The sequence below is a fragment of the Artemia sp. Qi Xiang Cuo genome, chromosome 17 (assembly GCF_049724085.1).
Source record: "Artemia sp. Qi Xiang Cuo chromosome 17, ASM4972408v1, whole genome shotgun sequence".
NCBI classification, from domain to species: Eukaryota; Metazoa; Arthropoda; class Branchiopoda; order Anostraca; family Artemiidae; genus Artemia; species Artemia sp. Qi Xiang Cuo.
The window spans coordinates 44439359-44511447 of NC_142810.1; the positions used below are offsets into that span (position 1 = coordinate 44439359).

At 36.2% G+C, this 72089-nt stretch overlaps 1 protein-coding gene across 1 annotated transcript; it reads left to right on the top strand.

Moving 5' to 3' along the window:
- The first annotated feature begins 14556 nt into the window (after positions 1-14556).
- Positions 14557-51991, top strand: LOC148942241 (HUWE1-associated protein modifying stress responses-like). Its single transcript, XM_089103119.1, has 5 exons — positions 14557-14848; positions 35239-35310; positions 41109-41280; positions 44119-44258; positions 47873-51991. Exons 1-5 carry the CDS (start codon positions 14620-14622, stop codon positions 48043-48045), a joined length of 786 nt encoding a protein of 261 aa, XP_088959245.1. The 5' UTR covers positions 14557-14619; the 3' UTR covers positions 48046-51991.
- The last annotated feature ends 20098 nt before the right edge of the window (positions 51992-72089 follow it).

Below are 72089 nucleotides of genomic sequence, written 5' to 3' on the forward strand. Positions count from 1 at the left end.
TGATTTTTCAAGCCAGAAAGTCTGCAGGTGTTAATTTAAAAAAAAGGAGAAATTTTAAAAAAAAAGGTATATAGTAGAAGAAAGATAAGGACAAAGGGTTGAACCAGGATAAAATTCGTATAAAAATTATTTCTGCACCACTTTGTTCAGAAAAGAGAACTTTACAATATATTAAAAATGTAAATCTCCATCGCTTTGTGAATATACCTTTTTTCTAGTTTTTCTCTGCTTTTTATTTTTTATTTTTCCAGAATCCAAGAATAAGGAACCCTAAAAAGAAAAGCAGCCTGTTGATAGTTTCTTTTTCAAGACATAATTGTATTTGACTGAATATAACATAAGCGTCACGTTTTATAATTTTATTGTTTTATTTTTAAATTTAAAAAATATAAAAAAACAAAAAAACACGCAAGTGACCTATGTTCATAGGTATTTTAAAAAACGAGCACCAATCTTTTATTCATTTTCACCATTCTAAAAAAATAACGATTTTCGAACAGGTATCTATTTTTACAGACCTTTATAAGGCCCTTTATTGACACTTTACACATCCATTGATTCTGCTCCTCTTATGCTGAAGTCCAGATATTTAGACGTTGTGCATCAGTCCATGATGAATCTAGCCTTGTGGAAATTACCTTCACACATGCTGTGCAGCATGTAACTGACAATGCAGATCACGATGTCCGCACGATGGACGGAAGGAACACTTTCCATGAGATGGCTCAACTAGCAACAGTCACACCTATTCTCAGTAACAGCCAATCGCCCATTCTGAGAGCTGAAGTTTCATTAAATGAAGTAGCTTAAATAGGAAAAATTTGCGTCTATCTTACCACATTAGTGAGGCGGTGCTTTCAAAGGTGCAATATGAGAAGATTCGTCACAGAACTTTCAACGACCCGTTTGCCTCACTCGATCAGCTGTGGTTAGCAACCGGGTTCCTGAATGTTCCAAGGCCGAGCTGGTATGGTTTTATGCAGTCAGTTTTCTCTAATTAAATTCACAATGAAACGGGAAACCTTCGCAGTAAGGCAAGCATCTTGTTTTTGATCATGATTAATTAAAAAAAAACTTTTTCCACAAAATAAGTTTTTCAAAGAAAAGTAAAGAACTCCATTAAACAAAAAATGAGAAAAAATAAAATCAAATAATATACCAAGCGTGAAAGTACCACAAATCAGCATCGATAAATAAATGAAACTCAAAACGAATAGAAATTGCAATAAATAACCGAGTCAAGCTCAAAACGAGCAGAAATTAACATAAGTTGGGATCTAAATCCCTATGCCTTCCCAAGGCCAGAACAATATTTGCACTTTACTGAAAAAAATATAAATGTTTTTACTTTTATAACTTTGATAAATCAAATAATATTTAGATTTTGATTACTAAATATAAGTATAAGTACATTAAACTGACAGTGCACATTCATTTGTATTTTTTTTCAGCAAAGTGCAAATTATGTTGTGGCCTTGGGAAGGCATAGGGATTTTGAGCCCAACTTATGTTAATTTTTGCTCGTTTTGAGTTGACTCGGTTATTTATTGTAATTTCTGTTCGTTTTGAGTTTCCTTTATTTATCGATGCTAATTTTTGGTAGTTTCACGCTTGGTAGATTATTTGATTTTATTTTTGCTCATTTTTGTTTAATGGAGTTCTTTACTTTTCTTTGAAAAACATATTTTGTGGAAAAAGTTTTTTTTAATTAATTTCTGTTCGTTTTACATTGACATAGTCTTATCAGAGAAAAAGAAAATAATGCTTTAAATCTTTTCGTTTTTTTAAAGATTTATAGTTTGGTGTGCTCTTTGTATACTAGAGAAAAATTTTCAGCAATTTTTAGCAACATACACCCTCTTAAAAATCTGGACACAAATAGAAGCGTTTAATTTAGTTTCATAACTCGTCTAGTTGACCTGAAATAGAAAATTTGATACCATTCGCAAAAAATTCTGTTTACTTTCTTTGATAGCTTGGATACACTTACGCTATTTTGATTTGGTTAAATTTTAAGAGCAGAAGCAGCCCCAAAAGTTTTAACATACAACTCTCAGTCGTTCTTGGGATACTGCTGAGGTGCCTTATTGGGAATTAGCATTAACATAGTTCATTTTGATTTAATCTTATGGCAACATTTAGTTTTTATACATAAAGTCAAATGGGAGGGTGGGCATGGGAGGAGGATTAGTTTTCCTCCAATTACTTTCGACTATTAAAAAGGGCATCAGCCTTTTCTATTTTCAATCGAATGAGCCCTTTTCGAAGTTCCTACGACAACTCCTTCGATACAAAGTGCCCTGGCCTAAACAACATTAACAACAAAAAAATAATACATTATACCCCCATCGATCTTAACTATAAAAATGTCAAGCCTTCCAATCACTTTCGACTATTAAAAAAGGCCTTAGGCCTTTCGATTTCCTATCGAATGAGCCCTTTTTGAGTTTCTACGACAACACTTCCTTATAAACATATTATATTCCCCCAGGGCATAAATTAAAACTTTTACCCTAAGGGCTCTGAGCGTGGTTGTCATCCTCTAAGACCTAATTTCCAGAACTTTCAACTACGTTAAACAAAATGGCTATATCAAAATTTTGATTGAATGTGTCTGGGAAAACGGTGGGCTTGAGAGGGGCGTTAGTGTTTCTCCAATCACTTTGAACTATTAAAAAAGGCACTAGCCTTTTCAATTTCCAATCAAATGAGCCCTTTTGAAGTTTCTACGACAACGCTTTCAATAAAAACCTTATATGCCCCCAGGGGATAGCTTACAACCCTCGCCCTGAGAGCTGGGGGGAGGGGGTTGTCATCCTCACAGACCTAATTTCCAGACCTTTCTACTACGTTGAACAAAATGGCTATCTGAAAATTTTGATTGGATGTGTCTGGGGGAATGATGGGCGTGAGAGAGGGGTTTGTTACCGTCCAATCATTCTCATCTATTAAAAAGGGCGCTAGCCCTCTCAGTTTCCAATTGAATGAGCCGCTTTTGATGTTCTTAAGACAGCTCTATCATTAAAAACCTTATATGCCCCCAGGGAATAACTTACAACCTTTGCCCTGGGGATTCTGGGGGGTTTGTCATCCTTAAAAACATAATTTCCATAACTTTCAACTACGTTGAACAAAATGGTTATCTCTAAACTTTGATTGAATGTGTTTGGGGAAATGGAGGGCGTAATTACTCTCCCCTCACTTTTGACTATTTAAAAGGCCAATTTCAATTTCCAATCAAATGAGCCCCTTTTGAAACTTCTACAACAGCTTTCTATATAAACCTTATATGCCCCCAGGGCATAACTTACAACCTTTGCACTGAAAGCTCTGATGGGGTTATCATCCTAAAAGACCTAATTTCCAGAACTTTCAAATACGTTGAACAAAATGGATATCTCAAGATTTTGATTGGAAGTGTTTGGGGAAAAGGTGGGCGTGAGAGGGGGGTTAGTTGCAATTCAATCACTTTCGAACATTAAAAGGGCAATAAACCTTTCTATTTTCAATTGAGTGAGCCCTTTTGGATGTTTTTACAACATCAATTTCAATAAAAACCTTACATGCTCCCAGGGCATAACTTAAAACACCTGCCCTGAGGGATGTGGGGGGGGGATGGGTTGTCATCCTTAAAGACCTAATTTCCAAAACTTTCAACTGCGTTGAATAAAATGGCTGTTTAAAAATTTTGTTTGGATGTGTTTGGGAAAAATGAGGGCGTGAGAGTGGGGTTAGTTGCCCTCAAATCACTTTCGACAATTAAAAAGGACACTAGCCCTTTGAATTTCCAATCGAATGAGCCCTTTTTGAAGTTTTTACGACGACGCGTTCAGTAAAAACCTTATATACCCCCAGGGCATAACTTGCAACCCTTGCCCTGAGGGTTTTGGGGGAATGTCCTCCTCAAAAACATAATTTATATCTGGGAATCCACAACACTGAACAAAATGACTATCTAAAGATTTTGATTGGACGTGTTTGAGGAAAAGGTGGGCAAGAGAGGGGGGTTAGTTGCCCTCAAATCACTTTCGACTATTAAAAAGGGCACTAGACCTTTGAATCTCAAATCGAATGACCACTTTTTCAAGGTTCTACGATAAAGATTTCAATAGAAACTTATATGCCTCCAGGGCATAACTTATAACCCTTGTTCTGAAGACTGTGGGGGGAGTGTCCTGCTCAAAGGTATAATTTCCTGAACTTTAACTGCGTGGAACAAAATGGCTATTTCAAAATTTTTATTGGATCTGTTTGGGGAAATGTTGGGCGTTGAAAGGGTGTTAGTTGCTTTCCAATCACTTTCGAATATTAAAAAGGGCACAAGCCATTTAAATTTCTAATCGAATGAGCCCGTTTTGAAGTTTCTACGAGAACACTTTCTATAAAAACTTTATATGTCCTCAGGGCATAGCTTACAAACCTTGTCCTGAGGGCTGTGAGGGGGTTGTCATCCTCAAAGACCTAATTGCCAGAACTTTCAACTATGTTGAAAAAAATGGCTATATCAAAATTTTTATTGGATGTGTTTGGGGAAAAGGTGGGCGTGAAAGGGGGGTCAGTTACACTCCAATCACTTTCGACTATTAAAAAGGGCACTAGGCATTTTAGTTTCCAATCAAATGAGCCTTTTTTTGCAGTTTCTATGACAACATCTTCTATAAAAACCTTATATGGCCCCAGGGAATAACTTAAAACCCTAGCCCCGAGGGTTGTGGGGGAGTGTCCTCCTCAAATACATATTTTCTATCTGGAAATCATCTACGCTGAACAAGATGGCTATCTCAAAATTTGATTGAATGTGTTTGGGGGAATGATGGGCGTTCGAGGGGGGGGGGGAGGGGGCCTAGTTGCCCTCCAATCACTTTCTACTATTAAAAAGGGTAATAGCCCTTTGAATTTCCAATAGAATGAGCCTTTCTTGAAGTTTCTACGACAACGCCTTCTATAAAAACCTTATATGCCAACAGGGCATAACCTAAAATCATTGCCCCGAGGGCTGTAGGGGAGAGTTCTCCTCAAAAGCATATTTTCTATCAGGAAATCAACTACGCTGAACAAAATGGCTATCTCAAAATTTTGATTGGATGTGTTTGGGGGAAAGATGAGCATGGGGGAGGGGGCTAGTTGCCCTCCAATCACTTTCGACTATTAAAAAGGGCACTAGTCCTTTGAATTTCCAATCGAATTAGCCTTTTTTGAAGTTTCTACGACAACACCTTCTATAAAAACCTTATATGCCCCCAGGGCATAACTTAAAACCCTTACCCCGAGGGTTAAGGGTGAGTGTCCTCCTCAAAAAGATATTTTCTATATGGAAATCAAATACGCTGAACAAAATGGCTATTTCAAAATTTTGATTGGATGTGGTTGGGGGAATAATGGGCGTAGGGGGGGGGGCTATTCGCCCTCCAAATACTTTCGACTATTAAAAAGGGCACTAGCCACTCCAATTTGCAATCGAATGAGCTCTTTTCGAACTTTCTATGACTTCTCCTTCGATACGAAGTGCCCGGGTTTGGAGAAAAAAAATACATTGTGCCAACATCAATCTTTGCTTAGGCAGCGCTAGCGCGCTGCCTATAAAATGGTGGGCGTGAGAGGGGCGTTAGTCGCTATTCAATCACTCTCAACTATTAAAAAAAGCACTAGCCCTTTCAATTTCCAATTGAATGAGCCCTTTTGAAGTTTTTACGACAACGCTTTCAATAAAAACCTTATATGCCCCCAGGGCATAACTTACAACCCTTGCCGTGTGGGCTGTGGGGGGAGGGGTCGTCATCCTTAAAGACCGGATTTCCAAAACTTTCAACTACGTTGAATAAACTGACTATCAAAAAATTTTGATTGGATGTGTTTGGGGATAAAGTGGACATGAGAGGGAGGTTAGTTGCCCTCAAATCACTTTCGACTATTAAAAAAGGTAATATTCCCTTTGGAATTTCAAATCTAATGAGCCCTTTTTCAAGTCTTTACGACAAAGATTTCAATAAAAACCTTATATGCCCCCAGGGCATAACTTATAATCCTTGCCCAGAGGGTTGTGGGGGAGTGTCCTCCTCAAAAAAATGTTTTCTATCTGTAAATCAACTACGCTGAACAAAATGGCTATCTCAAAATTTTGATTGAATGTGTTTGGGGGAATGATGAGCATGGGGGGGGGCTAGTTGCCCTCCAATCACTTTCGACTATTAAAAAGGGCACTAGCCTTTTAAATTTCCAATCGAACGAGCCTTTTTTTGAAGTTTCTACGACAACACCTTCTATAAAAACCTTATATGCCCCCAGGGCATAAGTTAATACCCTTGCCGCGAGGATTGTTGGAGAGTGACCTCAACAAAAACATATTTTGTATCTGGAAATAAACTACACTGAACAAAATGGCTTTCTCAAAATTTTGATTTGATGTGTTTGGGGGAATTATGGGCGTGGGGGGGGGGGCTTAGATGCCCTCCAATCACTTTTGACTATTAAAAAGGGCACTAGCCACTCCAATTTGCAATCGAATGAGTCCTTTTCAAACTTTTTACTACTTTCTACCCTTTTCTAACTTTTGAACTTTCTAGTCCTTTGAATTTCAAATCGAATGAGCCCTTTTTCAAGTTTCTAAGACAAAGATTTCAATAAAAACCTTATATGCCCCCAGGGTATAGCTTATTATCCTTGCCCTGAGGTTTGTGGGGGAGTGTCCTCCTCAAAAATGTGTTTTCTATCTGGAAATCAACTACCCTGAACAAAATGGCTATCTCAAAATTTTTATTGCATGTGTTTGGGGGAATGATGGGTGTAGGGGGGGGGGCAGGCTAAGTGCCCACCAATCACTTTCTACTATTAAAAAGGGCACTAGCCCTTTGAATTTCCAGTCTAATGAGCTTTTATTGAAGTTTCTACGACAACACCTTCTTTAAAAGCCTTATATACCCCCAGGGCATAACATAAAACCCGTGCCCTGATGGTTGTGGAGGAGTTTCCTCCTCAAAAATATATTTTCTATCTGGAAATCAACTACGATGAACAAAATGGCTATCTCAAAATTTTGATTGGATGTGTTTGGGGGAATGAAGGGTGTGAGGGGGAGCAGAGTGGCCCTCCAATCACTTTTGACTATTAAAAAGGGTACTAGCCCTTTGAATTTCCAATCGAATGAGCCTGTTTTGATGTTTCTACGACAACGCCTTCTATAAAAACCTTGTTTGCCCCCAGGCCATAACATAAAACCCTTGCCCTGAGGGTTGTGAGGGAGTGTCCTCCTCAAAACTTATTTTCTATCTGGAAAACAACTACGCTGAATAAAATGGCAATCTCAAAATTTCGATTGGATGTGTTTGGGTGGAATGATGGGTTGGGGGGGGGGGGCTAGTTGCCCTCCAATCACTTTCGACTATTAAAAATGGTACTAGCCCTTTGAATTTCCAATCGAATGAGCCTGTTTTGAAGTTTCTACGACAACTCCTTCTATAAAAACCTTATATGCCCCCAGGGTAATAACTTATAATCCTTGCCCTGAGGGTTGTGGGGGAGTGTCCTCCTCAAAAATATGTTTTCTATCTGGAAATCAACTACCCTGAACAAAACGCCTATCTCAAAATTTTTATTGGATGTGTTTGGGGGAATGATGGGTGTGAGGGGGGGGGGGGGCTAGATGCCCACCAATCGCTTTCGACAATGAAAAAGGGTAGCAGTCCTTTAAATTTCCAATCAAATGAGCTCTTATTGAAGGTTCTACGACCACGCTTTCTTTAAAAACCTTATATACCCCCAGGGCATAACTTAAAACCCTTGCTCTGAGGGATATAGGGGAGTGTCCTCCTCAAAATCATATATTCTATCTGGAAATCAACTACGTTGAACAAAATGGCTATCTCAAAATTTTGATTGGAATTTGTTTGGGGGAATGAAGGGCATGGGGGGGGGGGCTAGTTGCCCTCCAATCACTTTCGACTATTAAAAAGGGTACTAGCCTTTTGAATTTCCAATTGAACGAGCCTGTTTTGAAGTTTCTACAACAACGCCTTCTATAAAAACCTTATTTGCCCCCAGGCCATAACTTAAAACCCTTGCCCTGAAGGTTGTGAGGGAGTGTCCTCCTCAAAAACTTATTTTCTATCTGGAAAACAACTGCGCTGAATAAAATGGCTATCTCAAAATTTTGATTGGATGTGTTTGGGGGAATGATGGGCGTGAGGGGGGGCTAGTTGCCCTCCAGTCACTTTCTACTATTAAATAGGGCACTAGCCACTCCAATTTCCTTTTGAATCAGCCCTTTTCGAAGTTTCTACGACGACTCCTTCGTTACGAAGTGCCCGGGTATGGAGAAAAAAACAAAAAAAAACAACACATTGTGCCCACATCGTTCTTTACTTAAGCAGCGCTAGCGCGCTGCCTATGATTGATCTCACGTCTAGTAACGAATCCTGACTTTACTCAACCTTGCGCTTTGTTGCTTGACAAGGGAGAACATAAGGATTTGCACCGGTTCTCACTTTTGATCAGCCGCTCTGGTAAAAGTCAATGAGGATCCTGAAGTCTGACACTACGAATGAGCTGAGTAGTATTGTTCTCATACTGGGTGGTTTCCATTTGATGATGGGTTTCTTTGGATGCATGGGACACCTCATGCAACGCTCTGGTGTGAAAGAGATTCTGGAACTGGTAAACGTCCTGCTGCAGTACCGCACATTCTCTCTGGAAAAGCAATTTCCAGAGCTATTCGTCCTCACATTCTCGTGATCTCGGCTATATGTGCCTTTCTCCTCGAAGACAAGCAAGCTACCTTGGCTTCTCTAGACATGTCTACTGTTTTCAATGACGTCATAGACGGATACCTCCCACCCGAAGTTATCAGACAGAATTTCTAAGTCAAGCAACTGGATAACTTTTTCGAGCAGCGACGCCAAGATCTGCAGTCTCAGAGAACGGCAAAGCTCTTTCTGCAGTATCTTGACATGGTTGGGATATTGCTTTAGTTCGCATGTGCCGAGAGACTGGAGCTGTGGGATCTCCACTTACAAGCTGTAGTAGAAATGCTTCTGTTTCTAGCAGCATCTGGACATAACCTCTATGTCAAGTCTGTCTGGATATACCAGCAAGAGTTGGCTAAGCCCCAAAATAGTCACCCAAAAATCTTCGAAGCATTTGAACACGGAGGTCTCACCATTAGAAAATCAGAGCCACGCTGGGTTGCGCTCTCGACAGATCTTGTCATCAAACAAAAGCATATGCGAAGCCTAAGGACATCGGGTGGTCTTACGACTAGAGGTGGGATGACAGAACAACAGAGAGCCATTTGGGTACTTTCAAGACCAGCATGCCTTAAAATCAACCTCTTGATGCAGAATTTGACAAAAATTGGTTATTCGAGAAGTGAACAGCATCGCAACTTGAGTTCCAGCAGAAAGGAGAGTGACTTCGATGACACCCCGAAGCTCGTTGGATACTTTGGAGAATCTTCCCCGTTCAGTGGAGACGATCAACTTAGAAACATTGCCAACGGCATAAATTCATCCCCAAATGTTAATGTTGACGAGGCTGATGCAGCTTGAAAGGTGATCCTAAGTAAGATGATGGAAAAAACCTTGAAGGAGCAAGTCTTCAATAAAAAAGACCAAGTAACCCTTGGTCTTTTGAAGATGAAGATGGCTTTAAACAGTTGTTTAACTGTTATTTCGAGCAAATTAATGGTCCTAGGTCAATTCTAAATTCTTGGTCAACCATCCTAAGACCATAGGCGGGCGTGCCTTGTTTGCCTCTCATTCCAGGCAATCTAACGGTCCTATGTCTATTTTAAATGCTTGGTCAACCTGCCTGAGACTCTAGGCTAGTCAGGCGTGCCTTTCCAAAAACTAACAAACAAGTATTTGTCGAATAAGAGAGTCATATTTACTCCCGCCATTTACCCGTGCAGCTATTTAAACATTTGCCTCTCAATCACTTGGACCATCTGTCTTAGCTTTTCTGTTTCTATCTACAATTAGCCGTGTCTTGATGCAACCTACTGCGAAATACTTGATAACTTCAATTCAATTCAGCCATTTAAACATTTTCCTCTGAATTACCTGAACCATCTGTCTTGGCTTTTCTCTTTCTATCTACAATTAGCCATGTCTTGATACAACCTGCTACAAAGTACTTGATAACTTCAATTCAAAATCCATGGACTATCAATTTTAAGCAATTTTAACAAAATCAACTTTAAACAATTGTTTACCTGTTATTTTAAGCAAATTAATGGTCCTATATCAATTTTAAATTCTTGGTCAATCTTCTTAAGGACATAGGCGGGCGTGCCTTGTTTGCCTCGCATTCCAGGCAATCTAACGGTCCTATGTCAATTTTAAATTCTTGGTCAACCTGCCTGAGACTCTAGGCTAGGCAGGCGTGCCTTTCCAAAAACTTATAAACAAGTATTTCTCCAATAAGAGAGTCATACTTACTTCCACCATTTACCAGTGCAGCCATTTAAACATTTGCCTCTCAATTATTTGGACTATCTGTGAATTCTCTTCTTCAATTCTAGCCAAGAGACTCAGGCAAGTTGACCAAGAAAATAAAATTGACACCCTAATGAATTCCAAAAAGGCGGGGTCATCCGTGGTAGCGCACAATGATCCGGCGCTCCTTTTCCAGCGATTTATAATAGTGGCCCAGCGAACTGATCTTCGAGAAGAAACTTCAAGCACGAACTCAGCACGATTCCTCCTTCTTTTTCGAAAGCGATGGCTTAATGAGAAAAGCAAATAAGCAAGAACTTGCAAAAGTGATCTTTCAAGCTTGTGGGATTGAGTCTCAGTCACCCTCAAGATTTGCATCGTCGTGTAGCATAGTCTTGGACAGTGGTTCTCTTCTACATCGAGTTCCATGGAAGATAGGGTTAACCTTTAAGGCCATTTTTGCTTCATATGTGCACTACGTACAAGCAAGGTATACTAGTGCTATTGTTGTTTTTGATGGCTCGAAAGGTGTTCCAACACTCAAAGATACTACCCATTTACGTCGAGTAAGAATGGTTGGTCGCCAGGTCTTTTTCATCAAAGAGATGACCATATGCATGAAAAAGGAAGAGTTTCTTTCATGCAAAGCGAAAAAAGCAAGTTTTCTAAAGCTGCTCGGCCACCATTTGGAAGCCATTGGTTTGCAAGTTTTCCACTCAGAAGGAGATTCCGACATTCTGATTGCAAAAAAAAGCAATAGAAGCTGCTCGTATGATGGACACCGTCGTGGTTGCTGATGATACTGACATTTTGGTTCTTCTGATCAGTCAATCAGACTCGTGTTCCAAGCGTTTATATTTCTCATCCAAATCTTAGTCTTGTAGTACCGGTTCAGCTTGGGATATTAGTGAGATAAAACAAAAGCTTGGAACCGATGTCAGCCATCTGACGTGGTTCTGTCACGCCGTGCTAGTTTGTGACACAACCTCTCACGCTTATGGAATAGAAAAGGGCAGAGCCGTTCAACTGCTGCTTGCCGACAAGAGTTTTAGGGACAGCGCTACTATATATGGTGACAAGTTCGCATCGCTTGATGATATTGTGGCAGCAGGATAACGGGTCTTGTTGGTACTGTACGGTTGGCCTGGTATTTGAAACCTTGACACTGCCAAAAAGCTAATCTTTCACAGAAAAGTTATCGCTGCCACCACTTTTGTGCATCCACTAGAGCTGCCCCTGACTCAGGTAGCAGCAAAGTACCACTGGCTTTTTGTTATGCTGCATCTTTTCATTTTGTGTATCGTTTATGATAAATTATATTTTTGACTTATTTTCTCTTTTTTTCGATTGTTTTCTTTTTGCATTGATTGCGGCCCTCCCGGATACTGAAGATCACTTGTGGTTGTTGTCAGTAGAGCTAGTTTTTCTATGACTGTCCTCGTTTGCCTCCTTGGCTTGTGTCTTGAAAGGAGTTGGATTATAACAATAATAGATTGAAAACGCTTGAGAGAAAGTCGTTGAGTTGAGATATTCTGGGGAATGGGGTCCTAAATCGGGATTAGGATGAAAAAACGATGGAGGATTTTCCAGTGGTTATATTTAAATTTGCATTTGATATTGGAAATAAATCTACCATGGCTCCGCAAAGTTTGAGCATGTTCCATGTAAATTGTCAATGCCTTTCTAGTTCATTTCATTATTTAACGGAACTATGTAAGTCTACTGAGTTGGATGTGCTTGCATTAAATGAAACGTGGCTCCGTAATCATACAATGAGTCTACTTGAAATTGAGAATTATGACTGTGTGACGCAGATTATGGAACTACTCTTACATGGTGGATTGGCTTTATATTGCAAAAAGAATATTACTATGAAAATAAGGAATGCTCTACATGTGAATAAAGGGATGGTTTATGAATCAATGGTTGTTGAATTTTTAAGTCAGGAAAATTTTTCTTTCTGGTGGTTGTTTATCGACCTTCATCTGGAAATGTGCAGGAATTTACTGATTTGCTGGAGTGGTAAATGATTAAGTTGGCAGGTTCAAATCGCTCATGCTTAGTTTGTGGAGACTTTAATCTTGATCTATATTCAGTAAATGGAAACCCGAGAGTTCGAGATTTTTTCAATGTTATGTTAGGTTATGGCTTAAGACCGACAGTTAATAAAAGTAGTCGAGTGACTTTGCGCTCGGAATCACTTCTGGATAATACATTTGTTAACGTGAAATACGATTTTGCTGATGTTATTTTGAATGATGTTTCTGATAACTTTGGTGTTCTTGTTGTTATTAGAGTTTGGTGTTCCTAAAGCCATGAATATATCAGCACAAATTTCCGCATTGAAAATGGATGCTGAAGCCCTTAACAAATGCAGATGAAAATTAAAGAACACTCTGTATTATTTTTTAGAATGTATTGATCTGCTAGTGAATGAAAAGTTTTCATTGTGGTATTCAGAAATAAATAAATTACTAAAATAAAGTTGTACAGTTATTCAAAAGCCGGCTTTTCATGTTACCCCTAGAAAACCTTGGGTTAATAAAAGACTGATGAAGGCAATGTAAAATCAAAGACTGCTATATAAATAATCTGTAGTGTCTCCTAAGGCGAAGGTGAGATATAAGAAATATAATTATGAACTTAATAACCTTTTACGAATAGCAAGTATTAATAATTATAGAAATGAGTTTAAAAAAAGTGCAAGTAATCACAGGCAAACGTTGAGAGTAATTAAGTCTGTTTTGAGCCCTTCCAAGAGTTCAATTTTACCCGAAAATTTCAATACTGATACTGCAATTGTAGATAATATGTATGACTGTTTTCTTAATGCTGGTAAACGGATAGCGAACTCAAAAAAAAAAAAAATTCTGTGGATGGAGCATCCCACCAGTTTTCTACCCAGTGAAAGTGATGTATCTGCATATCTGAAACCAGTGACTACTAGTGAATTGTGTACCAAATTGTGGAACATGAGAAATAATGCTTCACGTGCTGACTTCTTTTCATTGCGTGCTCTTAAGTATGTATTCTTGGAAATATTCGGCTAGGTTTTGGTTTTATTTAATGTGTACCTAAAATTTGGTATGTTTCCCGATTTTATGAAGATTGCTATAGTAGTTCCGCTTTTTAAGGGCGGAAGAAAAAAAAATTACCGAATGATTATAGACCTATTTAGTTGCAGCCAGTTTTATATAGAGTATTTGAAAAATTGATTAGTGGTAGGATGGCTGATTTTCTTGAGAATAAAATCTATTTTAGTAAAGCTCAGTTTGGATTCCGAAAAGCAATGTTGACAGATCAAGCTCTTCTTTTTCTCACGACTTTTGTGAACGATGTTCTGGGCCAAGGGTGGAAAGTTACATTTGTTTTTCTTGGACATTATGAAAGCCTTTTATGCAGTAAACAATGAAATCCTTATGGCGAAGCTAAGGAATTTTGGTTTTTGCGGTGTTTTTTCCTTAGAAGCTTAAAAAATAATTTCCTACGTGTTTTAAATGGAGATAATCGTAATATGTCTGTTCGACATTAATATAATCAACTAAATATATTACCGATTGCTGATTTATTCCGCTTTTTATAATGCTGTTTTTATGTTTTAATATACACGCACGCTATTACTTGAGTGTTTTAGGGAAATGTTTACAAGTGGTGTTAATTTCTATAATTACTCAACTAGAGCATCGCCACTACTTTGGTGAACTCATGCTATTACAAAGCGATCCGTTTTTTCCATAAGGCATGTTGGCCCTCGGGCGTGGGAACCATAACCTCAGGCTATTTCAACAATTGATGATTTAAATAAATTTCTCAGTAATCTAAAAGGACAGTGTTTGTCTGCTTATGAATTTTAATTCCTGGTGAGCGAATTTTCTCGGGTTTTGTTGTTAATGTTTTTTATTTCTTTTTTTTTATAAAGCTCTTTTTTCTCTCTAAACCTTTTACAGTTAGTTATTTGCCTTTTTTTGCTTTAGAGACCTAAACCACAGTTTTTCCTTTTAAAGATTTGAATTCTTTTTTTTCTTTGAACTTTTTTTCTCAATATTTAATTTTGATGTCCAAATTCCGATGAATAAAGCTTACAGATGGCGTCAAAGAATTAGTGCTCATAGCAGGAAGAATTTCCCAAATTTATTCCTCTAACTCAGCGCATTTTCTGGAAAGATAATAAACACAAGAATTTGTGTTCGTGATGAGTGAAAACATGGATGACAATAATCAAAGTAACTTTCTTCCATGTTTTTCCTCACTTGGTATTGGAGGAGATGAAGGGTGGTTATCATCCTATGAAAGGCAGTGTGTAGAGGGTATTGAAGCTGAAGACTATGATGAAGAGTTCAAAATTGAAAGTGAAAGAAATTCTCAGGAGCTGTGGAATGTTTTCCAAGAATCTGCGATGGCTGTTGCTCAGTTATATAAAGGTTGACTAGTCTAAACTACTTGGTAGACCTAGCTTCTTATTTGGTTGCACATATAGCCTATGGCTAGTCTAGAAAAGATCCCTAGTACTTGGCCAGTGTCTAATTTTGATCAGATATTCTGATTTTAAAGGTCTATTTCTTATACATATACAGCAGGCTGCTAATTTTGGACATTATGTGTATAAGGTTAGATAGGCTAGTTGTGATTGGTTGATGGTTAGGAATAGCCTAGACCAGTTGGGATTACCTGACTACTGTCTTGGAAAACATTTGAATTTAGATGAAACTTACCTATTTAAATGCATATATATTTAAATAAAATTACTCTATTTCACAACACTTGTCTTAGATTAAATCTGTCCAAGGTTGTTGATATGTGTCTGTTTTGGATATGTTTTTCTAACTTTAAGATACTGTATCAAAGATTAAACAACAATTTTTGGTACTTGTATGATAAACCCCCTACTGCACAAGTTGTTTGTTCAATGATGCATTATAGAACTTTTTTTTGTTGATTTTTTTTTTTTCATCTTAGGTTGAGACAAGACAAAGAGAAGTGACAGAATAGATAGAAAATATATAATATGGGATATATATTTGAACATTAGGGGTGGAGTTAAAGTATTTGGACAGTTTGAAGTTATAACTTTTTTTTACTTCATAATATGCAGAAACGGCTAATTGTACTTAATTATTAGGCATGCATATCTGCTATACTTTACCCCCCCCCCCCAATTTGCAATAGTATAGCCCACATTTTTTCTTAAGTATTATATTTTTATCTTACTTTGGTATATTTTATTAGGATTGAGTGTCAGAGAAACATATTAAAAGAATATTAGGTAGAGGGTACATCATACAAGTACCCAATTTCTTAAGATTAGGTTAAAGCTTTAAATGTGTAGCCAAGATTCTAATGTATGACAAGTCTATCAGCATATTTTATATTGTGAGTATTATATATCATTAAAATATTCAAGCTAAACATACTGGTAAAAAAAAATTGATATATCCAGCAGCAATATAATCTGCTTTTTAGGTGGTATAATAGAGATCTTACAATGATTTTGCTGTCAAAAGAGCTGCTCAACTGCTGGGTACCGTATCCTAAACCAGTAAATTGGGTCCATTTTGATTGTAAAAAAAAAAAAAAAAATATTGGTGTTAAGCTTACTCCAAAAGAAGCACTGGCCTATAATGTTGTGACTAACTCCAAAAATCCCAAAACAGTTACTTAGGCTGTCATTCTAGTCTAAAAGTAGGCTACTTCACTTTAGTTTATCTCCCTTGCCTCATTATTTCCTAGTAGGCCTATATGAACCAAATTACATATTTCCCATGCATTTTTCCATTTCTTGGTTTCATTGATGTTGCTTCTTTGCTGTTAAATCAATTGAACAAAGTTCAATTAAAGTTCAATTAGGGTAGTTTCTAAAGGAGAGTGAAGGGTAAATATATAGCAGTTCACATTTCTGACCTTCAAATAAAGTAAACATATGACATAATGCCTTTTTTATGCTTTTTTTGAATATAACAATTGCTTTTGTTATAAATTCAATTATAAACTGCTTTTGAACCCTTGAAAATGATAATTTCTTCTTAAAGTTTTTGGGTAGGCCTATAAAAAGGGGCTAAAACATTGGTTTCAAACTTACTATTTGATTGTAAAGCCATTTTTTTTTAAATTGTATTATCCACAAAGTATTGATTGTCACAATTAAGCTGGATAAAAAAAAAATTCAAACAATTTTGCCATTTGTCATATTTATTCTGTTGGCTTTGATATTTTTCAACATTTGGTCAAAACAGTAGTTTTCAAGCAGTATAATAGAATAAGCAAACTACATGGCAGAATTGTTTTGAATTTTTTTATTCAACTTAATTATGACAAATCAATGTTAATTATACAACTTTTACAAAATGGATTTATAATAAAATAGTGAGTTTGAAACCAATGTTTTAACCCTTTTTTTATCCCCAAAACCTGGAGAAAAAAAAAATTATAATTGCCTATCAACACATTATCATTATCTAGGGTCCAAAAATGGTGGCTCTGATGTTAGAAATAAGTTACTGAAGATTATGAATATGATTTTGGAAAAAAGAGGAAGTACCTAGCAATTTTATGAGAACCCTAATTAAACCACTGTATAATAAAGGTTATAAGAGTGAGCATGGTAATTTTCAAGGCATTAGCCACTCTCCCAATTATTCAAAGTTTCCCTAGGTATCAAGGAAGTGCCAACAGACTAGAAAGTGCAACAGCATTTGTCACCAGAGAAAAAAGAAATACAGTCAGAGAAAGAGGGGAAAAAGGGAGAAGAAAAGAATATTTAAATAAATACAAATTATAAAGTAAAGTTTGATTCATGAAAAATTAAAAATTTATTTGGGCAAAAGTAAAGAAAATTAATCACATGAAAACAAATACTTTTTTTTACCTGCTTTTTATGGTGCCAAACATGTGGCATTCTCAAGCCAAATTGGGAAGGGTATTCCATGTCAAATGACGTGCAACAAGAGGATTAAAATTGGATCTTATTGTTGGTGTATGGGGAATTAGGATATTTAGAGAACAACAGAGTTGATAATTTGACCAATCAGATACAAAAGTAGACATAAATATAAGGGACCTAGGAATATCACCATGAAGTTGAAGAAAAGCAAAAGATGCACAGGAAAGAATATAAAGTTTTTTAATATCAAGTAACAGTTTAATTGCCAAACAATTTTACATCCTGGATAAGATTTATAGCTTTATCATAAGTATTCAAAAGTGATTTGAGAAAAGAAGGAAAAGTAGATATCCATATGACAGGTCAATAGAAAACATAAGAATGAATTAAGCTATGAAATAGGATTCTTAGAATTGGTCCTGGAAAAATATGTTTTGGTTTTCTTATAATACCAAGGTTTCTACATACCTTCATTTTAATTAATCAATATGGTGTTTAAAAGATAAATTTTCATCTAAGAGGATACCTAGGAAATGGACATGGCCATCCTTTGGTCTACTAATAAAGCCTTTGGATATATGAATTTCAGATAATTGAGGACAAGCCTGAGATATACAAGAAAAACTAAAAAACTAGTTTTAGAAACATTTAAGGCAAGAGAGTTAGTATCAAACCAAATTGAAACTCTCAAACAGGTCCACTAACTTTGTACAAACCTTTGTACAAAATACCTGAGGTAGTTTAGTATTCTACATTTTATCATCATAATAGTATGCTTCTTGTGTCCAAAGTTCCTTAAGTCAGGCTGTTTGAGTTGAATAAATGATTTTTTTACTGAAAGTTTATTGACAAGATGTGAAATGGTAATTAATTATTTACAGTAAAAACATATGATCTCATTTGGAATGTTATAGGGAGGGTATGAGTTCTTGTTAGAGTATGAAATAGAAACTGTGGTTATGAAACTGGTAGATCCTGAACCAAGAAGACAATTGCAAAAATACCCACATTTTTGGAATTGAGAGACTCAAATTAGTCAGAAAAGAGATCTTAAACTTGTTCATTGCTCATTCTCAAAATTCATGTTTTTTTTTTCTTTGCAAAAAAAAAATATGAAGTAGCACAGAACCGTGGAGACAAATTTGAATTTGCAAATTAGTTGATTCTTCACATTTTCCATAATATGTTCACTGGTTTCTATGCAATTATGATGAAAAATACAAAGTCAGAAAGCAGAAATTAGCCTACTCAGAAGTGCATGGAGCATAGTGGTGAAAATGATGATAACTCAGTAACCAGGAGTCAGACAAAAAAAGTAAGCACATTTTTGGGATCAGGAGAGACAAATTAGTCAGAAACAATCCTCTGGTTGGAAAATTTTCCCACTCTGAAAGTCAGCTACTTTTTCCCCACGGAAAAACACAAAACGGCGCCATAATCATGTTGGAAAATGTGGTTCTGCTCCCAGTCAGATTCTCCATATTTTTCTGCACATGTTTGCCAAATTTCATGCTTTTATCATAAAATGCACACACCTGACACTTATGTACCTAACTATGTTATTCATTTTGGCAAGTCCAACCCAGGTTTCAAGTATACTATCATCAATCCAGCTGTAAATAACATTCAGGAGCTGCAAAGTGTGGATGAAGACAAGAATCTTGGAATCGTTGTTGACACCCATTGTAAATTCTATTCAAACAGCAAGAAGACTGTGTCTCATGCAAACTCTGCTCTAGCACTCTTGAAAAAAACTATATCCAGTAGGTCTCTCCGTCTTTTTGTGAGGTTGTACAAGGCCCTTTTCAGACCAGTGGCTGATTTTGAAATGTGCATAGCATCACTAGGGTACAGGGGTGATGTAAAGCTTCTGGAAGGGGTGCAAAGGAGAGCCACAAAGGCAGTATCTAAGATGAGAGACAAGCTTTAGGATGAACATTTAAAGGAGCTAAAATTATCTACACTGGTTTATCAATGACAAAGAGCTGATATACTTATGACATATAAGCTTACTTCACTAGACCCCCCCCCCTCTCAATTCATTTGTCAATTTCCCAAAATATTGTCACTGACAGGAGGGGATATTCAAAGAAGCTGCTCATGCCTTCTCTCAAAACTCAACATCAACAACAGTTTTTCTCCTGCAGTGTAGTAAATCACTGGAATACTCTCTTAAATAAAACAGTCTAAGCACCCAATAATAAAGTTTTCAAGAAGTCTTTGGATGTTGAATGTAATTGTGTTCCCTGGAAATACCCGCTGGATTTCATTTGATGTTTAATTATTCACATCATCAAGTATGGAGCAGAGCAATTAATAGATCACAATGGATCTTAATTTGCTCCAAAGTACAAATTCAGGAAGTTAGCCTGATCTCTGTAGGTAGTAAATTACTTAGTAATATGATACTTTTGAGACTAATTCAAATTCATTTAATTCAAAAACAAGACATAGCTCTTGTGGGCAAAGCCCAAATATGATGTCTCTTTGTCATAAATAGCAAAATCAAGTTGTCTGATAATCCTTTGTCAGGATAAATAAACTAAAGGATAAAAACACTTGAGATTGAGAATAAAATTGTCTGATAAAACCTCGTCAGGATAAAATAAACTAAAGAATAAAAACACTAGAGAAAGTAAAAACTGAGAATAGAAAATAGACTGAAAGATGCTGTAGACAAATTTATAAGAGAAGAACAGTGCAGTTTTAGAAAGGGTAAAGGATGTGTTGACCCAATTTTCTCTCTTAGGTTAATAATTGAGAAGTGCCTGAGCTATCAAACACCTTTGTTCTTCATTTTTATTGATTATGAGCAAGCTTTCAATTCTGTTGATAGAAGAACCTTAGCAAAGGTCTTATCCTTGTATGGTATACCAGACCAATACATTAAAGTGATTAGTGCTATGAACAAGTATAACATTGCTGCAGTTAAGCTGGAAACAAGATTAGCAGCTATTTTTTTTTATTAAATCAGGAGTCAAGCAGGGTTGTGTTCTATCCCCCTTTATATGAATCATTTTGATGGACTTTGCCTGAAGGAGCATAGGAAAGGCAATGGGAGAACACAGAATCAAACGGAAAGGAAAACTTTCCTGGAATTGGATTATGCAGATGATTTAAGCATCATAGATGAAAGTGTGAGCAAAATGAATGAACTTTTAGGGGTTTTGCAAGTTAAGTGAAGATGAAAAAGTGACATTGGGTAACAAAAAGAATGATCAGGTGGACAGCTTCACCTACCTTGGTAGTATTATTAGTCAAGACAGTGGGAACAGTCAAGATGTTAAAAGTAGAATAGCCAAGGCTTGGGGTATTTTATCACACTTGAAAAAAGTTTGGAAGAATAGGAAGATACATCTGCAAACCAAGATTAAGATATTGGAAGATACAGTGATGACAGCGGTCAAATATAGTTCTAAAGCATGAGTGCTTCAAAAAACATCAAGATTTGCTAGATGTTTCACAGAGAAATTGCCTATGCATTGTTCTGGGTATCCAGCTAACTGACTGTATTTCAAACAGTAGGCTGTACAATAAGTGCAGTTCAATACTCGTTTCTAGGGCTATAAAGAGAGAAAGGTTGTTATAGTTTGGGGACATTCTGCAGATGAAGGACGACAGATTACTGAAGATTGTCCTTTTCAGCAAACTGTCTAGGGCTAAACAGAAAGCTGGTCATCCACAGTTGGGGTGGGAGGATATCATAAAGAAAGATTTAAGGGAAATGGGAACCTCCTGGAAGGGTGTAAAAAGGAAGGTTTTGAAAAGCTTGAGATAGAGGAGGAGCATCTGTAGCTGTGTTAGGCACAGGTAGCTTGATGCTTTGGTGAGTTGTTGGTAATAGTAGTAGTAGAAATGTAGACTGCTCTATATTTACCAAATGAACCACTTTTAGGAGTGATGTCAGTATTTTAGGATTTTAAAAGTTGTTTTCAAAATTTTATAAAGTTCCTCTTGATAAGCCTATTGACTAATAGGCTTAGCAAAATATTTAGTTCAATCCAGTGTTCATTTTAAAGATTAATTAAAAAAACTTTTTCCACAAAATAAGTTTTCAAAGAAAAGTGAAGAACTCCATTAAACAAAAAATGAGCAAAAATAAAATCAAATAATTTCCCAAGCGTGAAACTACCACAAATAAGCATTGATAAATAAATGAAACCCAAAACGAACAGAAATTACAATAAATAACCAAGTCAAACTCAAAACGAGCAGAAATTTACATGAGTAGGGCTCAAAACCCCTATGCCTTCCCAAGACCAGAACAGAATTTGCACTTTACTGAAAAAAATATAAATGTTTTTACTTTCATAACTTTAATAAATAAAAAAATATTAACATTTTGATTACTAAATATCAGTATATGTATATTAAACTGACAATGCACATTCATTTGTATTTTTTACAGTAAAGTGCAAATTATGTTCTGGCCTTGGGAAGGCATAGGGGTTTTGAGCCCAACTTATGTTAATTTCTGTTCGTTTTGGGTTTCATTTATTTACTGATGCTGAATTGTGGTAGTTTCACGCTTGGTAGATTTTTGCTTCTATTTTTGCTCATTTCTTTGTTTAATGGAGTTCTTTACTTTTCTTTGAAAAACTTATTTTGTGGAAAAATTTTTTTTAATTAATTTCTTTTCGTTTTATATAGACATAGTCTTTTCAGGGAAAAAGAAAATAGTACTTTAAATCTTTTCTTTTTTTTAATACTTTATAGTTTGGCCTGCTATTTGTATGCTGAAGAAAAATTTTCAGCAACTTTTAACCACATACACCCTTTTAAAAATCTGGATACAAATAGTAGTGTTTAATTTAGCTTCATACCTCCTCTAGTTGACCTGAAATGGAAAATTGGATACCATTTGCCAAAAAATCTGTTTACTTTCTTTGATAGCTTGGATCACAGTTCATATAATTATCCAGTATGATCATTCTCTATCTCACCCATTATAAAAACCCGGACCAGGGTGCGAGTGCTCCGGAGAACGTTTTTGCAGATATAAACATAAGCAAAGTTAGATCTTTTCATGGGTAGACAAGTTAGACTGTGATCTAATCGGAAACAAGTGGAAACCCGCTATTACAAATAATGCACTTTGTTGGAAACAATCAGAAACAGACTAACCCGCATTCCCGCTAATGCAGAAATAAGTGGGTGGAGCTTTTTGTTCGCACCAAGAACGAAGACCAGAAATGATCTGCGATAAGCTTACTGGATAATTATATGAATTGTGGCTTGGATACACTTACACTATTTTGATTTGGTTAAATTTTAGGAGCAGAAGTAGCCCCAAAAGTTTGAACATAATACCCTCAGTCATTCTTGGGATACTGCTGAGATGCCTTATTTTGGAATTAGCATTAACAAACTACATTTTGATTTAATCTTAAGGCAACATTTATTTTTTAAACATAATGAGCAAATGGGTGGGGGGGCGTGGGAGGGGGATTACTTACCTTCCAATCACTTTTGACTATTAAAAAGGGCATCAGCCCTTTCTATTTTCAATCGAATGAGCGCTTTTCGAAGTTCAATACAAATGGCCCTTGTCTAAACAACAACAACAACAAAAAATAATACATTATACTCACATGGATCTTTACCATAAAAATGTCAAACCTTCCAATCACTTTCGACTATTAAAAAGGGCACTAGGCCTTTCAATTTCCAATCAAATGACCACTTTTTGAAACGACAAAGCTTTTTATAAACACCTTATATGCCCCCAAGGTATAAATTATAACCCTTACCCTAAGGGCTGTTAGGATGGTTGTCATCCTCTAAGGCTTAATTTCCAGGACTTTCAACTACTGTACATTAAACAAAACGGCTATCTTAAAATTTGATTGGATGTGTTTGGTGAAATGGTGGACGTGAGAGGGGCTTTAGTTGCTCTCCAATCACTTTAAACTATTAAAAATGGCACTGGCCCTTTCAATTTCTAATCAAATGAGCCCTTTTAGAAGTTTCTACAACAACCCTTTCTATAAAAACCTTATATGCCCCAGGGCATAACTTACAACCCTTGCCCTGAGGGCTGGGGAGGAGTTGTCATTCTCAAAGACCTAGTTTTCGGAACTTTCTACTACGTTGAACAAAATGGCTATCTGAAAATTTTGATTGGATGTGTTTGGAGGAATGGTGGGTGTGAAAGTGGGGTTAGTTACCCTCCAATCACTTTTCGACTATTAAAAAGGGCACTAGCCCTCGCAATTTCCAATTGAATGAGCCCCTTTTGAAGTTTTACAACAACTCTATCTATATAAAACCTTATATGCCCCCAGGGCAGAACTTACAACCTTTGCCCTTGGGATTCTGGGGGGTTTGTCATCCTCAAATACACAATTTTCAGAACTTTCAATTACGTTGAACAAAATCGTTATCTCTAAACTTTGATTGAATGTGTTTGGGGAAATGCTGGGCGTGAGAGGGGGGGTAATTACTCCACTCACTTTCGACTATTAAAAAGGGCAGGGTTATATAAACCTTATATGCCCCCAGGGTTAGTCACCTTCCAATCACTTTCAACTATTAAAAAGGGCACAAGCAACTCCAATTTCCAATTTAATGAGCCGTTTTTGAAGTTACTACAACTTCTTTGATACAAAGTGCCCTGCTCTAAAGGAAAAAAATAATAAATAATACATAGTGCCAACATTGTTCTTATATGCCCCCAGGGCATAACTTACAAACCTTGCCCTGAGAGTTGTATGGGAGTGTCCTCCTCAAAAACATTTTCTATCAGGAAATCAACTACGCTGAACAAAATGGCTATCTCAAAATTTTGATTGGATGTGTTTGGCGGAATGATGGGCATGGGGGGGGGGGGGGGTTAGTTGCCCTCCAATCACTTTCGACTATTAAAAAGGGCACTAGCCTCTCCAATTTCCAATCGAATGAACCCTTTTCGAAGTTTCTATGACAACTTCAATACGAAGTGCCCTGGTATAAAAAAATAATACATTGTGCCAACATTGTTCATTATTTAGGCATTGGGATTGCGCTGCCTATGATAATGACTACTACAGTAAATTTGGTAAATATATACATTAAGAGCTATTGAGAAGAAAACATGTTAAGAAAACAATTCCCACTTCATAATATGCAAAATCATTGTAGCTAACAGATTTTGACCACAACCCCATTATACTTTACCCCCAGCTCCCTCCTAATGTGCAAATACGTATCCCAAATTATATATTTTTTATGCATTCAACCACCTGTCACTCTTGTTCTTCTGATTCGTGTTTTGTCACAGTTGATTCAATCTACAGGTACATGGGTTGAAACAAGGAAGATTGATTGGTAGAATGAATGGGAAATATATAATTTGGGCTATATATTTACACATTAGGGGAGAGGGTAAAATTTAGGAGATTGCAGTCAAAATGTGCTTACTACAATTATTCTTTATACTATGAAGTATGAACTGTTTTCTTAGCATATTTTTTTCTCAACATCCCCTAATCTAGACCTTTGCAATTTTTCTTTTTCTTGATTAATTTGCTAGCTAAATGATCAACATACCACTTTATGTGAGCCTACCTTTTAAAACTCTTTATGCATAACCTACACATGTTGCTACTTTTGGAAATTCCATTTTATGTGCTTAAGTTTCCTTGAAAGACACCTTGTTTAACTTTTTGGCTAGGCTAGTGTGTCATTTTAAAGTTAAAGATATCTATCTACACTTTTCATTATCTTATGAAATTATTGCTTTGGTATTGAGTTCTTTGAAAAGATCTCAATACATTTTATAGTAAAACTAGATGCCAGATGATTGTGGATATTGCTAATATGGAAGAAAAATATCAAGATTTAATATTTCTTATTAAAATTTTCAAATAGTAGCCTAATTAACAGAAACCTCAAACAATAGAAATTTACTTTAACCAATGTCCTATTACTCCTATGAAGAGGTGCTTCCCAAAGTTAAAAAGTGCACATCTGACATAAAATTACTTTTAGCTTTGACTCAAATAATGCTCCAATGGTAAAAGTCTATATTAAGCATGTAACGCAGTTTTACTTGGCCAAAAGTCCCATATTAATGTTGTACGTTGAACAAAATTATGAAGCATAATTCTGCAAAATAAGAAAATTTTCTTTATTTAAAATATTTACCACTACCAAAAAAGTAGAAGACACACAATAAATTCACTGTAATGTTATAGGCAGCAAAAAAAAAAAAATTGTACTTTCTGGTATTATTGGGTAGCCTTAACTGAGGCCAACATCCCTTTAAAAACCCAATTTCAATAGAGAAAATATCCCCTTTTGGCTATGCATGTTGGAAAGTAACAACATTTTCTATTATGTCCACAGTAAACAACATGACAGTTGAATTGTTGTTGCATTTCTTTTTATTTTGAGAGAATGTTTTAGAAACTTGTTCAGCAAGATCTCTGTGCTTTCTGTGCCTTACCTTAGACCTTAGTTCCTCCAGGGCCAGGTGTGACACATAAGGCATCAAGAAAGCCTTGTCAGACGTCCAGGAGTGGAGCAGCAGCCGTGACGTCCTGTTGCTGTGACAACAGTTCAGCACTCTGCAGGTCTTGGTTGTACTGTTGTTGGAGGGTGTGTTTTGGTTGCCCTCTTTTTTGCCCACCCTCAGGTTGCCACTCATAGAGAACATTCAGAGGACCGTCTCCTGACATTTAGAGGACAGGACCAAGAGAGGTCCATCTTCTCTGCTTCAGGAGATCAGTGACTGGCAGTTGACCTGTTCGTCTGTGGGCCACTACGTTCATGACCCTGTCCTGCCATGAAATATTAAGGATTCTTCTGAGGCAGACATTTTCAAATGCTAGGATACGTTTTTCCAGCTGGACATTCAGCTTCCTGCATTCGCTTGCATAAAGGAGAATGGACACGACGTTGCTATTCAACAGACGGAGCTTTAGATGCAAAGAATTTTTTTGTTTTGCCCTACTGGTTTCTGTTTGTTGAATGCTGATGTTGCTTGTCCAATTTCCCTGTTTATCTTGTTGATAAAAACAACCTTTTTATCTTGTTGATATCTTGTTTTTCTATGCCCTGGGTGCCTCTGGCGGCACAGGTGGATTTAAGGTCTAAGGTAATCTTGTTGACTGTTCCGCCATCATATTCAATCCAACTTCCAAGATATTCAATTCAATTCAATTTATTTATAACCTGTCAAAACAAAAAAGGACGCAAGTCCCCTAATGACAGAGTACATAAGAGAAACAAAAGAAAAAAGACAAGAAAACTTATACACTGAACAAAAATAAGTAGTTTTTACAGTAACAATAATCACAGACATAATCACAAATCATATATCATAATCAAAAGATAAAAAAAAATCAAAAGACATAAAAATACCTATACAAATAAAGAGAACCAATCATCATTTAGTTTACTGGCGTAGGATTTAAAATCTTTTACTCTTTTATCAATAATTGTCGAAGGGAAAATGAGCTTGAATTTTTGGAACAAAAAAGAGTTACTAGTCCAAGGGGGCATATGTAAAAGGAATTTAGCAAATTTAAAATAAATCCGATGAACAAGTTTGTTTTGAAGCAGGAAAAAATAGCCAATTAGGAGACAGAGTAATAAGATGAGGCACAGTTAGACAACTATAAAGCTTAGAAAGATGGAAACGACTAAGGTGTGTAACGTTAGAGATAAGTGACGCATAAGCTAACCTTGTCTTTTTTTCAAGATTTTGAATGGCAAGCTTAATAGTTTCCTTAATTGAATTTCCAATGGGCATTCACAGATAAATAAGGCTTTTGGAGAGGGGGATACAAGTTTCAGTAAGTTGGAGGGATTTATCAGAGTATCCTTTGAGGTTAAAACCGAAAGCTACAGTTTTATCCACATAAAAACTTAAACCAATCTGCTGATATTCTAGTTTTAACTTCGAAAAAGTGCTCTCACAACCAGAGAAAGTGCGACTCAGATTCAGGATATCATCAGCATACGTAAGTAAAGACACGTCTAAACAAACAACAAAAGTACGAAGAACAATAGGGAAATCTTTTTGCAAGGCAGTGGAGATAATTTGAATGAATGTTTTGGCCCTATGTCCAAGGGCCGTCCTCAGCAAGACAAAAATATATGAAAGAATTTTTAGCACATTAAAAAGCTCTGAACCGCGCTTTATTTTGGCACGAAGACGTCTATACATGTATCGAAGACACCTTAGAACTGATAAGTCAACCCCTCTCTTTAAAGCTTCTACGAAGATCTGAGTAAAAATAAACGAATCAAAAGCCCTGCCTATGTCCAGTGCACATAGAACAAGAAAATCCCCGGAATCTTCCACATCTGCAAGAACCTTAAAAAGGGAAAAAAGAGCATGCTCACGACTAAGTTCTTTCTGAAAACCAAACTGATCCGCAGGTACAGGACACTTGGGAAATATCTTTAAGAATAATAGACTCAAATATTTTAAAAGTGGTGCTTGAGACCGTTATAGGCCGATATGATTGAGAATCACTGAGATCATATTCCCCTTTTTTTTGTATAGGCATAATCTGGCCAATACAAGACTGTTGAGGCACAATACTAAAAGAAATAGACATTTGAAAAAGTAACGAAAGGTGCTGCAACAAAAGACTACTACAATGTTCAAAGTGTTTAGCAGATATTAAGTCACTACCGACAGAAGTTTTCTTGTTAATTTTTTTTTTAGACTAAACTTAATATCAGAGGGCGTCACTAGGAGCACAACAAATAGAATTCGCAAACAAACGGCCAAGTTCTTTTACATGTTTACTTTCAGCAACCAGGTTAGGAACCAAAAACTCACTATTATAATAATCAATCCAGTTTTTTTTCTGGAATACTACCGACAGAAGTCCGGTCACTGCGTTGAAAACTTTTCCATAAAAGTGAAGGATCACTAGCTATCTTATCAACATTTTTTTGAATCAACATTATTTTTTAGTCTTTAAGAGCTCTTGTGAGCTTTCTTTTTGTCTTCAGACGAAATTTGTTTTTTTATACCGGAGCGTGGTTTGTCGGATTCGTTCCAGATTTGGAGCCACACTTTAGCTGAATTACAAGCTGCAACAAGACTTTGATTTTTAGACCAGTTGGTGATTTCTGTCTTTTTGCGAACACGTCTAGATGGGACTGCACACTTTTCCGTACATTGAAGCGTATGATTTATTTCTGCAAGGTAGCTTGTAATCTGTATTTCAATCTCGCACCTTCTGACATATGACCTGCATTCTGAACTAAGCAGGTAAAAAGGAATTTTTATTTTGTTGAGTAACGTGTCACACTCAGACATAAATACTCCATTCTTGAACATAAAACCACTTTCCCTCTTGCGGAGTTTTGCTTTCAACATTGCACTCGATTGTCGCACAAATAGGTAAGTGGTCCGAATAGTAGCCTTCACAAAGTACGGTGGCTTGTTTGATCGAAAAGGAAGAAATAACATGATCGAGGTTCGAAGTTGAAGAGCTGGGGCCAACATAGGTATAGGATTCATTTTTGTCAACTAATGAATACGAAGGAGGAATGGAGCTCCAAAGAAGCTGACTGCTGGGGAGCGTTTTATCAGTCAAATCACAGTTAAAGTCACCTATTAATATCGAACGAGGGACTGCGGATTTTGCGTTTTTCTTGATCAGCTTACACAGTTTCTTGCAAGCCCCCTTAAACTTCGCCTCGGATTTATTGTTACAATATTTTGTTGGTAGGTAAACATTCATTATGGACGTGTTCAGATATGAAACTGCAAGAATTTGATCCCCTGCTTCGATCAATTTACAGGGTAAACGAGTAAAAATCGAGAGGCCGTCGGAGGGGTGTCCACAAGCTGCTGTTATTTTTGCCGGAGAGAAAAACACTGTGCAATCCGACGAGATTTTAATCAATTCCCTTCTGTCTGCTGACAAAAAATGCTCTTGGATTCGTGTAAAATCAAATTCTTTGAGTAACTGGGTCAAAATAGGAATTTAATCATCAACGTTTCTGTTTATACTCCACGACTTAATCGAAGTTGAGTACCGCACTATTTAGAATTCTGTTTTAACAAAGATTGAGATACGGGACACTTATAGCTATAGCAGGGATGATCAGCAGACTTACATGGTGTACATTATTTTAGTCTAGAACAAGGATCATATTTAGAGTTAGAGTGTCATTTTTCACCACAAATTGAACAAACATAAGAGTTCTTGCATCTACCAGAAATATGCCCATAGGCTTAACATTTGTAGCACCTTGGAAGAAGAAATAAAAATTCTGAAACCTAAATTTTCTCGAAACCAATCACTGGCGGATTTGCTATCGCATTGATTAGATCAGTTTTTGACTCAAACTGCAACTTGAACGAACGGGAGCGACCAATTTTCTTGGCATTATTGCATTTAGGTATTTGGGTTTGTATATCATCTTTTGGAAAATCAACCGAGATGCCTATAAGGGTTCCAAAGTAGGCACTACTTTTAATCTTGGCCTGGATGTATGGGCTACCAATCACGAGAGCCTGCAGCACAGCTTCTGCATCTGCTTTTGAGGCAGTGACGACACGCCAGTTTTCATTATTCGGCTGTAGCTCGACAATTTTATCACACGTATTCCCACATAGCTTTTCAAGAGATTCTTTCCTTAGACCAGGCTTGTCTAGGACACGAGGAGTATTTTTCACTGTAACTGCATACAATGGCTTTCCAGAGTCATTTATTGTAGATGTAAGGGAGGGCGTTCCTAAATTCTTATAAGTCATAAAGGCATCTATCATGTTTCACAACTGGGTTATTTATCTAGAAAGAACAGCAGACACTTCGCCATGGACATAGGGGACCTCAGCAGGTTCTACAATGACAAACGTCGGAAGATCAATATTTTTTTTTATCGCAGTCCTCAAAGACTCAAATCATTTCAATCACGTTGTCATGCGGGTTTACTTTAATAAACACTCTTGTGCTGATTTTAGCTGCTTCCCATTGGATCATTTTTGCATCATTAATAACGTCTTTTTTACAAAATTCAATTTTCTTTTTAACGATTTCAGTCCTCTGATTTCTTGTCTTTATTGCTCTTTTCATAAAACTCAAGATCGCATTCCAAACTAGCTTTTCAGACATTTCAAAAACATGCCCCAAGGGCAATCATATTATTTTAATTCTATTGTCCTCCAATATAGGTCACTGATCATAACAGTATTAATATGAAAATCCAAAGTATCCACAGTTCACAAGGGAATTATCACTCAGCGAAATAATCCGTTTATACAAATTATAATCCTTATGTCAAAATCCAAAAAGACGTCTTCACACTATGAACTCTGAATCAATATTTGAACTCCTGGGCTTGTTCAGTCGTTTTTCCATTGTATTTAAAGATCAAAGGTGAGTCGGATGTGGCCATGTTCTTCAATTTACCAACGTTTACTATTAGTCCCACTTTCTCAGCCTTGTCTACTATGGTGTCAAGTAGTAGCTGCAAACGTTGCTTCACCTCTTTTAGGAGTACTATGTCGTCTGCGAAGTCTAAGTCTGTGAACTGCTGATCACTCACTTCTACACCAAAGCCTGATGCTTGCTGTAGGATATAATCCATTACTAGGACAAATAGGAATGGGGATAACACACATCCTTGTTTCACCCCAGAGAGAATCTTAGAGAATCATGTCTCCCCATATTCCATTCTGACACAACATTTGCTCTCTTCAAAGAGGGCCATTATTATATGGACTACTTTATTAGGTACTCCATAAAATTTCAAAATCTTCCATAAAACATTACAATCAATGGAGTCAAACGCTTTTTTGAAATGAATTAAGAGCAGATAAAGGTTTTTATTCCATTCTTTTGACTCTTCCACCATAAGTCTAAGGATAAAAATAAGGTCAGAGCATGATTTACCGTGTTGGAACCCATGTTGTTCTTCCCTTAGATGTGAGTCGAGAGCCACTCTCAAACACTGCAATATAATTGTGGCCAAGATTTTACTTGGCACTGAAGTCAGGTTGATCCTCCTCCAGTTGTCATAGTTAAAAGGATCTCCCTTCTTAAACAGTTTGACTAGAATACCTCTAGCCAAAATACGTGGGACCTTTCCCATGCTCCAAATTGCTACTAGGAGAGCAGTCCTTACATTTAAGCAGGCTCAAGGGGATGTCTTTGGGCATCTCTGCCATTATGCCATTGATAGACGGTGCACGTCTATCTTTAAGTTTTTCGATAGCTTCTTCTACCTTTAGAGTGCTGGGAGGATCAGCACTTACGTCAATTTGTAAAAATGGGATGTCAGGTACAATTTCTTGGTCATGGGGTGGGGGATGATTAAGTATATTTTCAAAATGGGATGCCCATCTTTCGTCTGCTTTCTTGGGATCTGAAATTACATTCCCGTTTTCATCTTTAACAAGTGAAGAGCAGTTCACTTTTTTTTTTCCAACTATCTCATTGGTTAGTCAGTAAACCATCCTGGAGTCACCTTTCTTTGCAGCCTCTTTGGCAAGTGGCTTTCTCTTCTATCGAGTTTTGCTTGTCTCTTTTTGCACTCTTTTTGACAGCTTTATCCTCTTTTTTATAGCGTAGATGCAGAGAGTTTTTATCTTCAGGTCTTGATGGATTCAGGATATCTCTCTTTGTTTCCTTGCACTGTTCAGTGAATTTCCATGTTTCGTCCGATATCCATTCCTCCTTCTTTCTTTTCTTATATCCAAGACTTGCCTTGGCGGCATCATGGTAGGTATTCTTGATTATCAACCAGATATTTTCAACACCATAATTGTCAGTTTCGTCTGTTAGATTCAAGGGCTCAAATCTGTGTTTTAGAGAAATACAGAAATCCTTTTATAAGTCTTGGTTTTTCAGTTTATTGGTGTCAAACTGCCTATGAGTACTGGTCACTGTCTTCTTTTGAGCTTTCAACTGGATTTGTATTTCAGCCATCATCAATTTATGGTCTGAATTAACGTCAGCTCCTGAAAAACCATATACGTCAAATAAGCTGCTTCTCCAACCTCTCGAAATGGGAAAGTGGTCAATTTGGTTTTTTATTTTTGTAGATTGTGTGGATTATATTTGCGGATTGTCTTATGCTCAGACAATGCGCCACCTATGATCAAGTTGTTGCTCAGCGCGCAGTCTACAAGAAGCGCTTTGTTTTCGTTGATAACTCCTATACTATGTAGGCCCATGGATTCTGGGCAATACTGACATTTTGCTCCAACTTTGGCCAACAATGTTTACCTTCACTTTTATGGAAAAGTTTTCAACGCAGTGACCGGACTTCTGTCGGTAGTATTCCAGAAAAAAACTGGATTGATTATTATAAAAGTGAGTTTTTGGCTCCTGACCTTGTTGCTGAAAGTAAATATGAAAAAGAACTTGACCGTTTGCTTGCGAATTCTATTTGTTCTGCTTTTATAGTGACGCCGTCCGATATTGAGTTTAATCTAAAAAAAATTAAGAAGAAATCTTCTGCCGGTGTTGATTTAATATCTGCTAAACACTTTGAACATAGTAGTAGTCTTTTGTTGCAATACCTTTCGTTACCTTTTCAAATGTCTATTTCTTTTGGTATTGTGCCTCAACAGTTTTGTATTGGCCAGAATACGCCTATACCAAAAAAAGGGGAATACAATCTCGGGGATTGTCGATCATATCGGCCTATAACGGTCTCAAGCACCACTTTTAAAATATCTGAGTCTATTATTCTTAGAGATATTTCCCAAAAATGTTCTGTACCTGCGCATCAGTTTTGTTTTCAGAAAGAACTTAGTCGAGACCATTGTTTTTGTCCATGGTTACAGTTCTTGCAAATGTAGAGGGTTCTGGAGATTTCATTGTCCTATGTGTACTGGAGATTTCCAGAGCATTTGATTCGTGTATTTTTGCCCAGATCTTGGTAGAAGCTCTAAAGAGAGGGGTTGACTTCTCAGTTATAAGGTGTCTTCGATGCTAAATCAAAATACAACTATTTGCATTCAGGCTATCACAAAGGCGTATGTGCCATTTCTTAGGAACGGGTGAAGTAGCGTTTACAAGCGTGTCTAGCTAGACTCCCATGTCTAGACACGCGTCTTGCCAGAATTTGATGTCTAGGCAACGACCGTTCACAAGTAAAATTCGGCGCTTAGCTAGACACACTAGACAAGGCGCTTGGCTAGACATTGAGTTCTAGACTCTGGAACTCAATGTCTAGGTTTTTCGTTTACAGCCAATCAGAATGTGTCAAGTTCCATTATTTTCATCATTTTTTGTTTACATTTCTAAACTGAAATTTAATTTTTGGTTTCACATTAATTGTTTTTTTTTTCATTTTAGGCAAATATGCAACACCAGACATAATAGTGAAGCACACTAAGGCAATTGTTTGGCTTATCTCATCCATTATCTTGTGACAGTAAAAATAGGGATTACAATTTTGAAAGTTTCGCCGGCATAAGCTCTGCTGATTGGCTAGAAATGACAATTTGAAACTAAATTTGTAGTTTAAGCTAAGTACCGAATTTTACTTGTGAACGGTCGTTGCCTAGATATTGGATTCTGGCTAGACACGTGTCTAGACACGGGATTCTAGCTAGACACGCTTGTGAACGCCGCTTAAGAGTATTAACTTGACAATTTCAGGGACACTACTATTACTACTACTATAGTGGTGGTAAATGAGACTGGTTGTGACTGCAACTGTGACTGCTTCCAATTGCGACAACTTGCAACTATGTCTGTGACTGCTTGCAACTGTTACCAGATCTACTTGTAAATATTTTCTGGGATTGTTGAGGGGAGTGTTGAACAACAAATTAAATGCTAAAAAGACATCTTTTTGATGTATTGACAAGCAAACTTTCACGCATCTTCTGAATCACGATAAAAGTTTTTTTAAGATTATCATTAGCAATTTCACACCAAAGGTAGAGCCAAGAGTCCTGAGCTATCCCAAAGAAGAAGGTGTGTTGATTTATCAGGCAAGGGACAGAATAAAAGTAATCATCAACCGTGTTTTAGTTTCTGTTGTCTTCTCAACTTAATCGGTTAAAATTTAATTTGAAAAGGTCTTGGTCAGTGGCGGGTGCATGTTGCCAACGTGTCAGTTACTTTGTTGAATAATATGTCTACCTGCCTTTTCCAATGTCTACTCGTAAGTCAGTTCTTGTGGAATTTAATGTTTCTTCTAGGAAACAAGCAGGGCAGATGTACTCATTCAGTAATGGGCAAGCAAATAATGCACATTAGTCAAGCAGTATTGTAACTGCTTTTTCATTTTCGTAGTTTTTGAAGATTTAATGTAAGGTTTAAGCAAGCTTTTCTCTTAATTCTTACCCTTAGGTAAGACAGATCCAAAATAGGAGTAAAAAAAATGAATAAAATAATCATTTTCAAGTATGAGAGATTTTAGAGAGATCATACTCAAAAGATCAACATCCATATCCTAATATCTACTGATGCTGGATTGTTCTGCTTTGTCTTTGCACAGTATAAAAGAGAGGTTAGAGTTCTAAAGCTAGGAATGAAAAATTCGATGTCAAATCCTTGCAGGTGTCAACGGTATAACTTGGAATCCTGCCAAGACAAAAACGAATATATAAATGTATTTCTGTAATGCTTTGATAGCCATTATTATGACTGTTACGTGTCTTTTCGTTTTGGTTTGTTTTGCAAATATAGCCTTTGTCATTAGATAATCCTTCAATTTCTGCCTAACAATGACAAATGTTGTAATGTGTATAAGTGTTTGACACCTTAGTACTTAATCTAGTTAGATGAAACTTATATCTACATGCACTCAAAAGATGGGTTTTACCTTGTACTGGCCCATAGATCTTTCATATCAGTAGAATCTAAAATTAGCAGCCCAACACTTAATTTTTTCTGTATTTCATCCACTTTCCCCATCTGTAAAGAACCAGATGTGTATGTATTTATGACTATTTGTTTAGAAGATACGTGTGGTTTTCTGTTGTATATACCTAGCAAAATAATTTATCAAATGTTTCAGATCGCTGCCAAGGTGCTGTGTTATGGATGCCTTTTCAGAATGCTGCAGAAACAGTGACAGCATTATATAAAGGTAATTTCTCTAATTTTTTAGTTACTCTTTTAAATCATTTTCAATTTTTTAATTTGTAATTTTTAAATCTAATCTTATTTTTTTAATAATTTTTTATGACTCATCATAATGAGATTCAGCTAATGTCAAACTACTAATTAGTTTGTGTTGTGATTAGGTAGTTACATATCAGGGTGAATTAGCAAAACTTTTACCATAATAATTCCATCAAATTGACATATATGTGACAAACTTGATGTTTACTGTTACCACAGAAGATATTACAAATATATGTCTTAGTGTTCTTGGTTGAAGTTCCTTTTCCATCTTTTTGTTATTATACAACTAAGGAATAATTATGCAATTGTCTAAGCAGCTGGCTTTACAGTACACTGCAGTATGAGGGGTGGCTATAATGTTAGCTGGAAAAGTTAGATTCATTGAATATGTTTATGTGTTGTACATAAAATAATTGCCATTAAGGTGATGCACATATGAACACCTAACTGTAGAAAGGAAACGTGTGAAAACCATGCAAAAAAAACAAACAAACAAAATAAATGGTTTTCTATTCGCTATGCTATTTTACTTGATGAAACTAAATAAAAAAAAAAACATGGTTTTTCAGCTAAAAGTTATGAGCAATATTAAAACTTAAAATGACCAGAAGTTATTCCGTATATGAGGGGGTTTCCCCCTCCTCAATAACCTGCTCTTTACGCTAAAATTTGTTTTTTTGCCCGAATTTTTTAAGAATGACATCTGAAACACCACCTCCTGTCTAATTAGAATAAGGTGCTTTTTTATAAGTTCTAAAAAAATTCTAGCGTTAAAAGCGAAGTATTGAGGAGGGGGCAACTCGACTTAAACACGGGATAATTTTTGTTCACTTTAAGTTTTTATGCTGCTCCTTATATTCAGCTGAGAATGCTTGTCTTTAAAAAAAGTCTGATCGTTTTACAAACACAGGCGGTGGGGGGGGGATACGGCTCCCCTCCATGGAAAATTTCTTCCCTCCAAGTTAAATTTCCCCACGTAAATGCTCCCCTCCCTTAAAGCTCCTACTTGATAATTCCATTATTGCTGAAAATTCCCTGCGGAAAATCTTTGAAGAACAGTTCTGCCTGAAAAAATTCTCCTTAGCACACTGTCATTTGAAAAATAGAATAGTTTTACTTATACATGCAATCATAGTTTAGAATAAAAATTCCAACTAAATGGTAAAAAGGAACAAACGAATGGGCGAAACGGTTTGTTCTTGGAGTAGGCAATTGCAATCTCACTTTGTTAGATGACCTTGTGTTTATATTATTCCTCATAACGGTGGTAGAATCTCTATGTTTTTCGCTGCTAAAAAAAAATGGTCAAATCTGCAGATGAAACCCAAACGACGTTTGTAGAGGGACAGTAGTTGTAGGACAGATAATGCCGATTCATAACTTGCATATACGCCTGACAGAATAACATTAAAGGCTCTTTTATGTAGTGACTCAAGTTGATCGCTTCGGTAACTTGTGTTGTTGACTTGAGGGCCCCATACAGGGAAAGCATACTCGAGAAATGGTCTGATGTATGTAAGATAAGCCGTCTTAAGTTGGGACACAGAAAAACCGGAACGACTTAGTAAGATAAAGGTTGGCATTGCACCATTTGCCTTTATAGTGATTGTATCAACATGAGTACTAAACGAGCAGTCAATGCTAAATGTGACACCGAGAATTAAAGCCGAAGATACACTAGGATATGGTTGAGGAAGAGTGACAAAGTCTCTCTTAAGAGGATTAAAACCAAGGATTTAGGTTTTTTCTTTGTTGATTTGAAGGCCGTTGATAGTACATTGGTTTTTAAAGCTGCTCATTATTGCATCACAGAATTGGGGAACTGCCTTCGAGTTTTTAATGAGATATTTCAGAAAAACGGACAAGTCGTGTACCTACTTAAACATGTCCTTAAACTCAGAAAGGACAAAGTTTATAATTGCAAAAAACAACAGCGCTGCAAGTTCCGTGTTTTGTGGAGCACCACACGTGAGCTCAGCCCGTTTTGGAGTTGGTGTCTCCAGGGAAAAGGCTGTAGAGGCACTAGAAACGGTCTTGCAAAAATAAAAACAAAAAACAACTGATTACTAAAAGGAGAATATGCTTGCTAGCACCCATTGCGCGTAAATTTTTTCACAGTTATGAAAAGGCGAATAAGGTCAAAGGCATTTCGGTAATCCACTAGGAGAAGATCGACAATTGCACTTCCTTGGTCAAGTCATTCGACAATAAGGTGATACATTCTCACTAAGTAAATAGTTGTGCTGCTTCCTTTCAAGAATCCGTACTGATATGGGTCAAGAGAAGGAGAAACCTGTGACATCAGCTCGTGGTATATAAACGTTTCGGCCACCTTAGACAGGTTCGGGGTTATTGAGATTGGTCGGAGTTGGTCGCAAGATTCGGGACCGTTCACTTTGGGTATGACGCAAATGTACGCTCTCTTCCAAGCACTAGGGAACACTTGCTCTTGGAAACACTGGTTAATAATGGAGGAGAGTGGCTTGGCAAGGAAAATAGCGAATTCACGTAACAACTTTAAAGGAAGCTCACCAGGGTAGGACGCACAGTTCCTATTCAGCTTCTGAAGTTACTTGTAAACGGCAAACTTGGAAATTTCACCTACATTATCAATCACTGCTTCAGTAATGAGAGACTCGGTTTCTGAACTGGTGATTGACGGAAAGGAGGTAGAGATTCGAACAAAAAAAGAGTTCACTTCTTTAACCAATAAAAAGGTACCGTCCTCTTTCAACACCCTGTAGTCACTGATTTTTGTTTTTCACCAACAAGTTTTTTTTACTTGCGAATGCCATTTGTATGGATCTGTCGTAAGTAAAGGCATAATTCTGGCCTTCATATATTATCTCTTCGCCCGCCTGTTGAGTTTGACAAAATGGTTCCGCAACTTAGCTGAAACAGCTGAATCGCCATTGCTGTGAAGGCGGCAGTGAGTCTTAATTAAGTCCTTGAGGTCGCTTGTGATCCACGGTTTATCAGTATGTGTAACGGCAATGCCTTTAGTCGGTAAACAAGCATGGAACTTAAAAAGACTTTATTGTTTTTTAAATCATGTCAAAAACCCAGTTCCGTGTAAGCTCTTGCCCAGAAAACCCCCCACCCTCTAGGAAAATTGCTCCCGTGGAAAATTTTTCCACAGATAGTTTCTCTCGTGGAATTCACCTATGGAAAATTTTTCGCGGAATTTCTCTGGACAATATATAAATATTTATATTTTGAAAAAGTATTGAGCATCTTCTGCTAAGTTTTCCAGAGCCCAAGTTTTCTCATGAAATAACTGTAAGGGGCATGTTTCTTTTTTAATATAATTTAAATAAAACACGTTATAGTCAGCACAACTAAAATAAAACATCCCAGTGCTCGAACCTTTTTAGTAGTCGAAAGAGATTGGAGGGCAACTAACGCCCCTCTGACGCCCATCATTTCCCCAAACATATCCAATCAAAATTTTGAGTTTGACATTTTGTTCAACGTAGATGAAAGTTATGAAGATTGGGTCTTTGCCAGCGTTGTCGTAGTAACTTCAAAAGACACTCATTCAATTGGGAATTGAGAGGACTAGTGCCCTTAGTAATAGTAAAAGGCGATCAGATGGCAAATTCTCCCCTCCCCCACGTCCATCATTTCTCCAAACACCTTCGATCAATACTTTGATATAGCCATTTTGTTGAACGTAGTTGAAGGGTCCGGAAATTGCGTTTTTAAGTATGACAACACCCTCAAAGCCCTCAGGGCTAAGGTCGCAAGTTATGCCCTGGGGCATTTAATGTTTTTATAGAAAGTGGTGTCGTACAAACTTAAAAAAGGGCTCGTTCGATTTGAAATAGAAAGGGCTATTGCCCTTTATAATAGTTGAAAGTAATCGGAGGGAGAACCCCCCCTCCACACTCCCAAAATTTCCCCAAACATTTCGGATCAACATTTTGATATGGCCTTTTTGTTCAGCGTTGTTGAAAAGTCTGGAAATTATGTCTTTGAGGATGATAACCCTTCCCCCATAGCCCTCAGGACAAGGGTCGTAAGTTTTGCCCTTGGGGAATATAAGGTTTTTATAGATAGTGTTGTCGGAAAAACTCCAAAAACGGCTCTTTCGATTGGAAATTGAGAGGGCTTTTCCCTTTTTGATATTTGTAAGTAATCGGAGGAAGAATCCCCCCCACACCCATTGTTTCCTCAAACATTTCCAATCAACATTTTGACATGCCCATTTTGTTCCACGTAGTGGAAAGGTCTGGAAATAATGCCGTTGAGGATGACAACCCTCCCCCCATAGCCCTCGGGACAGGGGTTGAAGTTATGCCCTTGGTACATATAAGGTTTTTACTGAAATTTGTGTTGTAGAAACTTCAAAAAGAGCTTATTCAATTGGAAATTGAAAGGGCTAGTGCCCTTTTTAATAGGCTAGTCAAAAGTGATCACAGGGCAAATGTTCCTCTCACGCCTATTATTTCCCCAAACACTTCCAATAAAAATTTTGATATACCCATTTTGTTCAGCCTATCAGAAAGGTCTGGAAATTATGTCTTGAGGATAACAAATTTTCCCAGACCTCAGGGCAAGGGTTGGAAGCTATGCCCTGTGGACATATAGTGTTTTTTTTTTTTTTTTATAGAAATTGGGGTCATATAAACTTCGAAGGGGGCTCATTGGATTGGTAATCATACTTTCTAGTGCCCTTTTTAAGAGTAAAAGCGATCAGAGGGCTGCTACCCCTCCCCCCACACACATGCGTCGTCCCGAAATGCGTCTAATTGAAATTTTGAGATGGCCATTCTATTCAAAATAGTCTAAATATCATATAACAAGGCTTTTGGGGTTGAAATAAACCCCAGATATTAAGGGCAAGGGTTGGGCAGAGTTATGCCCAGGGGCTATTTAAGGTTTTTATGGAGGGGATGGTTGTTTAACTTCAGAAGAGGCTCAGTCTTTCTCCATGAAAAAGACTATGTCAACATAAAACGAACAGAAATTAATTAAAAAAAACTTTTTGAACAAAATAAGTTTTTCAAAAAAAAGTAAAGAACTCCATTAAACCAAAATAAACAAAAATAGAATCAAATAGTCTACAAAGTATACAACTACCACAAATCAGTATCAATCAATAAATGAAACTCAAAACAAACAGAAATTAAAATAAGTCAAAACGAGCAGAAATTAATCTGAGTAGTGTTTAAACCCCATGCTTTCTAAAACCCAGAATATAAATTGTACTTTACCGAAAAAATTCTTTTAAATGGCTTCATTTCTATACATTTAATAACTCAAACATTAATCAAGATTTTAATGAATTAATTTCAGCATATGTATATTAAACCGAGAATGCACATATTTTTCAGTAAATTTATATTTATATTTATTAGGTATCAAATATCAAAAAAAGTTTATAACCTACATGATAAACTGTTAACAAGAGTTACTGAAAAACTGAACTTGTGGTTCCAGCTGATTAAAATACTTGTTTGCTTATAGCGTTGGTTTATATATGTAATGTTTCTGTTTTGCTTTCTTTTGGTTTTCCCCTTTTCTCTGCTTTTCTGAAGCTCGTGCGTAGTGGAATATAATTAACTTGTTGCTATCATTGTATCCCCGCGCACAACTGTTATTGTTTAGGACTTAGTAATATTTGGAATCACTTTTAATTGTAACATAAATAGACTTAAATGTACAATAATTACGTGATAATTTAACTATCTGTATCATAACTATATAGGGTATTTATCATTATTCGTGTTTGAATAATATGTAACTCGATTATTTTAGTGTCAAATGATTCAGTTCGAATATCAATGGATAAAGGGATTCAGGTGGGATATCAGCGTCGAAATAAGGAAATAGCCCAATGGGCAAAAAGGAAGAGACGCAATATCAAGCGAGATGAGCTGCTGAGCTTTTTGGCTGGAAAACCCCCTCCACCGCCGCATTCATCCTCCAGGTTAGTTATGATGATTTAAATGTACTGAGATTACAATTCAATATCTTTTATTTTGCAACTAATTTGTACATTTCTTATTGGGCATTTTCATTGAGCCTGAAATTTCTTATTCTATCCATTTCCTCACAAGATGCTTATTTCCAACAGATTCATTTGCCATGTTTTACCGTCAATTATGATAAATAAGAAATAGTGAAATACTCTATCAAAAAGTGAGACTTGCGTGCGAACTTTAAGTGTGTATTCTATATTGAACGATCTTGTTTGGGTTTTTGCGATGGTTCTTATCTCCTTTTGTATTTATGGAAAATTGTTGCAAAACTTACAATGTTGGTTTTAGAGTTTACTAGGCTATAATTTTCTCGGGGTGTGCCGCTTCTCGAGGTCACCTTTTTGTGCCGTTTGAAGTCGTGGTTCTGGTAAGACAAACTTGTAAGAGGTCCACCCTGACACTACTATATGATCACACAAGCAGGATTTCCTTTCGGGTATAAGGGTTGAGGAAAGGGCTGATGATGGAACGGAGGCCCCAAACCATGTCATGTCAGAACAAGTGAAAATCAGGTTGTCCCTGACTTGGATAGGAGGAAGTAGTACGCAAGGGTTTAAAGGAAATTAGAGCTTTTTAAAAGGGAGTAAAGGGAGAGGCTTTAAATGGATTGCGATGAAGGAGGAGTGTGCGTAGCTGTGTCGCTTCTTACAAAAATGGACATTCTTTGAAGATACAAAAATATATAGATAAATCAAACATTAAAATTACTTTATTAAAAATAATAGTCGTGATGATAGACAAAGGTCCTCAGACAATTAAGGTGAAAAGATAAATGATGCGAAAATAAATGTTGGGCCTAAACATGTATTTGTTTTTTACCTGTATGATCCTCCCCCTTCAAGATTTTTTATGACGCTTCTTCCCCTCTACCAATTACTATTAGGCATGTATATATACATTAATAGATGAATATGCTAAAATTCAATTTGTTCTTATGCAATTTCCATGTGTTGTGTAGTCGTCCACTCTTTCGGGAATAAAGTCGAGGAGCTGGAAATCACATTCATACAAATCACATCGACATGGCTGGGTCGTGCAAATTTGGTCTGCATCTGACTGGTGCACGGTTATTTCCCAGTATGATGTTTATCTGCTCCCAAGATCGAACAAGGACGGAGCCGTTGTGAGTTTTAGTGGTGGTGCAGATTTTCTGTGTAAGTTTGAGGTTCCCTACTGAGTACAAAATATGCCCTTACCTAGGAAACCAGAGTACAAAATTCTGTGGCTTTGGACAAGAACAAAATACATACCAAAAGACGTAGAGAGAGAGAGAGAGAGAGAGAGAGAGAGAGAGAGAGAGAGAGAGAGAGAGAGAGAGAGAGAGAGAGAGAGAGAGAGAGAGAGAGAGAGAGAGAGAGAGAGAGAGAGAGAGAGAGAGAGAGAGAGAGAGAGAGAGAGAGAGAGAGAGAGAGAGAGAGAGAGAGAGAGAGAGAGAGAGAGAGAGAGAGAGAGAGAGAGAGAGAGAGAGAGAGAGAGAGAGAGAGAGAGAGAGAGAGAGAGAGAGAGAGAGAGAGAGAGAGAGAGAGAGAGAGAGAGAGAGAGAGAGAGAGAGAGAGAGAGAGAGAGAGAGAGAGAGAGAGAGAGAGAGAGAGAGAGAGAGAGAGAGAGAGAGAGAGAGAGAGAGAGAGAGAGAGAGAGAGAGAGAGAGAGAGAGAGAGAGAGAGAGAGAGAGAGAGAGAGAGAGAGAGAGAGAGAGAGAGAGAGAGAGAGAGAGAGAGAGAGAGAGAGAGAGAGAGAGAGAGAGAGAGAGAGAGAGAGAGAGAGAGAGAGAGAGAGAGAGAGATTAGTTCACGAATTTTATCTTTTATTGCAGGGGTAATCCATGGTTTGTCATATTCGCTCAAGGTCACTGTTTTCAAGTTACTTAGAGTAAAGTCACCGGCCGTATTCACGTATAGCCGAGTCAGTTAGGGGCCTTGTTGTTACTTCTAAAAGTTTAGGTTTCTGCACCGGGGCTTTTGCCTTGAGTATTACAGCGTGGTGATCAGACAGCCCAATTGGCCTAAGAGAAATAGAGGAGTGATAGAAGTCTTCAGTATTTGTAACGATTGATTCTAAGATACTTCCGGATGAGTGTGTTTGGATGTTGACAATCTCTTTTAAAGAGGGGCTGGTTGCTAGCCAGGTTATAGCCGCGCTAGGTTATAATCGATGTTAATTAAAGGTTTCACTCAACTAAATGGTTCATCGAAAATTTAGTTTCTTTATCAGTTCGGTGTAATAATAAAGAGTTTCTTTAATAAAAAATAAAATAAAACGCTATCTTTTTGGAATTTTGCTTTTTTTATTAAAAGATACTGTGGAAGTGATACTTTCTCAGAACTGCTAAAAATAACACATAGCAGATCATAATAGGGGATGTATCCTTGTTTTGAATAAGCTTACTTACCCAACCTTAGCTCTGATAACTTTTTCCTTTTTGTTATGCATGGTTTTCTGTCAAAGTGAAAATTTAAGACAAGAAGCAAAATCTTAAATGTTTTATTGATATTCTTTGTCCCCAACCAACGATATTCATCATCAGCTCACTGGAAATATCGACAATTAGACGGAGAGTATTTGTAAAGAGCAACAGTTCCCATTCTATACTCTGGATGGAAAATACGTGACTAAAATAACGTGATCTTGTGAAATGCCATATTTTTTTTATTAAAAGAAAAACAAACTAAATATCAAACCTGACACCAATTCTGAGTGACATTTAAAACCCTTTGAAATTAATTTGCAAAATAATTGGATAAATTTCTAAATTTGATGAGTTGAATAATTTTAAATTTCTTTGGTAGGATTCATCGATCTAGGAACAGTCCAACTCAAAGCCGAGAAGCACTAGAGTCAGGTGTTGAAAGTTTTGCTGCTGCAGGATGGACTGCTTCATCTGATACAAATCTTCAGACATTTAAAGAAGCCCTGAGCTTGGCTACTGGTATGTTATCTTTATAGTTCTTACGAGATTTGCCTGGCTTTTATTGTCAGATTTTTGTGGATGGAGAAATTTACTTGGTTCATTATAATCGCAAAAGGAGATTTACAAGTGTACAAATTTCTGAATCTTTGTTCCTATATAAATTAGGGAGAAGAGAACAGATGCTAGTAGTGGGTCTTGGGACCCCCCCCCCCCCCCCCGCCCCAGCTAGTTTAAGTAGGGGATTCGATTCCAGTCAACTCAGTATAATTTTAAGCATCGACGTATACATGCTTTCTTATTCGAATTTTGTATACTATTAACTTGTTTTTTTTTTCTGTTTTTAAGATATATCTTAAAACTCATTAGAGCAATAACAGGGTAGTACACACTTGTAGTTCATGGGGTCCACCGTTATTACGATCATTAGCTTTATTTATTTAGCTTGGAGAGCTGGGATACAGTTAAATTGGAAGCAACTCTGAAAACCAATTAAAAAGAAATTAGACTAATCATTGAAATCAGATCATGGTTCTTGCCTCATGGTGCCAGATTAGGGCACCTCTATGGAGCCCTAAGCTACATAAAAAATTGCCTGATTTTTATTCAATTGTCCTCATTTCGAATTCAAAGCAGTGAGATAACCTAAAAAATAATAGAAACTTACAAAATCAGCAAACTTATGTATAATGCTGGGGGTAGGGGCGATTGATAGACCCTATTATGAAGTGAGATTAGGTGCAATTAAAATGGCAATGAAAATAATACTCGAGAATATAATAGAACTGGAAATCTAATTATATATATCCTCTTCTGTTTCAAAAACAACCATGGATTGCATCTTAGTATCAACCTCTATGTAATTAATGTTAAAATTCCGTAAGGATTTACCAGCACAGGCATGAATAATACATAGAGTCATTCTGTCTGTTCAATCTAAAAAGTCTATCTTCTGCTTACATAACCCCATGTCCGGTTAATCAGATCTTTCGAGTCATAATTGGCTAAACATACAGACATAATTATTGTTGTATTGACCGACGATCAGCTGCAGATAAATTGGGTTTGCAAAATTTATTTGGGCCTATTTTTAAAAAAGGGAGTTGTCGCTTGTTTCTTTTCATGATTCGCAACCACAGTTTATATAATTATCCAGTATGATCTTTCCCTATCTCACCCATTATAAAAACCCGGACCGAGGTGTGAGTGCTCCAGAGAACGTTTTTGCAGATATAAACATAAGCGGCATTAGATCTTTTCACGGGCAGACAAAGAATATTCAACTATGGAACAAGTACTGACAAAACCACTTGGCCGGCTCAACCAATAAGTGGACAATAAGTGCAGAAATAAGTGGGAGGAGCTTTTTGTTCGCACCGAGAATGAAGAGCCAGAAATCATCTGCGGTAAACTTACTGGTATATTATATAAACTGTGTTCGCAACAAAGGACAGAATTTATGCAATGTAGAAATTTCAATAGTCTCAATTAGCTAGTATTCGATTTTAAATTCATAGTACTTGCTAAGTTCAGGAAAATTAATTCTAAAAGTAAAAGATTATGAACTTCTCATACGATTTCTTTCTTATCACAAACTTATCTTGTCGCTTCTTCAGACAATTTTTAGCCATTCATCAATTGAACTTGTTTTATAAAAATTGACTAGCTAAATCTTTTTAATTCCTATGTTTTATTTGTGAGATAGCACTATGTTGGATAACTATCACCAGAAAAATCATAGAAAATCCTGGTTTTCAGATATGAACTAACCAAAGAGGGAACCACGGGGCAAAAAATGTTTCCATTTTGATGTTCTCGGTGTTTAAAACTAGGAGCAATGTGGGTACGAGTAATGGTTCACTGTAAAATCTCTACTCAATTCCATATATTGAAATTCTAGCTTTCTGTTTATGTGTATACATAGATATAATGATAATAATGTGATAATTTATTTATAGCCCACAAGAACACTGTACAGTAAGAATTAAAATGTGGAGTAAAAAAAATTAAAAATACACATGAAAAATCCAAAACATACAAAACAAAAATATTAACTATAGAAAAAATTTAACAATAAGGAGAAAATCGATGAAGAGCAATACTATAACGTAGTAATAATGTAATAATGTACATTACATTATGTAATAATGCAATGTAATAGTTTAATAGTGCTAATAGTGTAATACTGAGATATATATAGATGGTATACATTCTATACATACTATTGATAGCATAGCATACATTCACTTGAATCTTGTGGATTTTTTAATTCAAACTTACCTAGAACCAGAAAGAAGTCATTGTAACTTTTTCTGTGATTCGTATATAGATTTCACTTCCATTTTAGATATATGCCCAGAAGTGCCAGAACACTTTTACCCAGAAGGGCGCATATCCCTCATACTTCAGAGTCAGAGACTTTAGATTCTCGATTAATGGTGCTAGTTTTTTTTACATAGAAGTCTGTTCTTTTATCTTTTTTATATATTTATAAAAATCATTATTTGTCTTGAAAATGGGCACCAGTCTAGTCTTTATCTCCATCTAAACTAGTGCAAATAATTAGTGGTTGACCTCTTCTGAAGGAACATGCTAAACAAACCATTATAACTAATTCCAAATATCATGGACAATTTCCTTGCAATGCATCTCCTCCCTTATGGTTCAAATATAGGCCTGGGAAATAGATAATTTATGGAAAGAGCACAGAATAAAAAATCTAACCGTAGTGTTTATATTATATTCACATGTTTCTCTTAGATATGATCAACCATCACCTTTTATCATTTGACGGTTTCTTGCACATTTTCTCAAATACTCTCTCGAAATAATTTTTTATACATCTATACAAAACACGCCTAACAAATTATCTAAAAATTTCACCTGAACATAGGTATGAACGAATTTAGTTTATCACTTTGACGCTTTAATTTCTCAATGTCGACATCCAACGAATGAGAATATTACTCCAACTTCATCCAAGGGAGCAGTACTGAGTGAATAAATTCTCATACTGGCACTGTGACTAGACGGGATTTTATTGATTTTCTTATGGGAAAATATGGGTTGCTCATAAAATTATCAGCTGTAGATTTTTCAAAGACGTAACATAAACGTAATGATTTTGGACCGTAGCACAGAAAGGTATTTCGTAAGAAAAAATTAACAAACGTAATGTCCGTGGCCACCCTGACTAGGAATAATCCGACTAATTTTCGGAAATCCTGGTTCTTTATTGTTTTCCTGCCAAAGAGCCAAAAATCTGAAGTGATGGAAAAACTCCAAGGTGGAAATACTGCCTGAATGTACGTATTTTGGCAGTAAAATTATTTTAATGTTTGCGCGTCTTTTAAATTCAATTCAAGGTTGAAAAAACCCTTGTGTGTATCTGCATTATCTCCTATCCTCCAGAAAGAAAATCATAATAAAACGCACTTGGGTAAATTAAAAATGTAAACTATATCCAATTTGAGAAATGATAAAAAAAAAAGTGATTTTTTTTTATAGAAATAGTAATAAACACCCGATTTTTTATGGGTGGGGACGGGGGTTGTAGGGTTTCACATTTTGCTGAATAAATTATTATAAATGGCAAATAGTAAGTCTTCAAATCCAATCAATAATTCTCCCTCTAGTTTCAGGGTCTCCAGTCTCAGGTCGTCGTAAAACGCCACCCATGAGCTCTGATCTGGTGTCTTTTATGGCAATGGAATTTCAGCGAAATGGAAAACGTCCTGGTAGCACATCTCCAAAAAGTGATAATACGATGGATTGTAGCCCTACGCATAAAAGACAACGTTTTTATTGAATCTGAGCTATTCGCATTTTTGTTTCTATCGGTTTTTGCGTTAGACGTTGTATAACCACGCGGAGTGAGTGATTACTACTTTTTCTTATATTGAATGGTATCTTCAATAATTTCTCTTGCTGTTGAATCATTGAGTAAAATTGAATCGTTTCTTAGCAATTCAATTAAAGGGTTTCATCAGCATCGGTAAAAGTTTATTTAAAATTATTGTACCATTAATTGATCGTAAGGCTAAAATTTTGCATCGATGTCACAAATACAATTTTATAGTTAAAATTATTTATTTTATAGTTAAAATTATTGTATAATTTTATAGTTAAAATTTTATAGTTACAATTATTGTACCATTAATTGATCGTAAGGCTAAAATTTTGCATCGATGTCACAAATACAATTTTATAGTTAAAATATAATCAATAGTACTCAGATATACCCAAATGATAAAAAAAATTAAGTTTTGTATTGGACATAATGATATCAAAATATATATTTTACTTTCTGTTAAATTCAAATGTAAATATGCAGTTTGGTAGAATACTGCATAACTTGATTGTTTATATTTGTGCAATACTGTGATTTTAAGGAAAAACTGAGGAAGAACTAGAAACTGGAATTTTATATATGTTTTATTTTGTGGAAAATAAATATATAAGCAGTAATACCAATTTGTATTTCTTTTTTTAAGTTCATTCGTTGCGTTGAGATACGGCATTGATAGCCAGATTATATTTAACTAAAAGCTAATGAAATACTCCAATTTAGGTTCAACAGTAATATGAAAAAAAACCCTTCTGTAATGTAAAAGCTATTTATGTAATTTAAAGCATCCAAAATTAAAAGGAAATTAAAGATTAGTTAAGATAAACAATTGTAATAAACATAATCATATAAACTCTATCAATAACTTGTAACAAACAGTTACGTTGTTTATGGCATTTTTGTAGGTTTGTACTGGGTTTTGCGCCACATTTTGTTGGTGTCGAAGATTAGGATGGCGTTGTTCTTCTAACTTAATATTTGTTTCTTCTTCATTTTCATTTTTTGACGCGCTCTAATTCTCGTTTTCGCATGTTTTCTAACCGCAGATAATTTTAGCCTTTTCTTGATGTCATGACGTCACCACATATTTGATATAGCCACCCTGTGCAAAAATACGAATTCTTTCTTAGAGTCCTTAGCTATTTTGATCGTCTTTGTGGCCAGTTATAGCTTGTCCTTGTTTTACAACCGTAGATTTCATTGTCCATTTTTGTTCATCTTTACCGCAGAACGTTTTTTCCAGGCCTTTTACTTTAGCAGCTTAGATTCATGCATCATGTCATTTAATATCTTAATGCGTTATAGATCACAAAAGTCTTTTCCAGTTTCCAACCGCAAATCACTTCGACATTTCATTTACAATTCAATGTGAATCTCGCTGTCGTTTGTTCCATGCCTTTTTCTTTAGCTGTTGCGATTCTCTTTCACTATTTTTCTAATCACATTTATCCGATCTTCATTTTCATCAATCAACCCCTTAACATTTTAAATGACCTTAAATTAGAATTAGCGCCACTGTAAAATTACTTCTAACGGTTTTAAAAACTCTAATGTCGTTATTTATTGATTTTTCATTGCTTGGAGCTTTTGTAAAATGTTGAACGTCAACTTTTGCCCCGGCTTGTTTGTTGTCACTATGAAATACATATCGCAGCAACTTAATTTTTTTTTAACAAAGGTATGGTAACCATTGATGACCTTATCCTTGTCAAAATCCCAAACTCAATTATCATAGCTATCATTTTTAATTTTGACACGTTTTGATTCCGATGTCGCTTATCTTCTAACCTCATTTCTTCCTTCTTCTTCATTTTGGATTTTCTTATTTCAGACAATTTGCCAATGCTCTTTATTTTAGCTGCCCTTATTGGTCTAGTTTTACATGACGGGCCAGGCTGTATGTTTCTTAATTGTTCAGGTGGTGGGACAAAAAATTCTTTTTCTTCCAACGACTTATCATTTATAACACTTGTAAATTTTTTTTTTTTGGGTCTTGGGTCATTTGATAGTCCAGGTTGTTGATTTTCACCCGTTGTGAATTTAATTTGTTCGAGGTGTTCTCTTGGTTTTATCATGTTTGATAGTTTAGGTGGTTCCAAAGAATCATCATTTTGGTTCTCAAAGATATTTGATAATTCAAGCTAGTCTGATTTCCAACATCGATTTCTACTAAGCTTCAAACTTTTGGTTTTCTTTTTTAAGGTCATTAAATTGTTGTAATTCATTGTTAAAATGTATACAAATATTTTTGCAATTACCAGTTTTTGCTCTTTAAGCAATTTAATGTCTTTTCATACTGCAGTCTTTTCAAAGACATTAGATTATTGAATCAAGTCAGATTTCTAACAACGATTCCTGCTAAGCTTCAAACCTTTGGTTTTTTTTTTTAAGTTTTTGAATAGTTCTAATCCCTTGACAAAATATATACAGATATTTTTGCAATTATCAGTTTTTGCTCTTTAAGCAATTTAATGAAAAGTTTTCCATGCATGAAAATCTTCAATTTTTCCAAATAAGTGTGACAGCGTCATTGCAATAGTGCAATTATGTATACAAAAGTGACGTCACTGAGATAAATCTTTTTTCAAAAATTAAGGCTCAAAATTAACGAATTTTCTCAAACTTCTGACTTATCTAAATTGATTTTTTTAGGCCAGAATATCCCAGGATACAAATTTTCTCGAAAAAATATTGAGTCGTATATAGATAGTACTGGGAGCCTGGTGCCGAAGCCGCCGGGACCTGGCACGTGGTAGACTTCTATAAATGGATTCTCATCGTCGCTTGTCTTCTAACTGCAGACAATTTGAGCCTTTTCTTGAGGTCATGCCGTCACTACAAGTTCGATACAGCCACCCTGTGAAATATACGAATTTTTTCTTGAAGTTCTGACCTATTTAGATCGTTTTTGTGGCCCGTCATCGCTTTCCCTAGTGTTATAACCGTAGATTTCATTGTCTATTTTGTTCATCTTTACGTCAAAAATTTTTTTACGCCTTTTTCTTTGGCAGTTTGGATGCATACACCATCTCATTAAATTTCTTAATGCTTATAGATGACAAATACGTCTTTTTCAGTTTCCAACCACAGATCGCTGTTCAAAATTTCATTTACAATTCAATGTGATTCTCGCTCTTGTTTGTTCCGAGTTTTTTTCTTTAGCTGTTGCGATTCTCACTTTCACTTGTTTTCTAATCGCATTTATCCGTGCTTCATTTTCACAAATCAACCCCTTAAACCTTTTAAATGACCATGATTTAGAATTAGCGGCTTTGTAAAATCACGTTTTTTTTTTTACTGGACCTTTAGCTTTTGCCTTGGCTTGTCTTTTGTCTTTATGAAAAACATAACGCCAAACATTTGTTATTTAACAGAGGGCGATGCAGTATCAGGTTCTTGGCTAACGTTCTTATAAACTCTAATGTCGTGATGTATTGCTATTTTATTGCTTGTAGCTTTTATAAAATGTTGAACGGCAACTTTTACTCGGTTTTGTCATTATGAAATACGTATCGCAGAAACTTAATTTTTTTTAACAAAACATTGGAAAGCATTGATGACATTATCCATGTATAAATCCCAAACCTAATTACCATAACCATCAATCTCAATTTTAGCACGTTTTGACTCTGCTGTCGCTTATCTTCTAACCCCATTTTCTTTCTTCTTCATTTTGGATTTTTATTATCTCAGATGATTTGCCAATGCCCTTTACTTTACCTGCCCTTATTGTTCTAGTTTTATGTGATGGTCCAGCTTGTAGATTTGTCAATTGTTAAGGTGGTTGGAAAAAAACTTAATTTTTTTCCAACGACTTATCATTTTTAACACTTGTAAATTTTCGTAAGCAAGTCCGATTTCTAACAACAATTTTTACTAAGCTTCAAATGTTTGTTTTTCTTTTTTAAGGCTTATGAATTATTGTAATGCCTTGTTGAAATATATACAAATATTTTTGCAATTACCTGTTTTTCGCTCTTACGCAATTTAATATCTTTTCATACTAAGGTCTATTCAAAGATATTTGATTATTGAATCAGGTCTGATTTCTACTAAGCTTCAAACTTTTGGCGCTCTTTTTTAAGGTTTTTGAATTCTTGTAATTCCTTGTCAAAATATTTACAAATATTTAGCAATTACAAATTTTTTGCTGTTTTAAGCAATTTAGTGTAAACTTTTCCATGCATGAAAATCTTTGGTTTTTCCAATTAAGTGTGACAACGTCATTGCAATACTGCATGGATGTTTACAAAAATGACGTTACTGACATAAATATTGTTTCCAAAAATAAGGCTCTTAGCGAATTTTCTCAACTTCTTACTTACTTAAATAGATTTTCTGGCCCAGAATATCTCAGGATACAAATTTTACCGTAAAAATATGGAGCCATTTTCGAACAAAAATAAATAAATATAACAAATACAATTATTGCTCCTTTATGAAGATAGTATATGTAAGCATATATATATATATATATATATATATATATATATATATATATATATATATATATACACACACACACACACACATATATATATATATATATATATATATATATATATATATATATATATATATATATATATATATATATATATATATATATATATATATATATATATATATACATATATATATATATATATATATATATATATATATATATATATATATATATATATATATATATATATATATATATATATATATATATAATAAAAACGAAGGTTCTCAACCTTTGGACCCTACAATTTCCAATAGATACGTTTCATTACCTTACATACCAATTCTTGGGGAGAAAATTAAAAGAACTTTACTGAAACATAATATTTCAACTTGTTTTAAATCAATCAGACCATTGAGTAACTCTAAATCTTGGACAAGATATAACACATAATATTTTGTCAAGTTGAGTTTATAGCATCCCTTGCTCTTGCGAGAAATTTTACATAGGTGGGATACACCAGCAATTTGTGGAACGATGTATTGAGCACTGGAATTCAATATATAATGCTTTAAAATTTACAAAACTTCCAGAAAGTTTCACTTCGGACTTAGCAGAACATATATTTTTTAATTTGGAGTATTTAGTGCAGTTCGAGCAGGCAAAAGCCATCTAATGATAAAGGTTTCACGCAATGGGCTCTTGAAGCATTAGAAATAAAGAAAAGACATATTTTTGCAGGTCTATCAATTAATAGAGACACTGGGAATATAAATATTGATCCTATTTATGATAATTCAGATGAATTTGAAAAAAAAATCTGAAATTTTCTAACTTAAAGCTTCAAAGGCTGTTTTTATAACTTCGAAACATATTAGATTATCCTTGTCATTATCTTGTAAAGTGGACAAAATTAATCAAAAATGTGCAATTACTAACATGGTTGCTACAACTAGTGATTTATTACTGGCCAAAATCTCTTTGGTTCGCCATTGTGAGGTTTCTCATGTTACTAAATAATTGTATATTTTTTTGAAATATTTTACCTTTTTTTCGCTATAGTCCAACTATTTTCAGATTTGCTAGTCTTCAAATTTTCTTTTTGACGTTGTAGTGTAAGAAATAAAGCTACTTTTGGAATCCCCTCAGGATGAAAAAAAATCCACTTTTTATATATATTTTTATCGATTCCAGAAAAAGCCAAATACACTGTAATTATGGAGACTTTCCGTTTAAACTGATTTATGTTCTACTCCGGTAATTTTTTGATATTTAAGAAGTTTTTTATTTTCTGGAAACTGACAACACTTGTTACCCCGCATTAAGCATAAAAAATTACCTGTGATAAAATCTTGAGTGAGTGCAACTAGAATTTTACCATTTCTGGTAGTTATCAATTCTACTTGATGTCTATTAGTGTAGCAGCTTCAATACGCACTTCATCAGTTTGCAGACAGTGAAGATTCATCTCATCACAGTCAAATCTTTATTGTAAGGAGCACATGCACACCCATTAAACCTCAACGTAAGCCCCTCCAGCACCTTCACCCTATGACTCATTATACTCATGCAGTGCAAACTTGGTTGTCGATTGAACAGCACAATATCATCATCGTAAAGAATGACGATAAACAACATCACCATTTCTAAGTTTTGAGCCGTATAATCTTCGTTTATTTTCGTCTAAAACCTAAGATTATAGCGCTTTCCTTCTGGGGAAGATGGAAGAACTGAATCAGCGCCAGGATGCTTGCTGCAATTAATCACCAGCTTCTTCAACCATTCAATATTTGCTGGCGTTCCCTTTTCCGGGAATGTCAGTGTCTGTACAATAAGTCGGGGACTCCAACTTGATCAATTTTCAAGTTGGGATGTGGATATCACACTCCTTGTTGTAAAATTACATCGCTTTCCCTCTGAGTTTTTCCAAATCTGCCCCGTTTTCCTTTTAATCTTTGCACAAAACATCAGTAGGATTGCCTCTCCACATCCTGTGGAATATACCTAGGGTCTCCATCAAATAGCTCAGCAACCTTCATTTGCAATACATCCCAAGTTTCTTGCATTCTAGAGCTTGACAAACTGCCATTCCTAAGACCCTCAAATAGGATCTTATTCACGATAACAATATTCCTTATCACTACAGTGATGTAATTTTCGTTAGTGGAATCTTTTGAAGTCACTTTGAACGGTGGGTCGAATGCAGGATGGTACTAGAGACCAAAGTTTAAGGACTAAGTCAACTGGATAATTTAAAGATTTATCAGTTTTTGCTTGTCGAAGCATTAGAATTGAAGCGTCATCTTCTGAAATCTTCCCGAATAGATTCAGAAACATTTGAGGGTTTATAAACTTCAGATATTCGCCTTGAAATGCTTCAAGCCATTGATTTTTAGACATTGCTTCGTTTTGTTCTTCCTTAAATTTTAAAAACTCTGAGTCATCTTCCTTAGCGTTCCTAAACAGTTCATAAGTGATCTTAAATCTTGCAACATTTTTTAGAACACCATTATTTGTACTACAACGAGGACATCTAAATAATTCTTTCGCGCAGCTACCATCTTCTTGAATAATGCCTTTTGTTCTATAAATGTCATACCTTCTTTTCTTCTCAATCTTAATCGAATATTTTCCAAATAGACGCTATCGAACAAAATCCTTGGACATTCTTTGCAAATCATATTCAGAATATCCAGAATGTGGCTCATAAGACCCATGTGAAAAACGGGCCTTACAAGATTAATATGCACAGAGAGACCAACACACATAATCCAATCTTGTTTACAGGTGTACCATCTTCTACTTTCATCTCCAAAATAAGTTTTTCGAGCTTTCCAAAAAAGTCCCACTCGTTTGCCCAAAGGACCTAGAAAATATTAAAATCTTACTTCTTATTAGCATTTCATTTTTACACTAAACAACCTGTACCTCTATTACTACAGATGCAGAAACTTATATATGTCAAACCATAAGGAGGTTATAACTTTATTACGATTAGATTAAAAAAAAGAAATTTTTTCAGTAAAAAAAGGGAGCAACACTAAAACTTGGAACGAACAGAAATTATTCGGTATATGCGGGAGCTGCCCCTGCCTCAACCCTTGCTCTTTACTCTTAAAGTCTTGAAGTTCTTTAAAAATACTTCACCTTCAAATTCAACGGTCCTTGTGTTTGAGCAGTCATTTTTAAATAATTCTGACAAAATCAAACATTAGCGTTAAGAGCAAGGGTTGAAGCAGAGGAATCCTTCATATACGGAATAATTTATGTTCATTTAATGTTTTAATGTGCTCCTTGCTTTCAGTTGAAAAAACTTGTTTTTTATTAATTTAATTTTTGATAGTTTTTCAAAAGTACCATGAAATCCCCTCCCCACTCTCGGTGTTAAGTCTCAACCGTGAAATTCCTCTCGGAAAATTCCTCCCTCCCCCTCCTCAAAAAAATATTCAGTATTTATCCCAACAGCAAATAGCCTATTATATGTAAACAATGGGCAATTGCGTAACTTGGATTTGTCTCCGGGAATTATTGGGGGGGGGGGGAGGGCACAACCCCAAAGGCACAGTTATTGTACCTTTCAATTATGCTCAATCAAACAATTAACTCAAAATTTTGATGGGATGAGCGTTGATATGAGCGTTTAATATTCAGCTAGTGCAATCAAGCACTCAGGAATGCTTAAAAGAAAAGTATGTGAGAAGTACAGAAGTATCGAAGCAAGTCAAATTATTCACCTTTTTGCTGCGAATTATTGTTCACTCATAGCTTTGATCTTCACTATTGATGATCCTGTGGGTATTTATAGTCAAGAAACCGACTCATCTTTGTATTCCTGTGTTAGCCTCGGGCGGATTTGTACTGTGAGGAATGGAGTTATTCAAAGTTACTCCCTCCTTCATTTTTCTATAGTCTCGACAATCTTAGCGTTGGCAACCCCTGTGTTAAATCTTTCCATGAGACTGCACAGCTTTTACTTCTATGTTATCCTTAGGCAGATCTTTCCTGTGATGAGATCATAGATTTTCTCCACCGCGAAAGTATTACTTAGTTTATATTCATACATAGACGGTGTCTCAGATGCCATCAGCAAGGACATTTTGCTGCTGATTGTAAGAACGCAGAACTGTGCTCTCGCTGTGGTTCCACGAACCATTCTTCCACCAGGGATAATCCATGTGTTCGGAACTTGTTTTGCATTACATGTAAAGAGTTTAATCACACCTGTTACAGTATCAAATGCCCTGGCAACTCTCAAACCGATAAACGGGCAGCTAAGTAGATAAATGGATATTCTTTTTCTCTCTTGAAACATTAATGGTGGTCTTATAAAAAAAAGACCTATTCTTGAGAATATGCTTTATAATCATGATATTCTGTGTTTGCAGGAACATTTCCTGACCAACCACAGCCTTGGTTTACTTGACATTAGTGCCACCTTCAAAACTTTTTCGGTTCCAGCTAAGCGTAGTGCTTCTAAAGGCAGAGCTTCCGGTGGTATTGCTACTTATGTGGCATCGAATCTTAAATCTAGTGTTTTCTTTTCTAGTGAAATTTTTTTAGCTGTTCGAGTAGGTGAGTGCGTAATAATAAATGTGTATTTACCCACAGATTACAAAGATGAAGACTTGGAGAGAGATTTCGCTTTAGCAGTTGGTAAACTTAGCTCTTGTCTTCATGATGTCCTTAAACTGAAAATCCCGTGTTTGATCGTAGGTGATTTTAATTTTGATTTAAATTGCGGGTTGACTTCAGCTTCTATCCGTGCTTCTTTACTATTAGGAATATTTGGTGATGATTTTAAAGTTCAACAGAAATCGGCTCAGTTTACTTACATTCATTCTTCCTTTTGCACATCTAACCTCAACCATGTTGTGTCATATAACCTTGATATATCTTGTGTTGAGTTCGTTTCCAAATTTCAAGTTTCAGACCATCTTTCTATTGCTTCTAGTTTTAAACAAGAAGCTTCCAAGAGTCCAGTGTTACAGGCTCATACTTTTCACCGGTACAAGTGGTATACTTGTCGCGATTGGAATAAAATTGACACATCCCAGTACATTGAAAGTTCAGAGAGTATCCTAAACAAGATCTGGGTTCCATTTCATCTTCTGCAAAAGTCTTCTAATAAAGACATTAATGAGGTTAGATTAACTCTTGATATATACTCCGCAGAAATCTGCCATGCACTTTTGTGTGCTGAAAAAAGGGCAGTTCTTCTTAAAAAAATACGTGTTGGTACCCAAGTTCCCGAGTGGTCAGGAAATCTAGTGCTGTCTGAAGCTTTTGACCGTCCTAAATTTTTGTACAAATTATGGAGAGATTGCCTATGCCCCCGTCAAGGAATAGTCAATGAACTGAGAAAAATGTCAAAAAAATGTTTTGCTAAGGAACTTGCCCTTCTTCGATCTAAAATGCAGACACTTTACTCCGAGAAGGTCAGGAATTCACCTGATCTACTGTTGAAGCTATTACCTCGTACTAGCTCCTCCAATTTGCCAGTCTTGAATGACATTCCATTGTCCGAGTGGATATCCCATTTTCCAAATGAATTTTCTGAGTCTGATGCTGTTTTAGAGTCACAATTTCGTGACGAGCTCTGCAAATTCATTGATGAATCTCCTGACCTTGATTTTGTTGTTACTTGTGATGCTGTTATAAAAGCCATTTCCCAACTTAAAAAGAAAGCGTCTTGTTGGATAGATAACACGTCATTAATGGAAGTTATCTATTGGTGCGTCACCTCAGCCTTCTCATGCAAATGATATTTGTTGCAGGTATTGTTCCATCCTCGTTCTGCATTGGTGATCTGACTCCGATTCCCAAAAAAAGGGAAATCTGAGCTGCAATGTTTCTCTTTCCGTCCCGTCACCATCTCTACTACGATATACAAACTTTTCGAGCTTTTTTTTTCTTGATAAGTTAAGACAGAAATGTTACGTTCCCCCATATCAGTTCGGTTTTCAAGCTAATCTTGACAGTTTTCATGCTCTTACAGCAGTTTTTACTGCCCTCCACAACGCTGAATCTTTGGGAGAATGTATGATCTTTGCTGGACATGACGTTAGAAGTGCATTTAATTCCTTAATTCATTCGTCTATGCTTCTTCATATGGCAAGGCGAGGCGTAAACCCATCAGTTGTCCGTGTTCTCAGGGATTTATATAGGAATCTAAGAGTGCGTTTAAAACTTCCATACCGTTTTCCCCTGCAATCGGCTCTTCATCAATCCCTGTATAATTGCATTAATTCTCGTGTGAGGCCAAACTCTTCGAATCCCTCGAATATGCTTGTGAATCCTCAGTACCCCATCCTCGTTAAGAAGGGGACTAGACAGGGAGCTATCACTTCCCCAACCCTGTTCAATAATAGTGTCCTGGAAGCGCAGGCAAAGTGTCTTCCTTCATGCATTCTTGGGAGAATCGATATGTCTCTTATGCTGATGACATCCTGAATCTCAGCCGTACGATCCAGCGCATTGAGCAGAATTTCAAAATCCTCAAAGATGAATATTCAAAAATCGGTCTGTCTTTTAATCCTGACAAATCCGAAGTAATCCTTTTCAATTGGCGAAATCCCTCTTCTTCTCTTATAAATATGGACGGTTCTCTTGTTAAGCCCTCAGACCATATTACATACCTGGGCCTTCCAATTGGCACATCTATAGGCCACACACGTCGTTTGCTGATTTCTCACGTTGAGCGTAAAATTAGCATTTCTTACGCTGTAATCGTTAAAAGCAAACTACGTTTCAACCGTTACATTCTAGCATCCATTTACAACACCACAGCCCTTCCTCATCTGCTTTACATTGCTCCTTTGGAAATTCTTTACAGTTACAGATAAAAAGCACCTACGATCAATCTTCTTCAGATTTGCTAAATATCTTCTACATTTGCCCCCTTGGACAAGAAACCGTAAAATTATTCATTTGTATAAGCTAACTAACCCTAATATTAGCAATAATAAATCTCTATCCCGTTTTCAAAGTAAGTTTAATCATCCATGGTCACCAATTTGTTCACAATAGTTTTTTTTTGTATTAATGTAATGCATGTAATTATTAGTATTAACAAATCTCTCTCCCGTTTTAAAAAAACTTTTATCATCCTTTCGTTAGCATCATTGTTCGTATTAATGTAATGAAGAGTTGTTTTTTTTTGTCAGGTATTTGAAATTTCAATGTGTGTTTGTGTCCTTGTTTTTCTTCTTTTTTTTTCTTTTTGTTTTCTTTAGTGATTACTCCGTCTACTGTACCTTTTGTACCTTTTTTGAATGGCAATAAATGAATAATAATAATAATAATAATAATTTGTTAATGTGAAAAACAACTTAGAACTTAAACAATGGACAGTTTGCATAACTTGTAGCAGCCCTTGCCCTGGGAGCACTGGGAGTTTTGTCAACCCTGGAGGCATAATTATCTGACTTTCAGACTATTTTGAACATAATAGTCATCTCGGAATTTTTATAGATGCTTGTTGAGGAAAAAGGGCATTTGGGGATAGTTATCCTCTAATAAGTTTTGGCTCCTAAAAGAGGGCATTAGAACTTTTGATTTCCTATCGAATGAGCTCTCTCTGAAATTTATACGACCACCTCTTCCATATGAAGTGCCTTTGGGAAAAAAATATTGAAGCTATTTAAGATTTATTTATTCATTTTGTTATTTGTTATCTTTAGCACCTGTTATCTTTATGTCTGCTTTGATCGTTAATTTTAATTTCTGTCCGTTTTGGGTTTCATTTATTCTTTAATAGTAATTTATGGATGTTTTAAGGTTGAACTATTATAGGAAATAATTTCTGCTGGTCTTGAGTTCAATTTGGCTTTGTACTTATCTTTGAAAAAAAACTTCTATGTATGCAAAGTTTTTAAAAATTAATTTTGGTTCGTTTTATGACTAACATTTCTTATTGGTTTATAAAATGAATATTTCTACAGTTTCTTACGTCTTAGACTTAACAATTAAAAAAAAACAATTATAATTTATTAGTTACCTGTTGAATTACTGAATTGTATTATCATAAGCCTTTTTTCTCCTCTTCTTTAGTTTAATGTTACACAATCTTTCCAAAAAATAAGTGTGTGGCATCATAATGTTTATGATGATTCTTACTATAAAACTTCAAAAAATGTGTCTCGTCGAGTTTACATATAAAACTAAATGTCAATATATTGATGTACATTAATGTTAACAACAGTCTTATCTGTAATGTAATTCAAAACTATTCAACTGCAAATTGTCAAAGTGTTATTAAAATTTCTTTATCAAAATAACATACATAATTCTTTAGAAAAATCAAATTAATTCATTCTTAAACTTATTTGTAAAAGAGTCTGTTGAATTATACGATAGCTTCTTGTATGTTTTTTCATCATTTAGTAAACTTCTAAATTTTGATTCATAGTCCTCAGTATTCATGACATCTAAAATGTTACTCTTATCTGCTTTTGAAATGGTAATTGGACCATCCTTTTTCAAGTTTTTTTTAGAATTCTTATGTCTGTGATAGTCCTACTAGGAAATTCCGGTTTCAATACAAAATTAGAAAGGGTTTTTACGGTAGAAGCTCTTGCTAAGCCAACATCTTTTATTAGGTTCGCATTCTTATACAAAGATGTTTCTATTGAAGAGGTAATATCTTAAACGGGGACTTTATTGGGTTTAAAACAAAATTTTGGACTCTTTTCAATGTTTTTGTATCGTTAAAGTTCTTGAGGAAAAATAACCACACCTTGTCCAAGAATTGACGAAGGTATTACTGCATTATTTGTTGATAATTTCGAAATTTTTTTGTTGCAATCTTTCTCTGGAAATAAGAAAGTCATGATTGAAGTGATTTTTTCCTGTTTGTTGAATAAAACAAAAGTCACTTACGCTACCCTTTTTTGATATAAGATTTTCCAGGGAAAGTTTTTCTCTCACTATTAAATCTCTTATTCGACTTTTATCCTTAATAATGTGATTTCAAGTCTTGAAATGTAAGCTTCCTTCAAACTTTTCTTCCTTGTAAGTGCCCAAATATAAATTTAATTTTAGTGGAGGTGACACAATTCTCATCTTACATTGTAGAGAAAAATCCTGCTGGTTGATAACATTCGGATATTTTTTCTGAGTGTTTACATATTTTAAACATTTTTGGTCAAATCATCCCCATAAATATGACGTAGATTATTTCGGAGACCACACTGTCTTTCCATGACGATAAATAAAAGTTCAAATAGGGATAAAATGCTTTTAATAGACACTGTTTCACAAACAGTGATAGAAATTCACAAACAAATACCAGATATTTTTGTCACATATACAGTGACCGTCATCAGTAGTAAAACCAAACTAAAAAATTTAAAATAAGTCTATAGACGAAATCAAATAAAACTACATATTGTTTAATTCTCTAATTCCTTTCAAAGCAAAGGCGGAACCTAGCTCTCATCACTAGTTCTATCTCTGTTTGTGAAACACTGTTTATTGAAGGATTTTATCCCTATTTGAACTTTTATTTATCGTCATGAAAGGCAGTGTGATCTCCAAAATTATATACATAATAAAAACAGCGTTGATTTAAAGAGGAACCCCGATTATTTTTATCAAGTTCAGATGCAGCTGAAGTCTTGTGACTTCGACCTAGGATTTGGCGTTATTTACTTCGGTAAAGGAGATATCCATGTGGAAAAAATCAACCGCGACAAAAATCTCCGGCAACAGAAAATGTTTCTGAAGCTCTATAAATTTTATATGGAAGCTTTGTTACCCGAAATTGTGGACGGAAGAGCGCCATGTAATCTCGCAATCTGTGGGCCGTTTCTGGGCAAGTTGACGGATAAATACAACCCTTACATATTCAGGTTAGGCTAGCTAGGTTAGTTTCTAGCTGAATTATTTTATGTTATGTATGCAATTACTCTATATTGTACCTACATATACGGTCCTTGTACGTAATATACGCTTCTATACGTATATTATACGTTTCTTAGCGGTCCTTGTCATTAAAATTTGTCTATTCAGGTTAGAATAAGACCCTAGTAGGGAGGTTGTGAATTTGATTTTCAATGGAAATCCCCAAGTTGTTTGTGTATTTATAGTATCCAGACAATTACCCGCCCCGAAACCCAAAGAGAACACTTTTGAACTTGACTATGTTTTTTCAGTTTTTTGTACATTTACAGTTTCTGGATAATCTCCCCCCCGGATGATTCCCTCCCTAGACGACTACCTCTCGGAAGAATCTCCCCGTATGTAAAACTTTCCTCATTTGATAAAATGATCAGTTCAATCAAAATTCCGTCTCTTGTCCTTTTTTTTTTTTTATAAAGGTGTAATGTATTCGTACAGACAAACCTGCTCGTTTGAAATTGTCAACTTTTCAAACTTGACAAGAGACGCAAATCAAATTCTCGATTGATCCTGATAATTAAATATCCTGGAGAAGTTGCTATTTGAAGCTTTATCCTTTGACCAATTACCACAAGAGAGAAAGATTGAAAATCGAGCAATAGATACCAAATCCCCTTAAAGTATGTGCTGTAGCTCCACCACTACTCATCTCCGAAATAATCCCTTCTTCTTTTACTAATCGTTTCGCTGTAACTCTAGCTTCAGCTTCGTTTACTTCAATAATCTGATGTACTTTAGAAGGATTAAAAGTTTTAGGCAAATAAGCTTCTGGCCACTTACTAATGCCTCTAATCTTAGAATCATCGGTCAGTTTTATACCGACTAAGTAGATGGCTTTATTTTTTTCTTTTAAATAAGTAGAAGTTCGCATGATGGTTCCAGTGGTTCCCATAGAAGACCCAAAATGGACTACTTTTCTGTCTGTAGCTTGCCAAATTTTTGGCCCTGTAGTTTTGTAATGTGCTTTCCAATTATCTTCCGTTTCTTGTCTCGTTCTCGAGTGTTCCCGTTCTTTACTATGATTTATACAACAACTTTCTATATAAACCTTATATACCCCCAGGGTATAACTTACAACCCTTCAACTGAGGGTTCTGAGGGGGCTATTCTCCTAAAAGACCTAATTTCCAGAAAGCTCAACTAAGTTGAACACTCAAAATTTTGATTAGATGTGTTTTGGAAAATTTTGGGTGTGAGAGGGATGTTAGTCACTATCCAATCACTTTCAACTATTAAAAAAGGCACTAGCCCTTTCAATTTCAAATTGAATGAGCCCTTTTGAAGTTTCTACGACAACGCTTTCAATTAAAACTTTATATGTCCCCAGGGAATAACTTAGAACCCTTGCACTGAGGCCTTAGAGGGGGTAATCATTCTAAAAGACTTAATTTTCAGAACTTTCAACTACGTTGAACAAAATGGATATCTCAAAATTGTTATTGGATGTGTTTGGGAAAATGGTGGGCTTGAGAGGGGCGTTAGTTGCTATCCAATCACTTTCAACTATTAAAAAAGGCACTAGCCCTTTCAATTTCCAATTTAATGAGCTCTTTTGAAATTTCTACGACAACGCTTTCAATAAAAACTTTATTTGCCGCCAGGGCATAACTTACAACCCTTGCCCTGAGGGCTGTGGGATGATGGGCTGTCATCATTAAAGACCTAATTTCCGGAATTTTCAACTATGTTGAACAAAATGGCTATCTCAGAATTTTTATTAGATGTGTTTGGAGAAAAGGTGGGCGTGAGAGGGGGGTTAGTTGTCCTCAAATCACTTTCAAATATTAAAATGGTACCAGACCTTTGAAATTGCAATTGAATGACAACTTTTCCAAGTTTCCACGAAAAAATTTTCTATGAAAACCTTATTTTCGTCTAGGATATGACCTATAACCCTTGACCTGGAGACTGTCGGGGGATTGTCCTGCTCAAAGGTATAATTTCCTCAACTTCGAACATTTAGGACAAATTGGCTTTCTCCAAATTATCATTGAATATGTTTGGGGAAATAGTGGGCGTGGAAGGGTTGTTAGTAGCCTTCCAATCACTTTCGACTATTAAAAAGGGCACTAGCCCTCTTAATTTCCAATAGAATGAACCCTTTTTGAAGTTTTTACGACAACACTTTCTATATAAAGCTTATATACCCCCAGGGCATAACTTACAACCCTTGCCCCGAGGGTTGTTTTGGAGTGTCCTCCTCAAAAATATATATTTTCTATCTGGAAATCAACTACGCTGAACAAAATGGCTATCTCAAAATTTTGATTGGATGTGTTTGGGGGAATGATGGGCCTGGGGGGGGGGGGGGCGAGTTGCCCTCCAATCACTTTCGACTATTAAAAAGGGCACTAGCCCTTTGACTTTCCAATCGAATGAGCCTTTTTTGAAGTTTCTACGACTACGCCTTCTATAAAAACCTTTCATGCTCCAGGGCATAACTTACAACTCTTGCCCCGAGGGTTGTGGGGGAGTGTCCTCCTCAAAAACATATTTTTTATGTGGAAATCAACTACGCTGAACAAAATGGCTATCTCAAAATTTTGATTGGATGTTTTTGGGGGAATGATGAGCGTGGTGGGGCTAGTAGCCCTCCAATCACTTTCGACTATTAAAAAGGGCACTAGCCTTTTGACTTTACAATTGAATGAGCCTGTTTTTGAAGTTTCTACGACAACACCTTCTATAAAAAACTTATATGACCCCAGGGCATAACTTACATCCCTTGCCCCGAAGGTTGTAGGGGATTGTCCTCCTCAAAAACATAATTTTTATCTGAAAGTCAACTACGCTGAACAAAATGGCTGTCTTTAAATTTTGATTGGATGTGTTTCGGGAAATGGTGAGCGTGGAAGGAGTGTTAGTTGCCTTCCAATCACCTTCTACTATTAAAAAGTGCACAAGCCATTCCAAATTCAAATTGAATGAGCGCTTTTCGAAGTTTCTTCAACAACTTCTTCGATACGATGTGCCCTGCTCTAAAGGAAAAAAAATGATACATTGTGCCAACATCTTCTTATACGCCCTCAGGGCATAACTTAAAACCCTTGCCCCGAGGGTTATGCGGAAGTGTTTTCCTCAAAAATATATTTTCTATCTGGAAATCAACTACGCTGAACAATATGGCTATCTTAAAATTTTTATTGGATGTGTTTAGGGGAATGATGGGCGTGGGAGGGGGATGTGGCTAGTTGCCTTCCAATCACTTTCGACTATTAAAAAGGGCACTAACCACTCCAATTTACAATCGAATGAGTTCTTTTCGAAGTTTCTACGACAACTCATTCGATACGAAGTGCCCTGATTTGGAGAAAGAAGAAGAAGAAGAAAAAAATAATACATTGTGCTCAGATCGCTCTGAAGACTTTGGGGGGAGTGTCCAGCTCAAAGGTATATTTTCCTGATCTTTAAACTGCGTGGGACAAAATGGCCATCTAAAAATTTTGATTGGATATGTTTGGGGAAATGGTGGGCGTGGAAGCTGTGTTAGTTGCCTTCCAATTACTTTTGACTATTAAAAAGAAACTAGCCATTTCAATTTCTAGTCGAATGAACCCTTATTGAAGTTTCTACGACAAACCGTTCTATAAAAACCTTATATGTCCCTAGAGCATAACTTACAACTCTTTCCCTAAGGGCTTTGAGGGGGTTGTCATCCTCAAAGACCTAATTTACAGAACTTAAAACTACGTTGAATAAAATGGATATCTGAAAATTTTGATTTGATGTGTTTGGGGAAAGGTTGGCGAGAGAGGGGGGTTAGTTGCCCTCCAATCACTTTCGACTATTAAAAAGGGCACTAACCCTTTGAATTTTCAAACGACTGAGCCTTTTTTGAAGTTTCTACGACAACGCCTTCTATAAAAACCTTACATACCCCAGGGCACAAATTACAACCCTTCACCTGAAGGCTGTGGGGGAGTGTCATCCTCAAAAACACAATTTCAATCTGGAAATGAACTATCCCAAATTTTGAACAAAATGGCTATCCCAAAATTTTGATTGCATGTGTTTTGGGAAATGGTGGGCGTTTTAGGGGTGTTATTTGCCTTCCAATAACTTTCGAATATTAAAAAGGGCACAAGCCACTCCAATTTTCAATTGAATGAGCGCTTTTCGAAGTTTCTACGACAACTTCTTCGATACGAAGTACCCTGCTCTAAAGAAAAAATGTATTGTGCCAACATCGTTCTTATCTGCCCTCAGTGCATAATTTAAAACCCTTGCCCCTAGGGTTTTTGGGGAGTATCCTCCTCAAAAACGTATTTTCTATATGGAAATCAACTGTACTGAACAAAATAGCTATCTCAAAATTTTGATTGGATGTGTTTCGGGAAATGGTTGGTGTGGAAAGTAGAGATGCCTCAATTGATCGTGACACTCCCCCCTGCTGCCACCTACAACTTTTTTACATAGTTTAATGGGGACAGTGTCAATTACCTCTTTTTCCAAGATCGATTTATTGTTATTGTTTTGGCCAAGTGCCCGCTAGGGGAGAATGTTATGATCTAGGAAAGAGTATTTGTTGTTTTTGGCCAAGTGCCCGCTAGGGAAGAATGTTATGATCTAGGAAAGAGTATTTGTTTTTTTATGCTAGGGAAGAATGTTATGATCTAGGAAAGAGTATTTGTTGTTGTATGCTAGGGAAGACTGTTATGATCTAGGAAAGAGTATTTGTTGTTGTTGTTTTTGGCCAAGTGCCCGCTAGGGAAGAATGTTATGATCTAGGAAATAGTATTTGTTGTTGTAAGCTCGAGGCAAATGTTATGATACAGAAATAGTATGTGTTGTTGTATGCTCGATGCAAATGTTATGATCCAGGAAACCGTCAGATCACGTGTTTCCTTCTCAGCCAATCAGAGGGCTTGCTTACATAACAATTCGACCTTGAGATTTCGTATATAACGGGCATGCAACGTGATTAAATTATCAGAAAGTATTTTGACACAGTGCAAACAACTAGAATGGATAATATTGATGAATTAGAAGCCTTGGCAACTTCAATTTACCATGTAAGTACATTTTTTATTTTCAAATAAAATTATTTTCCTTGGTCACCCTCCAGTATATTCACGTAAACCCCCCCCCCCCCCATACAATACAAACATCACTATAAAATCTTTATACTTGATAGAAAACATAAAATATATTCTTTTTACCCTCAAAACCTAACCCCCTCCCCCATTGTTTTACAACCAAAATTCTCGCAAATAGAAATAGTTTTCTTTTCGTTAAATTTTAGCCTTTCTTTAATTTGATTTAAAGTGTCTACTGACTTCTATCAATTTTTAAAGAAAATGCCGCTCTGTTTTTACATAAGGCTCTATGCAAGTTTAAAATTAGCTGTCACCCTCTTCCGGTTTTGTTTATAAACATGGCAGTCAAGTCAAAGGAACAGTTCTTCCGTCAAAATTCAAACACAATGATGCATTTTGCAATAATTAAGCAGATACGTGATGCTCTATTTTGGAGAAGTGAAACAGATTATTTTCAAATTAAGGTCTAACAACATATTTAGGACATTATGTAAAAGGGGGGGAGAGGGGGCAATTCCTCGCTTCTAACGGCTTCGTTGTAAGTAAATTATGTAAAAGGGAAGAGGGAGGGGGCAATGCCTCAATTCTATCGCCATCATTGTAAAATGAAAACAAACTGTGTAATGCTGATATGCAAGGCTAGAAAGAAAAGTCTTTAGGAGTTGCATGAAGCTTATATTATGTGTAAATTGAATAGCATTTTAAACTATGTTTGCAAAATTTAGGCCTATAGGCCGCTGGGTTAACGATCCTTTTTTTATCTAATTTAAAGCCTATAGACTGGAACATTTAATATTTTTACAAGTTGTCTAATAAAAACGTTTGATTTCTAAGCCTAATATATTTCTCGCGAAATTTTTACTTTTTGCTTTGCTGAAAAAGGGCGGAGGAGGGGGCTTCTTTGAGATAAATGTTTTTCTAGACAAATTATGTCTGACAATAAATTCCGTAGAAGGGGGTACTAATTTCCTTCTTTAAAATAAAGGGGGAAATTATTTTGATACTAATTTTTTCTCTTCTTTTTAAGGCAAATTATGAAGAATGTATTTCGGCCCCTCCAGCTGTAAAGAGAGCTAGGGCTAACGCATATAGTGAAGAAAGCACGCCTCCTCCATCAAAGAGAGCGAGAGATGACGAGGCAGCCCGATCAGTGCCAGCCCCAATGCAGTCTGGTCAAAAACCGAAAATACAATGGGCCACAAGGGTGGAGAACCCCGCTATACAAGCCAGCGACATCGATACCGCATCTGTGCAAGCCCCTTTTAATCGAGCCTCAATGCCGCCTCGTCAAGTTGCAGCCTCGGCTGCACGAGCCCGGTGTATCACTAGCCCGACTGCGAAAGATAGTGATGGACATGATACGATCCATTTAAACCCCAATCATACAGCAAGGCTTTCAGGACAAGATACAATGCCTGGGCCTTCAAGACAAGCCGTAGGCCAAACATTGGCTCCTTCTCACGCAATATCTGAGCTATCAGCTCCCCATCAAGTGTCAGTGCACTCTCCTCAGCTGTTTCAGTCAAGTCCTGAGCCTTCCATGCAAGATAGAAGGGTTGGCTCCTTCAGGCCAGTTATAGACCAAACAATGGCTCCCTATCATGTAATGGTCAAGCTTCCAGCTTCCTGTCAAGTGGTCGATCAATTTGAAGTGTTGAGTATTTTTTTTCAATCAAATAAGCTATTTTTTAGCTGTTAGAGAGCTTTTTACTCTTTACTTTTGCCTTTTCACTTTTTTCTATTATTAAGGATCAAGAAATATCTAAACAAACCGATTTTTCAACACTGTGTAAAAGTATATCTCAGCAGGATATTAAAATGTTATTTTCACTATAATCCCCCCCCCCAACCCTTATTTTTCTCCCCTCCCTCAGAGATATCTAAATGTAATTTTTTTGCTTGTCAAACTGCTCTTTTTTTCTAATCTTTGCTATTTTCTATGCATTCCCCATATCTCTTCACTATCACATATAGTTTTAGGTACCTTTGAAACTCTGTGAATGCTATTTTTCACATAGTTTTAAGAGAGAGTTTATTCCATTTATCTATTGCACATATCGACGTTCTAATTTGCACTGAATATTTTTGATGAGCCTTACATCGTGCCAAGATATTAGTGAGGGGAAACCAAGTTAACGGTTCCCGACATTTAATTGTCGTATTTTCCTGCCTGTTGAAGTTCAGTCTTGGAAATCGGAACACTCGCGCGCGATCGGTTACATTAATTAAGCTCATCAGATCACTGAATCTGTATGGAATTAGAAAGAAATAGTGACTTATGCAGTCTAAGTGAATATTTCAACTTTTGACGGGCATTATGTAAGGGGGGGAAGCGCTGCGGGAAGTGGTGCGGGCCCAAGAAGTACCGCGGGGAAGCGCTGCAGGATTCGCCACGGGGTGCGCCGCAGGCCCGAGAAGCGCTGCAGGATGCGCTGCGGGTCCGAAAAGCGCCGCAAAAAAAAACATGGCTGATTTGAAAACTGAAAATAAACTATTTTTTGAACAAATTGTCGCCTTCTATGTAAAGAGTTGTTTTAGATTTTCGTTAAGCAGAATATCGATAGAGTAAACCAAATGCTATTAAGCGTGTTTTAAGCAATAATAATCCAAATTTTAAAGTAGGGTGATTTGAACACTTTGAAAATAAGCTTTTTTTCATTTATAGGTTGGAGCATATTCACCATCGAGTGGAGGAGAGGAGCTCTCCAACAACAATTCAATATGGGACGGTATCATTAACAATATTCCAGATAATATTGACGATTTATTATGTAATTATTTCAATGTAGAACCTAGCACAGTTGAGCAAGGTAATGTTCCTAGTTCAGAGGCGGACTTGCCAGTGCTAAGTCCAAATACCTTACAAATTTTAGAGGATTTTACAAACTAATTAACTGGGAACCCTCCTCTATCCCCCACTGATTACCTACTTCCACTTCAAACAACTGAAGTGGAGCATAGCCCAAATATTTTTGAACAACTTGGGGGAGGGGGTAATATACAAGAGGAAGATACAAATTTTCCCGATTTTCAATTGACAAATTCAATATTAAATAGTATAGTTATTTTCACTGCGACTTTTGGGGATCCCTTTAATTCACTTATGGGGGGAAATTTTGTGTTTGACCCTGTAGAAAATGTGCAGGACTATTTAAATAAAAATCGTCCACCACTGGAGAGGCAAATTCAGTTGTGAGGAGGTAGTGATTCAAATGGAGTTTCTATTGCTTGAAAAGTTTTTTATTTAAATGACGGGAGAAGGGAAGTTTACTAGTATTATATACATTCCGAGATGCGCGTAATTTATCCAAATTTAGAAAATTTTGAGGGAGTTTTTTCCGAGTGGGTAGGGCAAATTGTAGCGCATCTTGAGAACTATAACGAAAATGGGAGCGGATCAGTAGTTTTATTTATTGAAAATTTAAGTATAAATATTTTTAAATTTAAGAAAGATTTTATGTTAAGAGGGGTGACAGGTGGGCATGACAGGGATACAGTTTTAAAATATAATCCAGATCTAGAAGGTTGTAAAGGAGTCCAGCGGATTCGTTTTGAAGCAGGTCAAAAGTGTTTCAAGTATGCTTTCCTCATATCAGCATACGAGCCTCTAGCACGTGACGCTACCAAGACGAATTTAGATCACTGGGCTGTACATGGGAAGGAAGGGTCCAACTTCCCTATTGTAGATTTCACTTTTTTAGAAGGAAAATACCCAGTAACGCTACGATCTATTGATATTTTTGAAAGAACTAATGCCCATTTAAATATAGGCGTTACTGTGGTTCAGTATGAAACTGAATTTGAAGATGGGGTTCGCTCTAAAAAGAAGGGGGTGGTCTTCCCTGTAAGGGGCCCGTCAATTGATTTGGTCAGACACTGGGTTTGGTTGTTATATACACCACCTAGTGAACCGAATGCAATTGGCCATTTTAACCCTATCACAGACATTAGTAGAGTTCTGGGGGAGGGTAAGAAACAGAGTGCCCGTTTCTACTGTCCGACAAGTCTCTCTAGATTTTGGACTGAATTAAAACTACGGGATCACATGAAGCACTATAGACAGCATGGCTATCAAACAGTGAAAATGGTTTCAGGGGTGAGCTCCATTCTACGCTTTAAAAATTTCCAGAACACCCTTCTCCAGTGCAAATAAATATCTCGAGACTGTGAAACTAAGCTGGTGGGGATGAACAAACCCCAATATCCAAAGCGAATCAAAAAACACCAGGCTATTGCAGTTTCCTATGCTCATGCGCAAAGAGACAGTTCTAATACCATGCGGTTGTTCGAAATAGTAGAAACATTGGATGAGGGGGACGAGTGCATGGTCAAGGCACTGACTAAACTAATTGGCACGGCTAATGGCGCTATTTCTTGTTTGAGAAATACACATTATCCAATGGTGCTGTCTGCAGAGGATCGTCTCGCTATTAAAAATCAAAAAATATGTTGGGTTTGTAAGGGGGAGTTTGTAGAGGGGGTTAAGGGGACTACAGGGAAAAGAGGGGGGAGGGTGAAATTCAGAGACCATGATCACTTGTGGCAGGAAATATCATCTGGGAGTAGTAATTTTAGGGGGGTAGCGCATCAATCGTGTAATTTAAATGTTAGCCAACAGTTGTTTA

Coding starts and splice junctions, on each gene's coding strand:
- LOC148942241 (XM_089103119.1), top strand. CDS start 14,620: ATGAGTGAAAACATGGATGACAATAATCAAAGTAACTTTCTTCCATGT. Junction 41,281..44,118: donor CCGCCGCATTCATCCTCCAG/GTTAGTTATGAT, acceptor TTTCTTTGGTAG/GATTCATCGATCTAGGAACA. Junction 44,259..47,872: donor AGCCCTGAGCTTGGCTACTG/GTATGTTATCTT, acceptor TTCTCCCTCTAG/TTTCAGGGTCTCCAGTCTCA.